This window comes from Malaclemys terrapin, chromosome 1, assembly GCF_027887155.1.
Source record: "Malaclemys terrapin pileata isolate rMalTer1 chromosome 1, rMalTer1.hap1, whole genome shotgun sequence".
Classification (NCBI taxonomy): domain Eukaryota; kingdom Metazoa; phylum Chordata; order Testudines; family Emydidae; genus Malaclemys; species Malaclemys terrapin.
The window spans coordinates 190310352-190374661 of NC_071505.1; the positions used below are offsets into that span (position 1 = coordinate 190310352).

The window sequence follows — 64310 nt, forward strand, 5'->3', positions numbered from 1 at the left end:
GAAGAGACAGGGCTGGGGCGAGGATTTGGGGAAGGAGTCGGAATAGGGGCAGGGAGGGGGCGGAGTTGGGGTGGGGACTTTGGGGAAGGGGTTGGGATGGGGGCGGGGCATGGGTGGTGCCTCATGGAAGGGGTGGAGTCAGGGTGGGTCCCAGGGTTGAGGGGGTTGAGCACCCAACAGCGGGAGCAGAAGTCGGCACCTAGGCACATAGACATACTCACCCTAGTGCTTTAAAAATATTAGCGAAGCCCTGGTAGCACAGGCAACAATGAGTGGTGGCATGGGCTAGTTGGCCTGAGAATGGGGGAGTGCTCAGTGGAACAGCCAGTTCTACTATCATTTTAGCGGCTGGAGCTTGTGTTTTTTATCTTCGCTTTCACATACTGGCTCACCTCTGCTAGATAATACTGAGGAGGTCAGGGACATAGCTCTGCCCACACCCCTCCCCTCGTTAGCAGGGGCTAGCACTTCTAGCTGTGGCAGTCTATTGCAGTCTCTGTGCCTTGATTTGCAATGACAGTGACTGGCTGGTCTAACGTGTGAGTGAGGTCCCTGCACTCTGTCTCTCCTTGAGCACTCTCACTGGTCCAACCACAGCCTGTCCCTTACGGGACTAAACATACTGTGCAGTAGACTTATTTTTAGAATTACTGTGACAACAGAGGTGTACTTCCAGGAAACCGTATTCATCCTCTCCTCCGCTGGAGAGTGAATCACCTCATGGCAGGGTCTTTGAGGGATGTGGGCGGGGAATAGCCAAACATCTCACTGATGTTATATAGCAGCAGGAGCTGTGTTAAAGGCTAGCATGCTTAAGCCATGTAGAATACAGAACAGCAGTTCTGTTCTGTATTCATACATACGGTGCATTGCTTCTGATGTCCGATTTCTGCTACCTCTTCTTACTCTGCACAGTACCTTCTTCTGTGCATCCTCCCAATGACTTCACTGGGACAGGCGCTTCCTAGATTCAGACATTTGTGACCAAACTGAGACCTATGTTCTTATTTTCCGATGTATTAAAAGCACATTCATTGTACTGTTAGGGCTCATGTTTCCTTATGTAAGATTTGGATAATAAAATTAGACTAAAAATATGTTCCTTGCCTTCAAATATGCCCTGGGCAATACTTTCCATCCCTCTCCTTCTGTTCTTGGTTCCTTCTGAATCTAATGCTCTATGAGCCTTACTATCTATCAGAGGAGTGGTGGTACTTCCTTGGGTTTAGCAGCAGCTGGGTGTTTAGTACATGAAAAGGGGGGCAGACAACGTCAAGGTAAGTCTGCAATGCAGTTGGAGAGGTGACTGCAGCACCTGTAGATACACCTGAGCTATCATGACTCCCAATAGCAGTGAAGCTGTGGCAGCATGGACGTCAGTGCGGGCTAGCCACTCGAGGAAATACCCAGGGCCTGGGCAAGCTTGTACAGCCTGTGCTGAAGTCTGTGCTATCACAGCTTCATTGCTATTGGTCCGCACGCTAGCTAGCTCCAGTATGTCTACACATGCTGCTGTGGCACCTCTGACTGCTGCATAGATATACCCTCAGCAGATCATTAGCAACATTGGGCCAAATTTTGATCCGTTACACACAGGCAGCCCCACTGAAGTCAGCTTCACAGGAAATTACCTTTGAAATTATCATTTGGATTCAGTCAAATCATTAAAATTTGCTGCTGTGTTGGGGACTTGTACAGTTCTGTCTGTACAATTCCACTCTTCCCCCTGAAACAGGAATTTATCTAGAGCACCTTCCAACCTAAAGAGAGCTATATGCTGTCCCCATCAAAGCCATCAGAGAGAGACAGTGTGGTGGGTAGAGGGGATGGACCACAGGAAATTCCAAGTCCACAAGAGATATTTAGCAAAACAAGTTCATACAGATTCCAGCGGCGTGAAATTAACATGGGCAAAATATTTTTATCAGAGTCATTGACTATAAACTATGGCTGTCAAGCAATTAAAAAAATTAATTGCGATTAATCACACTGTTATTAATAGAATACCATTTATTTAAATATTTTTGGATGTTTTCTACATTTTCAAATATAATGATTTCAATTACAACACAGAATACAAAGTGTACAGTGCTCACTTTATATTTATTTTTGATTACAAGTATTAAATTGTAAACAAGAAGCGGACAGCATTATCTCCTACAAATGTAAACAAACTTGTTTGTCTGAGCGATTGGCTGAACAAGAAGTAGGACTGAGTGGACTTGCAAGCTCTAAAATTTTACATTGTTTTATTTTTGAATGCAGTTTTTTTGTACATAATTATACATTTATAAGTTTCAATTTCATGACAAAGAGATTGCACTACAATACTTGTATGAGGTGAATTGAAAAATACTATTTCTTTTGTTTATCATTCTAACAAATATTTGTAATCAAAAATAATATATACTTTGATTTCAATTACAACACAGAATACAATATAGATGAAAATGTAGACAAACATCCAAAATATTTAATAAATTTCAGTTAGTATTCTATTGTTTAACAGTGCAATTAAAACTGTGATCGATCACAATTAATTTTTTGAGTTAATCGCGGTAGTTAACTGTGATTAATCAACAACCCTACTATAAATCTCATCAAATTCATCTCAAACCATATTCTCTCCAGCCTAATGCAAAAGAGATTGCTGATAAGAACAGTGAGAGCAAGGGCTGAGTGCAGTGGGGCAAACCTCTCGCCTCCAAGCATGAGAGTAATAGGTGGAGACTTCACACTGGCACCAGTTGCTATGTTGAACGTAGTCAGTAGAGTTCACCCTCTGGCAACTGTCCAATCTGTACTGGCAGGTTGACTATAAGGAGAAGAAGGATACCCCTTTAACAGAGGATAGACAGCAGTGCCTGGTCACTCAGAACAAGTGGCAGGGAAGTGGCTGTGCTGTGTATTACAAGGGTATATATAGAGAGCATTTTGGAGTGAGCCGCCCAGCCTGGGTTGACAGATTTGGACTAGCGGGGCTCATGCTAGAACGCTAAAAATAGCTGCGTAGACAATGCTTTCAAGCTGTGGCATTGGCTGGCGCTCGGGCTCTGGAGCCTGGGGGGGAGGTAGGGTTCAGAGCCTGAACTCCAGCCTGAGACACAATGTCAAAGAGCTGTCTACACAGCTACTTTCGGAGCGCTAGCCCAAGTCTGTCAGCCGAGACTGGGAGGCTCACTCCAAACTGCTGTGTAGACATACCCAGAAGGACCTAGCCCTTTAATGCCCAAATCACAGTACGGAGCCAAAGCTAGCCCATTGTCTCTCAGCGTGCCTTGGCTTAATGCACTAAATGCGAGAAGAGTGAAGGGGAAGAAATAGGAGAACAATTCCAGATAAATTTCTTCATCAAGATGGAAATCAGCGGGTAATTTCATAAATGTTTCCACATACGCTCCTCCTGCTGGGGTCTTTGCCCAAGAACTCAATGGGGATGGATCATATCTCTCCTGGAGCTGGCACAAGCAGTCTAATTTAATCCCCTCGTTTGGGAAGGCCTAGCTGTGACGTGCAGGGGCTCATGCTGTGTATTGCAGCAGCATCGGCCTAGAAGCCACATTCAAGCACGGTGAATACACATAATGAAAAGTGGGTTTCTCTATGGTCAAAGTGAGAGTGGCAGACTGTGAGGCTCTGAATGTTTGTCCCATAGCTTAGGGGGGGTGTATGTGACTCACTGTATGTATGTTCGATAAGGAATTGTATTATTTGCTAAGTAATAGAGCTGATGGGGAATTTTCCATTTGAATGTTTTTTTGAAGGAAAATATAGTTTCCACAGAATGATGGTTTTCTGCTGGAAAACTTAGATTTGGTTGAAATTTTCCAATTGGATTAGGTCATCCCGAATCAAACCATTTCAGTTTGTTGAACTGATTTGAAACATTTTGCTTTGGGACAGTTTGGCAATAATCTGTGTCTACCTGAGCTGCCACTATGCCTCATGGGAGTTGTAGTTGCTCATTATGCACCACAGTCTCCCCTGTGGCTGAACTATTGTGGTGTGTCATGGCAGTTGCATGACCATGGTGCATCATGGGAGGTGTAGAAGTGGGCAGGGAACCCAGTCTATAGAGGACGATGATCACATGAGGTATCCAACCTACAGCTCCCATGAGGCACCACGGTAGATCAGATAGACACAATTCAATGTTGAACCAAGCTGAGCCAAATTCTTGCCAACTCCAAGTATTCAATAATCATGAGTTGGACCCTTAAAACAATGATATTGCCTTAAAAATCATTACATTAAAAAAAGCAGTTTTTCATCTGCCTTCTGATTTTTGATCCTTTAGGGTTAAGCTTGCCACTCTGTTTGTGTGCCATCATGACAAGTACAAAATTCAGCCTGAAATACATACACAGAAACATGGCTTAGTCAAAGGGGGACTCCAATTCTCTTTTCATAATCCCTGGGGTGAGAGACTTCACCACCTATTCCTCTCCGGTCCCTTTCCCTATCACTATCATGCCTCCATCCTCAATCCCAGCTCCATTCTGCCTTTCTCCCTGTCCCATCCAGTCTTCACCTGCTCACATTTGCCCTTCTTGCGCCTGTCTAAGACCAGTACCTCTATATTATCCTGCTCCCATCTTTTCCTTCATTTCCCCTCACAGTCTCTTACCATCACATTTCCTCTTTGCCATGCCCTATTCCCCTGCACTTCCTCATTCCCCCTCCTGTTCTCTTGATTTTCCTGTCCCTTTACAGTTTTCAGTCCAGGTTCCTAGCCATAGAACAAAGGGTCTGGTCATCTTCACTGATGACATCCTGGCTTCATTTCCATAAGAAACAATGGAAAATGGCCACTTCTATAAGAGGCAGCTTCTCTTCCACATGCAGGGATGTAGGGATATGGTGGCCATCTTGCCATCTTGTTAGCAGACTACGGCTTCCAGCTCACTGAATATAATGGTAGAAGGTGGGCATTTTGAATAAAGACTACAGTACCCCAAGGTCTCCTGATTTCTATCAGGACCTTTTGCCCCACAGTTTTGCCACCTTCTGGCATTACTCATTTTGCCCATCAATGTAAATTTTTAGGGAAGTGTGCACCAAGTGTGGTCACCATTTTCACTTCCACCTTACAGCATGTCATTACTCCAAGTGTAAGCCCAAACTGATAAGCACTAACTTTGGGCATCTCTTCAGTGTTGATCATAAGGTAATTGATGTGGTACTCAGTTAGGCATAACCAGCCCCTGACCGTAAGCACTCAGTCCATTGGAACAAGAGGAGAACTATTGAGCTCAGTTGTGCTCTAAATGTCATAAAAGAGATCTGGATTTCTGATCAGCTTTTTTGCTGACCCCAGAGAGGGATATCATAGGGGAAAGTTCAAATATGAACACAGTGCATTGAGTCTAATTTTAAAGCAAAGACCAACAAATGGATTGCTGATAGAGAGAGAGAGAGATTGATAGAACACAATAGAATTTGGACCAGTGCTTCTCACTATCTGATAACTTCCATTGGAAGTGCCACCCATGTATGTAGCATTGAGGGCCTTGCCTCAGGGATGCCCCACCCAAATCACAACTACATTAGCCATTCTTGTTCTTTCCAAATTTGCCTTCCACAATGGGGGAACGTTTTCTTAGGGCTTGTCTATATGGTGGGGTAATGTATTCTATGGGGATGTGATTTCTAAAGTGCACTAACGTATTGCGCACTAACTGGTTCATGTAGACCTTGATAGTGTGCACTAAGCATTCTCTAGCAGCACACTTTAACATAGTACAATTTCAAACAGCATTATGGTAAAGTTCCCCAGCAGGGTCTACAAAGACCAGTTGAAGTGCAACACCTTAGTGTGTGTTAGAAATTACACTCCCATAGAGCACCCAACCCCACTGTGTAGACAAGCACTTAGTATTTGCAGCACTCCTTAGACTTCCCTACATTACCTTGAAGATACACAAATACTGGAGAAATTATGTTTACTTTTCTAAGGCAAATGAAATATTTTTAAGCACAACCACTGTATTGGCACACTTTATGCACTATTTCTGCATGTCAAACTCCAATTTGTACCAGATGCAAAGAGAGAGATATTTACCATAAATGCCCCAAACTATGCAAATTCCTATGTCTTTGTGTTTCCTTAACCTCAACCTCCATTCCACACAACCTCACCTCAACTATGTTTCTTGGAACAACCTTGCATTTTGGTCAGTTTGTTCTTGGCTTTGTTTGACTTTGGGGCAGTGTGTGTTATAATGCTGGAGAAAGAATCCAGTATGGTAATACAAGTATGCGCATACTACAGCAGGAACAGTTTCCATTACAGCTCCTTGCTTTTACACACTCCTAACTTTCCAAAACATTCACCTTTGGAGATGAAGTTTTCCATGCCTGGTTTCTGCTGAAGGTTTTTGTGTGTGTGTGTGTGTGTGTGTGTGTGTGTGTGTGTGTGTGTGTAAAAGCTTTAGCCAAAGCTCATTAGTCACTTTTTCATTGTGGGAGAGTGGAAAAAAACTCACACCCAACAACCCTCCTCCACCCTTAAAAAAATAAATTCCAATCACACTTTTCTGAACAGGACTACAGTAGAACTGCCGATGTATAGCACTGACAGGCACAATAGGGGTGGCCCCAGAGGAGAGGCGTTAGGGCTTCTATCCTGTAACCTGTTCTGTGAGGCTCCCTGCACCTGCACAGAGCCCGGTGGGGCTCTGTTTGTGTGGAACAGCATGCAGGTTTGGTGCTTAGATGTCCAACGTCCTGACCGCTAATGAGACAGCTAACTTCTGTCATTTGGGCCTACAGTCTCAGGGATGTGCTTCAAACATGCTGGCTTGTCACAGCCTGCTAAAGGCTGCTATGCTGGCAGCATGCACTGAATATGCTTCCAAGTCAGCCCTGTGCTGGTGCTGGGGAAGGAGAGGTGAAATAGAGCTCTCTGCCAGCTAAAGGTTCTCCCACACCAGAGAAATCCTCATAGCCTGGTTAGGGCAACTTTAAGTCCCTTTTACTGCTGATGTAGCATAAAGTGGACCTAGCAAGGGCCAGGATATTGCCTTGAACTTGTCATTATAGCTGATGCCGAACCCCTATAGGAAAGTGTCACAAGGTGGCCCCCTGATTGATTCCCATGTCTGAGCTCTTCCTACTTTCCGAAGGAGGCAATGGAAAGCGGCACTAACAGGATGAACACAGGTTAGAGGATCAGCCTTTGAGTGCCAGGTAAGAATTCTACTCATCATCTAATCCTGAAAAACTCCAAAATAAGAAGTGCTGCTGCACTATTCTACTGTGTCCGTGGGCTCCTCCTTTCTACGCCTTTACATCCACTCACTGCTTTACTGCAGTGAGACTTCTCCAAAGTTCCCAGCATTTATGAGCCTTCCGGAAGAGTGATACACAACAATTCTCACCCAGCTACATGGCAGACGGGCAGCACCCTGTGGAGTTGTACAGAAATTTGTAATCCATATTAAACCAATCACTTTATAGCTTTTACTTTATTTATTTAGTACTGTACTTCATCAAAACCCTGGATCCAGACACCCCCAAATGTGGAATCAGAATCCAGATTAAAATTTTGCAGCTGGCTACTATCAGTATAATGGAGAAATCGACACCCCAGATGTGAGCATTTCCCCACTGGGAAGTATCTGACATTTGGAAACAGATCTGAATGGTGTAGTTTGGGACCCTCACTGGTTACAGGTTAAGATGCTGAATGCCATCTCTTGGTAACTTAGATGGGGAATCCCTTCCTACCTGCAAGCTGTAAGGGGTTTGGTGGGAAATGGTGCATTTTATAAGGACATTATCAAGAAGCGGGGGGGCAATTGAGTAACAACAGTCAGATATAAACAGCTTATATGGGCGAATCGTAGTACAGCATGCTTTAAAAATGTGTTGCATTCCCTTCTAGTAGCTGGTCTCCAGAGAGCAGGGATCGGCAACCTTTGGCATGTGGCCCGCCAGGGTAAGCCCCCTGGGCCTGGCGGGCCAGGCCAGTTTGTTTACCTGCCGCATCCGCAGGTTCGGACGATCGCGGCTCCCACTGGCTGCAATTCACCACTCCAGGCCTATGTGGGCGGCGGGAAGCAGCACGGGCTGAGGGATGTGCTGGCTGCCACTTTCCGCCACCCCCATTAGCCTGGAGCGGCGAACCACGACCAGTGGGAGCTGCAATCGGCCAAACCTGCGGATGCGGCAGGTAAGCAAACCAGCCCGGCCCGCCAGGGGGCTTACCCTGGCAGGCCATGTGCCAAAGTTTGCTGATCCCTGCCATAGAAGATAAGAGTCTACTACTGCTACCAGCTAATGGTGTTACGTCCTCAGTTTAGTGATAGAGTTCTGCTCTATGATGTTGGCTTCAAGCCTTGCTAAGGAAGGCTGGTGCAGGTTATTACCCTTCATCAGCAAACTGGATTGCTCATGGGGCTGCTCATGAGAGCGAGCACTCACCTTTTATCTCTATTTCACCTGGTCAAAACTAGCCCCCGATCACATATAACCCAAAGCAATTACCATCTGATGGCTTTGCTGTGGCTTACAGGACAGGATGTGAAAAATGTGCTTGCTGATCTAAGCTTCATTCCACATGGTGAAAGACAGGGAGCTGATCTGTAATAATTTACGGCTAGTGCATGTGAACAGGTTACTGAGATAGTCACTGTATACTGGGTTACTGGAATGTTTACTGTATGTAGATGTTGGTTTAGTTTAATGGCAGGGCTTCTAGAAAAATAGCAGAAAGGCAGCACAATGGCTCCAGGTTAGCAACGTGTGTGTGTGTGTGTGTGTGTGTGTGAGAGGGGGGATCATTAAGAGACAGTGCCAGAGTTGTTAGCTGGGAAGATGCTACTTCCAAGCTCCAGCCAAGTTACAAGAGTTGTTATGCCAGTGCATGGAGCCAACAGATCCAGGCACGCTCTGTCCCGGGGTCTCATAGACGTCAGGGCGCTGTTAAATTAAATAAATGGAGATATCCTATCTCCTAGAACTAGAAGGGATCTTGAAGAGTCATTGAGTCCTGCCTTCACTAGCAGGACAAAGTACTGATTTTGCCCCAGATCCCAAAACGGGCCCCTCAAGGATTGAACTCTCAATGCTGGGTTTAGCAGGCTAATGCTCAAACCACTGAGCTATCCCTCCACCCTTTCAGAGGCAACAGACTGACACAGACACCCAGCAGAGGGTTTGAGGCGGACCAGCCTCCCTAAGTTTTCAGAGGGATGGTAAGCTGTGGTGAGACAGACATGCATGTAGCTCTTTTATGGCTTTAAAATCCATTTTCTCTTATGTTTTGCTTTGTCCCTGCTGTCAAGATCAGACAGTGCTTTGGTCTCCGACTCCCAAGATGTGCAGATGCCAAACCCTGTCAGGCCTGCTGAGTAATCATGGTTGGTGCACAGGGGGCTGTAGGCCAGGGCCTGGTCTAAGAGTGAGCGAATTGTGGGATTCCACCCTAAGAAAGGTCAGAGTACCAAGTCTGATACCTGTAGAGATGCACTCAGAGAAACCCGGAAAGGGGCCAAAGGGACCCCCTGGAACCAGGGCATTTGACCCAGTCTGGATGGCATCTGAGATTAAGAAAATGGCACAAAGAAAGGAAGAACAAATAAGACTGTGGGGCACAGAGCGATTGAATAATTCACACCACTGTCCCAGGCAGGTAGAGTTTACATTTAAAGGTGCAAGAACACAGCAAACACAATCACAACCTCACCTTTCTTTGAAACGGGCAGTCTGGGCCAGTGGATAGAACACTGGACTGATGCTAAAGACTTGGACTAGTACCCTAGTCTGAGCTCTGCTGCTGGCCTGTTGAGCAACCTTTGGCAAATTGCTCTGTGCTTCAGTTTTCCCATTTGTAAAATGGGGATAAAAATGATACATACCTTCCTTGTGAAGTGCTTTGAGAGCTATGCATGAAAAGCAGTTTTATTTCATAGTGATATATACCATCATTTCAACCCCCAGGCCCAAATTTTCACCTGTGCTTGGTTTTACCCTAAGTGCAAGTGCTCCGACTCTCACCATCGATATTCTCACTATAGTGCCTGACCCTTTGTTTGGTTTGGTTGCAGACTCAGGTCATAACTATTTTCCTGGTAACTCTAAAGATAACTACAGGTCAGATCAATGCTGTGCAAAGGTTTATATGTATGTGTATTGAGATGTGTTAAAAGTGAGAATCATTGTCATTGGTAGATTTAAGTAATGCAGTACAGCACTGTGGGGACACCATGTGGTCATTCTGAAAATGACAACTGACATATATTACCGTTGCCCATTTTATCCCTTGTTTGCTATATATAGATTCAGGGTAAACACTGCAGGTGAATCATGTTTATGTAGCAATGACCTGATAAAATGATGTGCCAACATGAGGGGCAGCCTAGTTATCTATTCAATCCACTTTTTAAAGCATTATGGTCAGTCACATTTTTGATACAGACCAGCTCACAGAGAAGAAAAATATTTACCTATTTCTCTGCACTTTGATTCCTGATAAATATGAGCTAGATACTCTGGGCCAAATTCAGAGGTGAATCTAAGCTAATGTAATTTTTAACTTCTTCTGGCTCCCTGATCATGTAAATTACGCCAACTTAGAGTCAGGCAGATACTCTTTGACTTTCTCTAGGATCTCCTGGACTCTCTCCCACTTCCCAATATGTAATTTACACATCACCTCTCAATTTGGAACACCGAGTCTACTAAACAGGTCTCACTTAGACACATAGGGCCAGACTCACCACTGCACTCAGTCAGTGTAAACCCTGGCTTGCCTTTGTCTGCTGTTGAAGTCAGCACTGGTGCAACTACACTGATTGCTGAGTCAAGGCTATTCTGGAGTGTGTACAAGGTCTTTGAATCATTTAAACTTGGCCCTTTGTGTCCACTGTTCTACGATTTTCTATGTATAAACTAGGAAAGCAGGTGAGAGTTCTCCATCAGCCTTTGGTGGCGTTTAGTGGTACATGTTAGAAAATGCCCTGCTCTCTAGAGCAGGAGTACAAGCAGTATATTTTATATTTCCTTGACATCCTAAATCTGCACTTAATTCATCATGACCCCGAACATGATGCTAATCTTCAGGAACAATTGTGCATGGTTATTTAAGACCACATTGTGGTCTTACAGTCACTTGAGTAGAGCTGAAGACTCCTTGAAATCCACTAGGGCCTTGGCTCTGGCAATCTAATTAACGTGGAAGGAACTCAGATGCTGCACTGATGGGCACCAGTCAAAACTGTACAGTGGTGATGGAAGTGAGCTGCAAAGTTTTGTGTTGGTTGAAAGGTTCCTCAGGTTAATGGGACATTTAGTTCAGCCTACTATAGGATAGTTCCAGCCACAAAATTTGGTTTACGGTCAGATCTTCACTTCCCCAAAGTTCAGGGGTGTCCAGGTGTGGGGTTTCTGTTCCGTCCCAGCAATTTGTTTGCAGTTCAGCTACATATTATGTGATATTAATGATCAATTAAAAAACCCTGAGCAGGTAACTGTCCTTTTACAGGGCAAGGCCTAGGTTTTATGAAGCCCCCTGCAAAGTCAGGTGGGGAAACTCAGGAAAACTTTCTTAACCCACATAGCACATTAGGGAGAGGAGGGTTTGTCAGCTCAAGAGTGAGGGACTTATATGGGTTTTCACATGGAAGGGTGAGGTTCCAAATCAGTATTTCAAGCTGTCAGTGAGAGGGTATGTCGAGCCAGAAGAGGACTAGTCTGGGGCTTGGGATACCCAGGTTCAATGCCCTGCTTCATAGACTCCCTTTGGGCCAAGTCAGGTAGGGCTGCTTTACAGGGCAAGTTATTCTGGGGTAGCTATTCCCGATTAATGCATTGTGTGGATGCTCTTAATCCACTTTGGAAGTTAATTCAGAATAAAAGCATCCATACATAGAGTTAATCAGGAATAGTTAATCAGTTTTAACTTCACACTCTACCTTATTCCAGATTAACTTTCACCCATAGATAAGGCTTTAATCTCTTTTTGCCTCAGTTCCCCATCTATCAAATGGGTATTACAGCACTTTCCTACCTCACAGGGGTAGTATGGGGAGGAATACATTGGAGATATGTCAATAGGGGCCATATAAGTACCACAGATTGCAGGAGATAGTGTAGACAGAGCACAGCCCCAAAATGTATGGGGCCTGCTGTGATCACATGACTAGAGCCAGCCCTGCTCCTTTAATCAGGGCAGGTTCTCTATCACTATGAAGAAATGCGTCAGTGTCCTTCAGAAACAATGTGATTACCCTTCCCATGAGTGGTATCATCTCTGGGATGCTGCACGGTACAGGGCATGTTGTTCTAACGTTGCTAGATAAAATTCCTTACAAAGTTCCAAGTTACTCAAAAACCTCACACCAAATGAAATATGTGTGGAAGGCTCCAGCTTCTTTAGGGGTATATGAACAAAACTGTATCTTTATTTATTTTTCAGCAAACATCTACAGTACTTAAAAATAGAACTTTTAACATCCATTACGTTTTCCAAATGGTTCAGTAAAAAGAGTGTAAAACAAGAATGGTCAGGTGATTAAAGCACCAAACTCCCTTAAACTCCCTCGAAACCCCAGCTATAAATCTGTCATTGCAGCAAGAATAAGGAAAACGAACTACGCCATAAAAAGTCAACCCGTTGCTTCTTTCTCCATAGCCTTTTTTTCAGCTCTTTCCTCCTTGGGTCACAAAAGTGATCAGCATTTTAACTGGGAACAAAATGGATGACTCAAACAGCCATTTGGGGACACCACAAAGCTCTCTAAGCCTGCCTTGGGCTGCTGGACTGATGTCTGGGGGTAAGAGGAGGGAAGAAAATGCACTGCTTTCAATAAAACCTATTCTCCTGACGTCCGATCCTTCAAGTATGAAATGGTAATTAGAATAGTGTTGCCAGCTGGGTTTTGTGGGCCCTGCATCATCGATGGTGTTGAAAACATTTGTATAAAGTCCTTCCAGACATCAGTTTTCAGGCTGTGAGGAACAAATGTTTCTCTGAAAGAGATTAAATCAGTTTCCTCTTCATTGGCAGCACTCCAAGGACCTAGTGATTTTTATATCTCATCAAGGCTTAAGAGTCTTCATCATTTATCATTATGTTTAGCTAGCGTTCCTAGGAAAGTAGTCGGCTTTGTGACACGTGTGCCCATCTGCATAGCCAAATTCTCCTACATTCATCTATGCCAAACGCAGATGATATCAATCACATGAACTTTCCATTGACATAAATGGGAAGTGTGAGTACTCGGCATCTCTGCAGCTTTGGCCCGGCTGCTCAGAAGAGTGCAACATGACCTGTTTTTCCTCTGTGCTTGACCAAGATGGAAACTTTTCTGCACTGGAGATGAGACCCCTGCAGGCTAGAGATGGGCTAAGGAGACCATGTTTTCAATTTGGTTTTCTCATTCAAGTTTTGGTTTTGCAAATGCAAAACCAAAGCTAGGGCTGCTTCCAAGCCAAGCCTTTTTAAAATTCAAGCTGCAAATGTTTTCAGATTTGGATTTAGCAGTTTGGGTTTTTGGACCACCAGTAGTAAGCTGCATGGAAACATTACCCATTATAATTCCTTGCAAGGATCAGAGATGAATTCAAGCGACAATTATTATATCTGGATTGCAATTATACAAACCCCTATAAAATTTGGGCCCAGATCTGGATTCGGATTCCAACCATTACCTGAGTTCAGGGGAGTTTGGCTCAGAGGCTTAGAGCAGGTCATGACTAGCAAGGATATTAAATTACATCATTAGAACAAACTCTTAATGATGGGTCATTGCCCTGTAGGGCTGAGGATTTATCCACTATAGCAACTGCTGAGGGCTGATTAATCCTTTCCAGGATGTCCGAGGTATGATCTAGTATTTTAAAACTTTCTTCAGATTCAAATACATGGAAATATCTGGTTGTTCAACATTTACAATTGATTAAATTCAGTCTTGTGTGCCGGGACAGCTCATAGTGTATGCACCATTCGGTCCCACTGAAACCCTATTTTGAGGGCTTAAGTAGTGCATTAACCTGATGCGGCAGCTGTGCACAGGGGTGAATGTCACTTAGTGTAAACAGAGACCTGGACAGATAAAGAAAACATACAAAGTCTTTCAGAGTAACAGCCGTGTTAGTCTGTATCCACAAAAAGAAGAACAGGAGTACTTGTGGCACCTTAGAGACTAACAAATTTATTAGAGCATAAGCTTTCGTGGGCTACAGCCCACTTCTTCTGATGCATCCGAAGTGGGCTGTAGTCCACGAAAGCTTATGCTCTAATAAATTTGTTAGTTTCTAAGGTGCCACAAATACAAAGTCTTTGTGAACTAGTTTTAAAAAGCAATTCCATCTCCCATTGAGGAAATAGACTTGGTACTGAGGAGTCAGTGAGAGCTTGGAGAGAACAGGTTTGAGTCCTGGTCCTTTTCAAAATATAAGAAACCTTTAACTGTTTAATGAAAGCAAACATCTACTGGGAGAGCTTCTCAGGCAGGGGATAGTATAAAAATATGCCATAAATAAGGGAATTGATAGAACAAGTGGGCGAGTATCAAATTCAGAATTTGGAGTTAGCTCTCAAAATTGCCTTTCAAACACCAGTTTGCTGATGCTTTTGGTGGTTGCTTAAGACAAGTTTCACTGCCTATGTACTTAGCATGAAAGGATAACATCTAAAAGCCGATGGATAAAGGTTCTCCAGCAGGTGGCGCATCCACTTGGGAAGTTGTTCTGACCAGAATTTGGAGATGCAGCGACTGGTCACTCCTGGAAATGACATTTTACAGTAGCTTGGGGAGTGGGTTGCAAACATTCACCAATTGCATTAGGTTTAGTTTATCTTGGTCAAGCTGTATTTAAGTTGGTTTATAGGCTTGCCTCTCTCCCCACCCCAAAAACAAAACCCCAACATCTAACAGGCTTATTTAAGTGGGTTTATGAGCCCACTTACAGAAAGGCACTTTAAAAACATACTAAATAGGGACATTTTGTGGATTAAATCTGATGGGATGCAGAACAGCATGAAAATCAAAGCCCACTGAAGTGTTTTATTTGGAATATTTTTCAGTCTCATTTCAAGAGAAACATTTAATTTTTTTAAGAAAAAAATTATCATTCTTATATTGCACCCACTTTAAAGAACCCCAGGTGAAGCCAAGCTAAATTATTTTGTTCTCAAGGCATCTACGGAAGAAGAGGAGGAGGAAAAGAGACAGAATAGACAGATTCCACCCTAACCTTTCTAATGTGTGTGGGACACAAATTGCATTTTCTGGAAAAAAATCGTTTTGTTGAAAAATTCCTGTGCAGCGCTAATTCTGAACATATTCTCACCTAGATCAGCTGTGCACATCATGTAAGCATGTTAACTGCACAGCTTTTCAGTCCCCTTGTTGGTTGATAAGGAAAAAAACCATTTGCTTTTAAAACTGTCTGAACTTTATATTTTAAAGGATGGTTTCCCCTCCCACGCCATTGCAGAAATTGCTGATCCAGCCTCAGAAGTGGAAAAACTAATGTTCATCTTTTTCAAGAAAGCACTTTGAGTTATTGTATAAGGCCAAAACTAAAAAAAGCACCTCCAGGCTCAGGATTTTGATGGAACAAGAAGATGGACTTTGCCATGGTGTTCATAGCACAAGTGGGAGGGGGACGAGAGTGAGAAGATTGCCTCCTTCCTCTGGACCAAGTTTACAGGAGAGCTAGGATTTGGGTTTGGTGTACAGGCTAGTCCATGTACCATGCCCTTTGGGATGTGGTTTGAAGGTTAGGGACAATATCTAGGCCCGCAGCCAGCTAATGCTGTGAGCAGATTGTGCTAGCTGGCAGGACAGAGGCAGGCAAACTGCTCCTGCTCAGGGGAGCTGCGAAAGCACTCAGCAGGGTATAGCAGGTAGTGGCCTGCCCTCAGCTATGTATACAGCTAGCCTGGGCTAAAACATTGTGAGAGTTACCCCGCCAACACAAAACATAACCTGGCTTCTGGCTCTTTCTGATTTGGGGGCAAAGGACCAGCTCGGTTCTTAGCAGCTAGAGGCCAGATTCTGCCGGGCCCTTGTGTGGATGCACAGTGAGATGAGGAGGGAGTGTTGTAAGGAGCCTTGTGACTTCCCCAGCACAGATCACAAATGGGCCAGGGAGAATTGCTATCCCTGTACTTTGGGAAGTGAAGTCCACCCCTCTCTGCAAGCCTGAGAACCACTTAAAGCCAATTTAGTTCTTAAAATAGGGCTCAAGGGGTGCCCAGACCTCATGCTGAGTTAGCCCTTTGCACAGGCTGAGCATTGCCTGGCATGTCAAAGTGTTTCCGAGTTCATTTTTTAAATTCAAGTGTAAACTCATTTTTGAGTAGGGGAAGCTAGAGTGGTACATTTTTAGGAATGACCTGAACAAGTTGTGGGCACAGTCCAGGCGTATGGGGCTGGATGGAAGAAGGCACAACTTTGCTTCCAAGATAGTCATTCCCCCTCCACCTCCAATAATCTTGGTTTGTTTTTTCATTAGAAGAAATTGGATTAGTTTCATTCATACTGGAAAGTAAAAGTCATTGGTTCTGTGGAAAGGCCTGTGGTTTCCAACACCACTCCATGAAGGCACTGGGAAAACAAGCACACCGTGTGTACAGCGTGTACTAACTGGGGCAACAGTTTTGTTCTTCATCGGACCCGAATGAATCTACGCTACTGAATCTATCTGTTTCACTGCCCCAGCTGTGCACAGCCTGTTACTCAGTAATGGCATGCTGACTGTGGGAAATCATGTTTATACTGTGGGCAGGGCCAAATTCAAATGGGTAGAGTGTGCACAAGTATGTGTATGCACATTTCCAACTGCTCACTGCACCCCTAGAGATAACTGAAGTGTAGCTTCCAATGAAAAAAGCAGGTTCATCCTAAACCATCACAAGTAAAGTGCCTGCTTCCATTATTTACAAACATCTTTTAATTTCATTCCAACATACTTAAACAAGGCACTGGCTTCAGGCCACAGCGAATACAGCACAGACACACGTTAATGACCTTTGAAGCCCAGGTGAAAATGCATTTGAAGTTGATCCGAGAACGTCTGTCGGCGGGGAATGTATCTACGTTCGCTTCCGTGTCCCTGTTTCCTGCTGAGAGAGCTTTCTCTACAGTCATGATGCTGTGAATAAATCAGGCCCTAATCAAGCAATCGGCTCTCCACTGCAGGACCCGTGAGACCACTTGCCATACCATTGAAGGCATTAGAGTTCTCCAGTGGGCAAGGGCTTACCTGTGTGGATGTAGCTGTGGGATTGGGGCCTTCATAGACATATTCATTTAGATCCAAATCCTCCAAGGTATTTAGGTGCCTAGTGTTGTTTTCAGTGGAAGTGAGGTGCCTAAATGTCTTGGAGGCTCTGGGCCCTCAACCTCATGCGTGTTGTGATGTCTGACTTGTGAGACAGCAGAGGCCTGCTCCTACAAGCTCTGCAATTCTTGTGTGGTTTCTTGTCAGCCTTAGCCCCAGCTGACTTTAGTGTGGATTGGAGTCATTCAGCACCTTGCAGGATAGAGTCCTAGATGCTGACAAGGCAAATTATTTGCCTCTTTGTCTGCGTGTTTAAACACACAGTCGAGGGAGAGCTTGGAACACCAAGGTCATTTGATTTTAAAAAAGAATGTACAGAAAAGTTTAACATTTGTGCAACAGCCCCCCCCCAGGACTGAACATTTCCCAGCATGGTCATTAAACCTATAAAGCCTTTCATTAAATGAATGCGCTTTGACAAAAGCTACTAATGCAAAACCCCCAAATGATTTAAAGATTTTTTTTTTAATTTTGAAGCATAGTTTAGGGTAAAGCTCAGAAGTCAGAGCTACTCTTCTACTAAAGTAAAAAAAAAGAGCAAGACCCATGGAGAGAAAGATGTTGTGCTCTGTATACATGAAAACCACTGTTCTCAGCAGCTTTTGCTAGGAATGGTTGTGTGTTGTTGCTCTGACACAGCTGTTGTTGTTGCGTCCGGGACTGCCCTTCAGTGGTTCCAATCGCTCCTGGAAGATAGAAGTTAGTCGGGGTTTCTACATCGCCGGCGAGGCATGTGACATATGGTGTGCCTAGAAGGATCTGTTCTATCTCCCCTGTTGTTCAAGTCGGCAAGATCATTTTGAACCACAGGGCGGGTTATCATTGTGCTGAGGATGCACCTCTGGGTGTGTTTTTGATCTGTGAACTCAGCAAGCTCAGCGGGTGCCAGGGAAAATGTTTCGACAATGTTTCCAGCAGGGGTATCTCAGTCTCAGTCCTGAGGAGACAGAAGACTTGCAGGTGGTCAAGAGGAGGCTGTGACACATTCTCAGGGCATCCAGAACTGTAGGTCACCCTGCTACCCTTCTGCCTTAGCAGTAGAGGGCTTTGTTGGTGCTAAATTGTGTGACCCGCCACCCTTAGCCAGCCAAACAAACTCCTTCAGTCCTAACTTTGCCTTGGTTAACCCTTGGTATACTTCAGTTCCCGAACTCTCCAGAAGCCTCGCCCTGCAGCATCCAGCCCCTGTCATGGGACGCTCACAGAAATGACCAAGTTTGCTGTCTCCAAAGAGACAGAACACATCCCATCCTGTTGGCTCAGCTGGGGATGCCCACCTCCCTCTCACATAACAGCACGGTGATGAATTTCTCAAAAAAACAAAAATGAGTTTATTACTAAAGAACAAAGATGGAAGTGACACTAAGAAGAGCTAATAGCAACAGAAAATGGTTACAAACAAAACAAAAGTATAATCACGCTGCCTAGTGACTAAAACTTTGCTCTACAGGCTACAATCCTTGACTAAGATAAGCAACCTTTCAGTGTCACTCACCCAACATGGCTGGGGATCCACCCTCCATCACAGAATGCAAAGAGTGCTGACCTCTTTTTCCCCTCAGCGATGGATAAGGCTATGTTTATGTCACGGAGGTCATGGAAGTCACGGAAGGTAGTGTTCTTTGTGTTGGTTACACAATACTTGATTCACAACAGACACCAAGGCAGACCAGTAACATTCCTTTGTCTGGGGAAGACTTGTTTATCCGCCCTGCTTGGTTACATGGTTGTAAACATTTTTTTAGTCTACACATACAACTTTTTAATTAACGGCCATACAGACATCATGCAACACCACTGATGACCTGCGTGATGTAAGTTTTCATTTGGTAGTTTACGGAACTTCTTTATAGATAAATATCATGAGAGTAATGTGTTAGGTGTAGTGAGTTTGTCAGGCCTGATGGGAGTTGCTGTTACATGGCAATGAATCCTTTGCCAGTGGGCATTGAGGGGCTCGTAGGATCACAGAGGTGACTCTATTTGTCTTTGAGTCCCTGCTTATCAAAGGGTTGGTAGTCAGTGAGGTTAACTTCAGTCTCTCGAGGTTACTGAAGTGCTGGACCAAGTAAAATGGGTTGTGTTTGCTTTTTCATGTGAACACTTTGTGCTGGCTACACCCTTATTTATCCCTGATAGCTGGCACAACAACAAAACATACTGCCATGGCAACAGTGCTCAGTTACTGTAATTACATCCGTGCCATCCTGTGCAGCGTGTGTTGAAAAAACAGCACATTCATTCACTGGACAAAGCATGATTGCATCCCAGCCACCTGCATTCTCTACGTCGGCTGCAACAGACTGAGTTCAGTGTTGCCCCTGCTGGTTTTTAAACACTTTAGTGATGTAGGATCTGTTTATATTCTAGATCGTCCCCTTCAGATAGGTTCTGATGGGTATTTGCACTCTCACCCCAGCTACATTTGGGGATTCTCCACACACCATGGCTTAGGCTGGCAGATGATTGAGCTGCTAGTGTGTGTGTATGTGCATGTGTAGAACTCACCTGCCCCTCTCAGTCCATCCCGCCACACTTCTAAGTAATCACTGAAATTGTCTCTGTGTCCCAGGTGTATGATCCCTGATGGCCCTGCTAGGTAGAACCTTTCCCATTTCCTCTCTTCCTGGCAGTCCTCCCTCCATTTGTTTATGCGACTTTTATTGTTTTAGAACAGGGAGTAAATATTATACAGAATCCTGAGCACCTCACGGGCGGGGCACTTTATACATACAACTATTAATATATTTAAAGACAGGCCTCCCCCAGCACTCCAGATCCAAACACTCCTGACCTTTGGGGGCATTCAAAGCCCAGACACAAACCTTGATCAAAAGGACCTCTCTCTAAAGTGGGCTGTATTAGAAAGCCTGATCCAAATTGTATGGCTCAGACCATCTCTAATAACGTTGTTATTCAGTTCCATGTTATCTATCTGTCTAATCACAGAAGAAAGAGTGACCAGCTAGCTCAGGATTTGGCAATGTTGCACAGTGACTTTCCTCTCAACCACAAGTTGTTGGTCTTGGATGCAGGAATTGCAGGTAGGGCTGGATGGAGGCAGATACACCACACGTCCTTCTGTAGGCCCCCCACCACTTGGAGTCATGTGATTTCATCTGTATCTCAGCTTTGATTTTTTTTTTTTAGTAAGTTTCTTGTTCTCATGGTTGTGAAGAAGATGTTGAAAATGTGACCTAAGTGTAACTGATATAGTGACAAGTATCAGAGGGGTAGCCATGTTAGTCTGGATCTGTAAAAAGCGACAAAGAGTCCTGTGGCACCTTATAGACTAACAGACATATTGGAGCATAAGCTTTTGTGGGTGAATACCCACTTGCGTCTGATGAAGTGGGTATTCACCCACGAAAGCTTATGCTCCAATACGTCTGTTAGTCTATAAGGTGCCACAGGACTCTTTGTTGCTTGATATAGTGACATCTGCCTGAGTCTGCCAACAGCCTGAGCCAATAGCTCTGAGAAGGGCGAACTTCTCAGTGTTTCTCACTGGGGTGGGAACTCCAAGACCCAGCACGCTGGGATGGCTCCACAACAGCCACCCCAGCAGATACACCTTGGCTGCAGGGTAAATAGAGAGACCCACTTGCTGCCATCCCTGCCCATCCACTGGGGAGAAGGGACCCCCATTGCTGTCCCTGCTGCACCCAAGGGAAGGAGAGTCCCCTGCTGACATCCTTGGGTGGAAGAAGAGGGATCATGCTGCTGTTCTTGCCTCTCTTAAAAAGAGAAGGGCGGGGGGTTCCCTTGCCACTGCTACTCCAGTTGGGTACCTGTGCAACAGGTGTAGAGCCACAGGGGCCCCTCTGTCATGGTGTCCCTATGGCCCTGGATTGCCCTAATTCAGCCCTGGTCCCAGGGTGAAAGGCTACCACCTGTTATGCGGGAGGTCAGATTAGATGTCCATGGTTGTCCCTGTGGCCCACAGAAGAGAGAATCCTGTTGCTATCTACCTACTACTTGTGAGCTCTAAGGCAATTCACACAGGAAGCAGGAAAATGGAAGCAGTAGCAGTAGAGGCTGCCGGGAGCCCACCAGCACTAGGATGTGTGCATGCAAGGAGAGTCATTCAGCAGAAGCAATGGCAATAGCCATGCCAATGTCGGCAGCCTGGCACTAACTTCAGTGGAGCTTTGCCGGGGCAAATGATTTTTTTTAATACAACCGCATTCATTTGCATGCTCTGAGCAGGCTGATCATATGGTACCAGACTGCTTGTGCTTTCGTCTAGCTCCTCACAGGTCGATGTGTTGGAAAACCTATTTTCTCTGGGAATCGCTTAGGGGCAAAACTACGTGTAAAATGGCAATGCTCTTTTGGGGAGGAACTGTCTCTTACTACCGTAGGTGTGTGCACAACGCCTAGTCCAATGTTCTGAGTTGGGGCCTCTGGGTGCTACTCTGCAATATATGCATCATCATCCTGGCCAAAGACCATTACAAACCTTCACAACAAAGAGGTCTCCGCCCCATTAGAGTAAATCACTGCTATGTCTAAGGTGTGATGTAAGTGCTTTTTAGCTAGGTTTTCGCATGGTACTTATACAGAAGAAAAGTTAATGTGTAATTCACTTTTTTTAAAATATATTTCATCCTCTCGCCTCTACCAATGGTCTCCCTCCAGGTCAGGGTCGAGACATGTTAAAGAGACCAGCATGGAGAGGCTTGCCCAGATTCTGCCTGTGCTGTACCTGTTCCACGTGAAAAATGAGGACTTCGCCGTTAAGAGCTGTTCATGAGCCTTCCTTTGGACTATAGATCATTGCAAAGAGGAAGTGTAAGGAGGGGTAGAGGACTTCTGGTGGAGCTATCTGGTAGACACTCTGAGTAGGAAGCTGATGAGAGGTGAAGGTGTCTGCACTTGAAAACAGAAAAAATACAAAATTAAGTTAAAATGAGGGTAGCTGTAGGCCGTGGTCAGATAGGCGCTACCGTGGGCTCAGCATGCCAGAAGGGTGCTGTGGCTCTGGGAGGAGATCCACTGCAAGAAGACTGGATCTGGCCAGAAGAGCTTCATGCTTGAGGAGCCCATCTCCTGCAACGTGAGCTCCAAAAGGAGGCTGAATGTCCAATAAAGCGAAGGTCAACCATCTGAAGCATCTAGGGGAAAGGCAAAGGAAGTGGCAAGGTTGGGACAGAGGAGCTGGGAAGCTACCCAAGGAAGGAATCACAGAATTGTAGAACTGGAAGGAATCTTGAGAGGTCTTCTAGTCCAGTCCCCTGCATTCAAGGTAGGACGAAATATTATCTAAACCATCCCTGACAGGTGTTTGTCTAACTTGCTCTTAAAAATATTCGATAATGGAGATTCCACAACCTCCCTAGGCAATTTATTCCAGTGCTTAACTACCCTGACAGTTAGGAAGTTTTCCTAATGTCCGACCTAAACCGCCCTTGCTGCAATTTAAGCCCATTGCTTCTTGTCCTATTATCAAAGTTTAATGAGAACAAATTTTCTCCCTCCTCCTTGTAACAATCTTTTATATGCTTGAAAACTGTTATCAGGTTCCTCCTCAGTCTTCTCTTCTCCAGACTAAACAAACCCAATTTTTTCAATCTTCCCCCATAGGTCATGTTTTCTAGACCTTTAATCATTTTTGTTGCTCTTCTCTGGACTTTCTCCAATTTGTCCACATCTTTCCTGAAATGTGGCACCCAGAACTGGACATAATACTCCAGTTGAGGTCTTATCAGCATGGAGTAGAGTGGAAGAATTATTTCTCGTGTCTTGCTTATGACAGTCCTGCTAATACATCCCAAAATGATGTTTGAGAAGAGTAAGAGCTGGAAGGATCGGGGGGGGGGGAAGGGGAGGGAGAGGTACTCATGGTTGTGACTTGAGGAGAAAAGGAAGGAAAATAGAAAATTCTACTCTTTGGGTGACAATACACCAGCTGTGCAGAAAAGTTCTTTTACTGTGTCTATGCAGTATTCAGCAAATCACACTGAAGTTATTCAAGAGGCCTTTTTTTCATTTTTTAAAAAGCACATCTTGACCCTTAGCCTATAATGTGGAATAATCAATACAGAACAAGTTATGTCAATGTATAATCTTAAAAACCTTCACGGTGTTCTTTTAAACTTTATGGTATTACAGTAATTACAAACACAAAGGGTGTGGTACACGGTTAGCCACTAAGATTACATTAGTTTTCAGCCAATATTTAACTTTCCAGTAAGATTAGATTTAACGTTTCATTTAATATAAACATAGAACCTAGAGTACAATGTAGTTATTTCGCTGGCCAGGATATAGCTTAGTCTAGGCTGGCAGTTTCTTGAAGCTTAAGATTTTTCTCTTCCCTTCAAGATTATTGTAACATTAGCAAGTGAAATTTTAAAATCTCAATTGTTGCTGTGAATTTAATTACACGAAGACACAGAAGAGGTAAGTTTCTGTTAATAATTCTTCATTTCCAATAGAAAAAGCACAATACCTTTTCTTTTGAATCTTTTCCACAGAAAAGCATAAATAATGAACAAAATGGAATGTGCATGACAATTTTTAATTTTACTTATTTTCACAGAAAATTTATTAGGTCTTCTCAATCTTACACAGTTGTGTGAATATATGTGTACACACACACACACACACACACACACACATTCAAGGAGAAGATATGTGATAGTAGGAGGCCATTTAATTGAGCAGATGAAGGCATAACAAGATCCAGTGACTGGACGATGAAGTTAGAAGAATTCAAATTGGAAATAGAATGAAAATGCTGATCAGAGAGGATAATTCCTCACTGCAGCAGCTTACCAAGGGACGTGGTAAATTCAGCATCACTTTAAGTCTTTACATTGAGATTGGGTTGGATCCTCTAGCTCAAACACAACTCATTGGGCTTGCTAGTTTTTATGCATGCAGTAGGAAAGAATAATATCCACTGAAGGAATTACTGGTTGAAATGCAAAGGCTTGTGCTATGCAGGAGGTCAGACGAGATGATCATTATTAGGCCCTTCTTGTCTTAAATATCTGTGAAGTTGTGATCCAGTCACAGCTTTTTATTTTATTTTAAACAAGCAAAAAACAAACAAACAAACAAACAAACCCCACCCTGGGAAATAATCGTTGTTTGAGCTTTTAGACAAAGAAAATCTAAAGTTACAGTTCCCACCGCAATCATGATACATCACACTGCGCAGAGAGACATGGCATACTGTGCAGTAGCACCAAACATTACATATACAATTGTGGGCAAATTCTACCCCTGGCTAGAGGAGGACCCCGGCCGTGGAACTGGTTTGGTTCCAGCATGTAACAAGGGCAAAATTTGGAGGGGGCTGTGTAGAAGGATGTATTTCCAATGAGGTGTTCCAGCAGCAAGAATGGGACAGGTGGGGGCAGATATTCTGGATTGGGACTGGAGAATCTGCTACTTCACGCTCTTCCCATTCTCCCCACAGCCCACCTGGGGGTGCAAAGGACACAGAGGGCACTGCTGGCATTGTGCGTCAGTAGTCTCTGTGTGATAGCTCTGCAACAACACCTGCCTGAAGAGCAGGATTCCTTCCTCCTGTCCCTCATTCTGCCTGGCACTCAGCTAGCACCTTGGGGGGTGCATATTTGGATATTATGCTCTTACAAACACATTTGTGTGTGTTGCGTATGGGCATGCCAGATTTCATTTTTGTAGATGAAACAAGAAATGGATGGCTGAATTCTGTGCTGATATACCTTGTGCAGCCCCATTGATTTGAATGGCTCTGTCCTGGCTGCTAGTCAATGCAGAATTTGACCATTCCTACTAAGCCAAATCCTAAGGGTCTTACTCAGCTTTTACTGAGTCCTAACTTAGACAAAATTCTTCATTTGGCCTGAGTATAGACTGAAACAGAACTGAACTAAGAACTAAGTAAAGACCCTCTTGATCCCCTAAACACATGGTAAAATGCAGACACTTGGGACCAGATCCTCAGCTGGTCTAAACTGGCACTAAATTGTACGCTAGCTGAGGGAATTGACCCTGCAGTTGTTATAGTACAGAATTAAAAATATCTATATATTTGTTTTCAATGGCAGTGCACTGGAAATATGGTTGATTTACGAAACTTCACCCAGATATTGGAAGATGTTTTCAAAAACACGTTTCTTAACTACATGAATAACTGGCGCCGGAACATGACAGCGAAACAAGATGCACTGCAAGCAACAGTTGATGAGGAAAACTTTGATTACGTTATCTTGTACCTCATTGTAATGATTGGAATGTTCTCCTTCATTATTGTGGCTATCCTGGTGAGCACGGTGAAGTCAAAGAGGAAAGAGCACTCTAATGACCCATATCACCAGTACATTGTTGATGATTGGGGTGAAAAATATAAGAGCCAGATTCTAAATCAAAACGACTTGAAGTGTACAATCCATGAAAACATCAGTGCAAGGGACAAAACCCCTGGATCGCCTTGATTTCTTGGAGATAGCACCGGTGAACACACCATAAAGCCATGTATGTAATGTAATGTTTTCACTAGGATTCTGAATTGCCATCACATTGTCTGATAAATAGCCAGAGGTGTCTAGGTATAGATTGTTCCAGAGAAATTAAATCTACTGCTTCACTGTGAGATTTTTGGGTGAGGCTACTTAGTCGGCCATCCGAGGAAGAGAAGTATTCATACTTTATTTTGATTTTCTATTCTGCTTGACACTAGAGAGGCATGAAAACACCTAACAAAAATCACCCCCAAATTATGCACAGATTTAAAATCTGGATGTGGATCTGACTCTGAATATCCCAAATCGAAATAATGGACAAAACCAAATCCCTAGATCTGAAGACATGTGAACTTCAAGGTGCTCAAAATCCGGATCATGATCCAAACAGGACAGCTGGAGTTCATCTCTTATAATATAATAAAATCTTGTAAAATAAATCTACACGTAAACTGTCTGAACAATATTTTATGGTGCTAGCCATAGGAGATATCCTATCCCTCCATCCATTCAACATGAATAACACTGATTTTACAGTGCAAATTCCCATTATCAATTTGATATTTTTCCATATTTGAGACAAACATTTAAAATACAATACCTCAAAGAATCCAGTTTTAAAGCTACAGAACTCTAACCTCATCCTTTAACCACCTGCTGGTTATCTGCACTGGGCACCACCCACCTTTGTGTCTGAAGTCTTTGGAGAACCAAATCTTTCTCACAAAGTCTGGTGCTCTCTAAAATGTATAACACATTCTTCCTTAGTTAGTTGTCTTACTTAGTCCCTCTTCTCTTTTATTGTCCAGTGGAGAAGGCTGGGAGCTGGGAGACCTGGGTTATACCCACTTTTCAATGGTGTATGTGGCAGTCAGGACCCTGAGAACCAGTGAGGTCCTGTGTGTGTGTGAGTGCGCGTTCACATATGGAGTGGTGTAAGGATCCCAAGCATTGAACCTTTCTCCTGTCAGCCACACAGGTGCACCTTTTAGGTTTTCTTCCTGCACGGGAGGGGATGAGTGGGTGGGTTTCTGCTCAATGGGAACAGGTTTCTGGAGGCAGAGACTATGTCTTCTCCTATGTTAGTAAATCACCACCAGGCTGGTGCTCAAACAATAACTATAGGCCGAGCTGGTAGCACCACGTATCATTAAGGCACATAGGGAAAGGGGATAGGAGCAGATGGATAAGAGCAGACAGGGAGGAGGCAATGGGGACCAGGAGCCAGGGGGGTGGATAGGAGAAGGGCAGGAACTGGGGTGAGGGTGTGGATGAGAGAGGGAGATAGGGTGGTGTTGGGATGGATAGGAGCAGAGAGGGACAGAAACAGGCTGAAGGCACTGGCACAAATCTGGGTCTGTAATCACTATAACACATTGCCCTCCAGAACTTGGCAGAGAAATGTACAGACTCTGGACTCCTGGGTTCTATTCCATCAGCAAATAGCTATCCCGCTAATGGCTGGACCACACAGACTATAACAGCCTATTACTGCTACCAGTTATTCCATTAGCTCAAGTGGTCGAGGTCTGTTCTGTGGATTTAAAAGTCCCAACCCTGCTGATGAGCCATGTGAGGGTCAATATGGTTCTACCATGATAGGATTTCTGGTTCCTCAATTAGTTTTATCAAAAAATAGGAAAATATATTAAAAATAGTACATGAAAAGAATGTGAAGGCTGCAAAGTCAAACACCCAAAAGTTAGGAAATAACAGAATTCAGGTTGCCTGAGCAACATTAATTCAGCCCCAAGTGTGTATGTGTTATGATACAGTCTTTAATTACATGATCACATACTATTTTAACACATGACCCCTGCTTCATTCAGTGCACTGGCTGGACCTGTTCTGGGATGAATTAGGATTGTGTAGTGAATGGGGATGTTATGTGCAGCAGGGCCGTCCCTCATGCTGGGCTACTTAAACCAAACTTTTCACAAGTGGGAATTAAATGTGTGTTCCTCATTTTTGGCTGCCAGGCTTGAAACCCTGAGGACAGATGTGCAGAATGCTCACAGCTGCACCTGAAGTCAAGGGGAGCTCTGCTTTGAACATATAAAGTGCTACAGAATACTAAGTAATTTGAAAACTCAGTCCCTAAGTGTTTCAAGTTAGGCATCCATACTTAATTAGTTTCAGCACCTATGGGTCTTCCCTTTGCGAGTTTGTTACCCAGGGGATTCAGTGACAAAACAGCCTTCTGAAAAGTACACAACAACGCATTTAGTAGGAACAATGCATTTAGAGAAAAAGGATTTTAAAACAACAGTTTTCATGCATGTCTGTCCGTCCTAAAATATTACACTGTCCTGATGGTAAACTAGTCAGGCCTAACTTCTTCGGACACCCCATTGGGTGCCTGCAGCTTTGTCTGGTCCCCCCCTCTCTTGACCCTTTAAAAATGTCTATGGTCCTTTTTATATCCTGTGTTTCATGGCTTTGACCCTGCCCAGTTGTGTAAGTTGGAACCAGGAGGTCGAGCCTTCACAGCTGATAGTTTAGGCATTATCTTTTAACAACATTTACATGGCAGGGGTGACCACTGTTTCCCTGCCTTCTTGTTTTTCCTGGCGGCCCTGTTAACCCAGGATAGTCATATAGTAAACATATCAGTAACCAAGCCAGCATACAGTATTCATAAATTACTACAGAGCAGTTCCAAATTCATCATCATAACATATATCCCAAGATGTAATACCTCAGGGAAGTGCAGGCCATGATCTAAGTCACTCTGAAACATGGTTTTTAATGGACTGGATGGTAGAGCTTGATTTCACAGAAGGCTTCAGTGCTGAACATAACATGGTCATAGTGAGGGACTTAGACTCAGATCCTCAAAGACATTTAGCTAAATACATTTGAGAATGTGGGCTTTAAAGTGCTCCCTTCACACCTGCCTCTAAATAAATTATGCAGCCTGAAGCTTCACCTGGATTTTCCTGGCAACAAACACTGGATCAATACATTCCATCATGTTAGTAATATCATGTAAAAATATAGTCTGTGATTTCTAAAGGGCTAGACTCTGACCCAGACCACACACCTGGGCAGGAGGGTCAGAACCCTCTTTACTACCTGGGCTATAGGCTATGTGGTCATTGGGTGTGGGTGACCAGGGATATGGGGCACTGCATGCCTGTTTCTTTCTCCCCAAGTAGGCAGTGGGAAGTGAGAGGAGCTGAGGCACCAGGTTGGGGATAATAATTTACTGCTGGTAAAAGCTAGAAGCAAATGACTACCCTTTGAAGCAAGGAGGGGATTGAGGTGCCCGGCACCACAATTAATTCTCTGCACTACTCCTGGGGTGGTGCAGCAACATGCCCCCACCTTACTATGACCTAAGCAACAGAGAGTCCTGTAGCACCTTTAAGACTAACAGATGTGTTAGAGCATAAGCTTTCGTGGGTGAATACCCACTTCGTCATGCGTCTGACAACGTGGGTATTCACCCACGAAAGCTTATGCTCCAATATATCTGTTAGTCTTAAAGGTGCCACAGGACTCTCTGTTGCTTTTTAGAGATCCGGACTAACATGGCTACCCCTGTGATACTTACTATGGCCTGTGACACTAAGACGCAAAATAGTTAGGACCAAATTCTGCTCAGGCACACCAGTGTAAGGCCACAGTAGCTTCATGTACTTCAGTGATATACATAGGTGAGACTGTGAGCAGAATTTGTCCCTAAACTTTTGCCAGTGCTTTGGTCTGTGAGCTGAGCATGGCTTCATTGCACACACATGGAAAAGGATAACCACAGGACATGAAAAACTCCTGAGAAATTAACAGTTTAGGCATTAATTTTTCCATCACTAGAAAGTCCTGTTCTATTGCTATCCAGGTTACTTTGCATAAGGCCTTCTGTTTCCATTTAGCTGCTATTTTACAGAGAGCAGCTGTGTGTGTTTGGAGTAACAAAAATACATGGGAGTCCAGCAGAGGTGAACTAGAAAGACAATATTTGTGCTATTAAAGGAATGCTGTCAGGTTGAAAATCATGTTTTGAAAATAATAATATATAAATATAAATAAGACATATTATGTCATGTAGGTCTACATGGCAAACCAACACCATTTGCTATTCAAACCGAAAGAGGGTTGCTGTTTTTTTGTGTGTAACTCATTTAGGTTGGCCACTGAAACTATGGAGATTATCTGTCTTGCAAAGACGTTGCATGAACTCTTCAAACATGGAGGGACAAATACACTATCTAGGTCAGATCCTCAGCTGCTGTAAGGTGACTTTAGCTTTATTGCTTCTCAGCTGTATTGACTTCAATGGCGTTGTGCCCATTTACACTTGCTAAGCATCTGGCCCCCATCTACCTAAACCAATAACATGTATAACATTGTATCAGAGCAATTCTTTAAAAACATTCTTTAAAAAGAAGCAAACTGCCCACATTTCCTGGTTTCCTATGTTCCTAGTCATGGTATCTTAGGACCTTTTTAGAAAAGAAAACAGGTAGTGCATTATTGAGTGGCTCTCTCTGGCTCCCATTGGCCCAAGGCTAGGAGAGATGAGCCAGCAGTTAGTACACTAGACTAGGATTCAGGCAACTTGGTTCTGTTCCCTGCTCACCCCAGTGGCATAGTATCGCCGAGGCTAACAAGGCCTAGGCCTAGGGCGGCAAATTTATAATAGCATTTTTGTAATCGCAGCATCAGTGATTCTACCACGCATAGGTGCCAACTTTTCCTGGCGCTGGTGGGTGCTTGCCCCTGCCCCACCCCCATTCCAACCCCTTCCCCAAAGTCCCTACCTCAACTCCACCCCCTCCCTGCCCCTATTGGACTCCTTCTCCAAATCCCTGCCCCAGCCCCACCTCTTCCCAGAGCGCGTTTCCCCTCTTCCCCCCTCCCTCCCTCCCAGTGCTTGCTGCCACGAAACAGCTGTTTCATGAAGCCAAGCGCTGGGAGCTAGGGGGAGAAATGGGGACGCAGCATGCTCAGGGGAGGAGGCAGAGCGGAGGTGAGCTGGGGGGGGGAGCGGGAAGCTGCCGGTGGGCGCAGCGCCTATGATTGCTACCAATGATGGCGTGACGCCATTTAGTAAACATACTCGCGAGAATTTGTAAAAAAAATAAAACAAGTTCATATGGGGCAGGGTGTGGCAATTATTTCAGGGCCTAGAGGCAGCCAAATCATTAATCCACCACTGGCTCACCCACCGTCTTCTTTCGTGAACTTGGGCAAATTAATCTGTCCGATGCTTCAGTTCCCCACGTATAAAGTGGGAATAGCACTTCCCGACCTCAGAGGGGTGTTTGTAAGGATGATGTCCATTAATAAGAGGTGCTCAAACATAAAAGTTATGGGGACCATAGAAGAATCTAGATCAAATATTTTGGGCGAGGAGAGGAGTTCCTTGTCTTGTTTTTCAGGGACAGATAAGGTGATGAGATGGGTGTAGAACTTCAACCTGAACTACCAGGTACAGGCTAGTTCCAAAGCAGATCTTAGTTAAGAGTGTCTGCAGGTAATGGTCAAATTGCCATAGTGTATAGGGTTTAAAGGTCAGCCAGCACAGATTCATGTCAAAAGCATGTATCTACCTTACACAGATGGTGCATAGGCACATATGAATGTGGGATGCTGTGGGTACTTTAACTCGGGATTTCTATTCTTTTCAACACCCGTAGAACAAGCTCTCCACGTGTTCTACCAGGTGTCATTCTAAAAGGGCAAATTCCACATTATCACTGTTAATAATATACATGGCGTTAAATGTGCCCGAATATGCACTGTGCAAGTTTGTTTTATGGAGGTATAGTGCAAAAAAGGGTTAACAGCCAGATATGACTGTGGCATGCTGGGAGCTGTAGTTTGCCAGCTGTAAGGCTTCTGGTATTTGTAGTTTGTTTCCACTTCCCCTCTGTGTGTAATGGCTGCCTGCTGCAAGGTACTGTATCAATCTGTTTTCTTTGGGAAGGTCTTATTTTTAAAATGAATCCATGACCTCGGGGTTTCTGTAAGAGCTGGACCTTCAGCACAAAATGCAAACCTTAAACAAAGTGAGTTTCAGGTAAAGTTACGTTTCTGGGCCTGATTCCCTGTTGGTTTGCATCTTGTGTTGGCATTGCTGTCAGATCAGAACTGAAACACCTTACACACATGTGCAAGGCAGTTCAAAATTGGGCTCCCTATCTTTTTCTGGGATATGTCCATTTCCCCAATCCATCTCAGCAACTTTATTGGACACTTGTTGGACATTTTGAACCCCACATTTTGTAAGGAACCCCACCCCAGCTCATTAAAATGGTTTGATATGATTTTAAAATTCAGTGAAAACATATTTGACTGTATGTGACCATCCCCTGCAGTATTGCAACCCAAGCACTGACACAGAGTGTTTGGGTATGAGAACCTGAAAATGAAGTTGGCTATGGACTAGTCAATTTCACTTATGTTTAGTTTCTCTGTCTCAGCTGAGTGAAGTAAATGAATAGCAGAAAGAGAATGAAAATTACTGTGTTGAAAAAATTACTTCAGTTTCCTGAGCTGTGTGTGCAATTCAGGTACAGTGTCGGTGACAGCTGGGAGAGGACTTCCATTGGGAAGTGACTTGTTTGGGGGTGAAGAGTTGAGGGGGAGCAGACGTAGCAGGGCCCAAGTAACAATGGCAGGGGAAGGCAGCACAATCAAGCAGTGGACGGGTAGGGGACAAGCACTGGGGAGTGGTGGGAAGCTGGTAACTGGCAGCAGGAAAGCCAGGCAGGGTGCTGAGGAGTGCAAGGCGAGTGGGAAGCAATGGACATTGGTGGTGGTAAGAGGGAGGCACGCAGGTGGAAGTAGCCACAGCAGTCTGGTGGTTGGGCTGGTAGTGAGTGCAGCGGTGGTGGCGCATTGCAGAAACCCCTCTGATCTACAAGCAGTCTGGCATGTGACTAAAATGATGTGCTGGGACCCCAGGGTTAACAATCTGAGATGTTGGAGGCATTTGTAATATGATTTTAAATCTGTCCCTTTAAATTTCCCTTTGCTCCATGTTTAATTTCCAGAGTATGGAGTATGTGAGGCTCTGTCGGAGAGGCTGTTAATACATCTGCTCTCTACAACTCCAGGTATGAAGATCTCAGCGGTACTGTCTATTTCTGTTATTCATTTAACTGACTGCTCTCAACTACACTGGTTTGAACCCAGAGTAACTCCACTGCTCTGCTTGGACCCGTTCTGGGCACCACCACAAATTATACAAACCTGGGCCCATGATCACATGCGCTGTTGGGGTTTTGAGGAATTGTGGCAGTCCAGGTTCAGATCCTCTCCCACCGTGTCACACACCGTTTGTCTGGGTTTGGAGAGCCATGTTGGGGTATCTTGGTCCCACTCTCAGAGAGCCCAGCCTGACACACAGTGTAGCATCAACAAGTCAAGCCCTGTGATTGTTTCTCTGCCCAATAGCATGCTGTAAAATGTATCGATGGTCTCTTTAAATATGTGAACGAGGGGAAGCTAGCGAGATCAGCAAGATGGGGAGAGATGGCCTGAAGAAGAAAACATGGTTTCTGTCCAAATGGAAGGAAGATACACATTCTTTTAGCACAGGTTATAGTCTGCCATCACCTTACTGTAGGTGCAATCAAATAAATTCTATTTTGCCCTTGTATGGTGCCTTTCGTCTCATAGTGCTTTATACACATTAATTAAGCCTCACAACACCATTGCCAGATAAAACAGTATTATGAGCCCCATTACACTGCTGAGTAAACAAATATTATACCAATAGAATAAAAACTAGCAGGATCTTATTAAGAGGGATAAGGCAAAGATGCCACATTTATTGTAAATATACTGATAAAGCAAAAGATAAAAGTAAACAATGTTGTTTTGACTACTTATTCCTATCACTACTTATTCCTTATACACACACACGCACACACACACACACACACACACACACACATACATATATATATATATTTATTTACACAATCATTCATTTAAGTTCTGTAGAGGTGTTATAGTTACCAGCCTAGAAGTTGCTCATGCCAAGTTACTGGCCAGGTATCTTGGTCATGAGGATGGAGCCGAGTCTGTGTCAGGTGCACCTGATGCTCCTGGAGGTTGGCAGCAGAACCAGAGACTCAAAATCCTCAGTCTTGAGAGTCCATTCTTAAAGGAATTAATTCCTATGTTAGTCTATGGGAGCTGTTTTATTCTGCCTTTGCTGACTCAATCAGCAGATGGCACATTTCTGGGCACATTCCTGGTGACTCCAAACTGTTCAAAGTTTGTGTTTCTCATCCTTCCAGGTGATGGGGTGGATCCCAGTTTACCCTCCAGGGGTTCTGGTGGTCCACTTTACACATTCTTCGGCCGATGGATACTCCCTTTCTAGGCTGGCACCTCCCTAACCATTCATGTATATCAAGCATTTATCAACATGCATTCCATACCTTAACCATATTTTAATTTACTGTCTCCACCACTTTCGGGGTGTGTCTAATTCATTTGAGACTCCCGGCCCTTTAATCACAGAGGGTGGGGGTCTAGGAGCTGTTGCTGTTACAATGAAGTGAAAGTCACTTAATGGCTTATAGTGTTTGTTTACATTGTATCAATTACTTTAAGAACAAAGTCAATTAACTTGTTTGTAAGTTTTACATAGTAATAAAGTATCTTTCACAGGATAGATACAATCAATGGTTTCTACAGACAGTAGCTTACAAAAACAACAAGGAGTCTGGTGGCACCTTAAAGACTAACAGATTTATTTGGGCATAAGCTTTCGTGGGTAAAAACCTCACTTCTTCAGATGCATAGAGTGAAAGTTACAGATGCAGGCATAATATACTGACACGTGGAGAGCAGGGAGTTACTTCGCAAGTGGAGAACCAGTGTGGATGTAGTCCACTCCCAATAATAGATGAGGAGGTGTCAATTCCAGGAGAGGAAAAGCTGCTTCTGTAATGAGCCAGCCACTCCCAGTCCCTATTCAAGCCCAAATTAATGGTGTTAAATTTGCAAATTAATTTTAGTTCTGCTGTTTCTCTTTGAAGTCTGTTTCTGAAGTTTTTTTGTTCAATGATAATGACTTTTAAATCTGTAATAGAATGACCAGGGAGATTGAAGTGTTCACTTACTGGCTTTTGTATGTTACCATTCCTGAGGTCCGATTTGTGTCCATTTATTCTTTTGCGGAGGGACTGTCGGGTTTGGCCAATGTACATGGCAGAGGGGCATTGCTGGCACATGATGGCATATATAACATTAGTGGATGTGCAGATGAATGAGCCCTTGATGGTGTGGCTGATGTGGTTGGGTCCTCTGACTCTGATGGTGTCGCCAGAGTAGATATGGGGACAGAGTAGGCAACGAGGTTTGCTACAGGGATTGGTTCCTGGGTTGGTGTTTCTGTGGTGCGGTAGCTTACAAGTTTTAACAGAAGACCCAAAACATTTTTGTACTTGGTGAAACTGTTGAATTTTAAAGTGTGAGGGACAAATTATTGGGGTGTTACTGTCACTTGGGGGAATCACTATTAGTACCTTATTTAATATCTCTACACAAAGCTATCAGTAGGCCACGGGAGTTTCCCAGCCAACATCACATAAGAGGCCTCATTCCCCACTACCTTGCACCTCATCTAGTCATTTACAGCTATGCACAGTTGATGCGAGACTGAGTGAGTAGAGGATTATGGTTTGGGAGGAGAGATAGAGAGAAAGGATGGTCCAGTGGTTAAAACAGCAGCCTAGGCCTTGAGAGCCCTGGGTTCACTTCCCTGCTCTCCACTTTGAGTCATTGTGCCTCAGTTTCCCCATCCATAAAATGGGGATAATGGCACTGCTCTGCCTTACAGAGGTGTTGTGAGGATAAACATGGTAATGATTGTGAGGTGCTACTATGGTGGTGGTCATTTTACGTGCATTTGCACAGGTGTAAATGACTATGTGACGTGCAAGTCAATGGTGAATTGAGCCCTGGAAGTCTGTAGCAATGCTCGAGCAGAGATCAGGTGCTCAGGCGCTCATGTGACGTAACCATAAGATCTCCTCGGAAGTCCTGACTGCGAGTGAAGGTGACCTCCTTTAAACTGAGCTGGGTCCCCTTTCCATGATCCTTGTATTTATATTTTCAGGGGACAAATAACAGCTGAGTGTAGATGTTTTTAAACTCCTATCTTTGCCTTATCTGCCTTTGAAAAAGCAAACATGAAACTTCGATTGTTTATTTGCCTGCCTCCCTTTAAGATAGCATAACCTTGAGAGTACAATATGTGAGCTTTTTTGTTTTTAAACCAGTGATGTCAATGCTAATACGTTTCTTTTAAAGTATAAAGCAGTCAGTCCTGCCTTTCATACATACATATCCAGGCTTCTTTCTTCTGCCAAGATTGACCAGGCCTGGGTCAAGATGGGGAAGCAGGATTAAGTGGGGCCACTGGAGGTTGGGGACATCAGAGAGTGGGTATGCAACACAGATATATAAAGGTGGCTTCAAACCAGTTCACAACAGTGAGTAAAGCTGATACTGATACTGAGATGGCAGGAGGTAGGAGTCTGTCTCATGGGCACGCAGTTCCCTGCCCATGGTGAGGTAGTTAAGCACGGCAAGAGCCTTAAGACATGACTTCTCTATCTTAGTCAGAGGAGGATCAGAAAGGCAGCCATGGTGGGCTTATTCTTATTGTTTGTATAGCTCTGCAAGTGGCTAAGAAGTGGTCCCCATTCTGCAGATCACACAATGAATCTGTTGTTATACAGAAGCTCCCCGACTTACGCAAGCGTTCTGTTCCGGAATGCCTTGTGTAAGTTGAGTTTTGCGTAAGTTGGTAACGTATCTCCGACAATTACACACAAAAAAATAAAAAAAATAAAAGGTGCTTACAGAACTTTTTCCATAAGTCCAGATTTCCGTAAGTTGGGTTTTGCGCAACCCGGGGAGCGTCTGTACATACATCGGACACACATAGGGAAACAGCTCAGGGACAGGCAGAGCATGTGCAGGGAAATCTATTTAAAGTGGAACCCGTGTGTCTGATGTTCTGAAACCACTGGATAAGCAGAGGTGAAAACCAAAATGCAGAATCTCATCCGTGTGCAGCTGCCTTATGGCCACTTGAGGTTCCGCAAGCATTCCTCAGCTGGAGATCTCAGCACTAGCAGCAACAGCAAGCACCCTAGGGGATCACTTTCAGCTGTTCTGTTGTGTTTGTCAGAGGAGGACTCACGTATAGTGTTTTTTTCAAAATCCAGAAGCATATTTTCACTTCCCCCAGATGATACTAAAGACGAGCAATCGTAGCAGTGGGGATTCGAGCTCTGAGCAGGGCTGGTGGGATTAAAACCGCAGCCTTGGTTTTGGTGGGCTTGTTTTCCTAAAACTTCTCATGGGGATACTTCATTTGCACACATGTCATGCTTATTAAAGCAGCCAGCATTGCATTTATAGTTGAACAGCTGCGTCTGGAAGGGGTGGGCCCCCTCCATACAAACAAATGACACCTGTTCCAGGACTGTCAACCTTCAGCTCTGTGTAAGACTCCCAATGGCCGTTGTACCTGTCACTCAACCAGCTACAAAATAATCCGCTCCCTACGAGGTGGTTACTGAATGTTCCGAGAGTATCATAACAATAGGTTTGGTGTGCTTGTCAGAGCCCCGCAGCTAGGACATGTCAAATGCAGACAAATTGGCTCATTTCTTTCTTTCTTTTTATTTCCTCAGATGAATCCGCCTCCACCAGTTTCTTATAAATCTGACAAACGTTGCTGGGCTTAGACTGTGGTGTGACCCGTGACATCATCAGAGATCCAAGATGGTGGAATTTAATTGGAGGGTGAGGAGACTTTTGTTGTTAAAGCCTGGGGTGGGGGTGGGGGAGTGGGGGTGTTAAAGAGGAGTGTGTTAAGCTAGAGTTGGGAATGTTGTGTTGGAGTGTGTGTCTTTGGTTGGAATAAACGCCATGTTCACGTTTAAGGGGATTTAACCACAGCTCTCTCCCCATGGACTCTGGAGACTTAATATTATATTTCCTACTATATATATATTCAGTGCCTTACAAGTTGACTTTGCTGTGTGCATATGAATAAGGACTTTGCTGTGGGCCTCAGAGTACTATAGGCAGACTCTGTCTTGCTTCTCCATACACACACTCCACATGGCATTTGGCTCTGCTTATCTTACTTTCTGTCTAGTGCCCCTTTCATGGCTGTGCTGTAGCGCAGTTGCTGTGTTGTCTATACCACTCATCCCCATGTTGCTGCACGGTATCCCTGGTATAGATATACCACTTAGCAAGCAGCACACCAGATGCAGTGACTTTCTTGAGTTGTGGCAGGTTTTAATTAAAGCCACGAGCAGCTCATTGGTAAGAAATCACCTGAGGTTACAGCCAACTGGCATTTGGGGCATATGAGAATATTGGCTCTGCTAGTACACCTAGAGATATGCATAAGGGACCCTAACCCCCCTTAGCAGGAGTACAGTGCTCTGTTCTTTCAGGAACAATGAGCTGCCAGAGAGTTGTCATTTACCCTCTATTCTTATCTTCACTTGAGTAACATGGGGGGAGGGGAGGAAAGCAGCTAAATCTTATAGTTTTATTTGGCTTGGAGACTCCTCATCTACATTTGTAAAGCTTCAGAGTAACAGCCGTGTTAGTCTGTATCCGCAAAAAGAAGAACAGGAGTACTTGTGGCACCTTAGAGACTAACAAATTTATTAGAGCATATATGCATCCGAAGAAGTGGGCTGTAGTCCACGAAAGCTTATGCTCTAATAAATTTGTTAGTCTCTAAGGTGCCACAAGTACTCCTGTTCTTCTTTTTATTTGTAAAGCTGTAACTTATCCTCTTTTAAATCCCTCCTTAAAACCTACCCCTGCATTGATGCCTGCCAGTCACTCCTGATTAGCATTGGCTAGGCAATAGGTCAGCTGGGACTTAAATTTTTCTACTCAGTTCTGTTTGCTTGCCCCATACGCCCATATTTATGTGTGTGCTTAAAGCTGAGCCTGTGTGTAATCTTTGCAGGATCCTGGCCTTGGTTTGGTTTCCTCTGAAGAATTTAATATTGGTCAATATCAGAGACATTATCAAATATCTTCTATCCTGAATCGAGCAGACATCCTCCCACCCACCTATGCCCGGCTTACATTAGAAAAACAATCCATTTACTGAGGTTTCACTAAAAGGTGCGGAACATAGTTTCCTTTTGTCTGCACTTGCAATTAAGTTCAGCACCCATAGCTAACAACCATTCTAGTGTAGGCAGGGCCCCAGCGAACCCTCCACACCACATTGTGATGGATATTGATCACCTCATTGACTTGTGATGGTGCCTAGAGCTTGGTTAAGAATAAATAACAAATAGTTTATTCTGCAAGTTTTTCTGTGTGCAAATTGTCTGCAGACAGGTCTGTTTTCTCAGATTCAGCCATTACTCAGAATGATTGGCCAGATCGCTTTTGTGACTGATGTGTGGCCTGAAGTTTATTCACAAGCAGCACATTGTGAAATATTCATTATGAAATGTCTGAGCTCTTTTGGCTAGACAGAGATGTCACTGCTACCTAGGGAAGCAACTCAACATAAAAATGGGGGATGAGCCAGTTGGATTTTTTTTTTCATTCAGAACTCTGTATTTTACTCACAGAAAAGCAGTTAACCAAAAAAAAAAAAAAAAAAAATCAGTATGAAACACGGGGATTCCACAGATCAGCATTAATTATCCACCCCTGGGCAACAAAAACAGCCTTATCCCAGGGAACCTACAACTTCCTGTTTCTGGATCAGCTGCTTTTATGGCCCCTCCCTGGAGCTCTGTGTGGGCCAGAGATGGAATGAACTCAGGGTTATCTGATCTCTGCACCCAGTCGCATGGTGTATTTCTGTGCCCTGAATGGATGAGATACTTTTTTTCAATACGGAGCACTCCCTTTTGGGACTTCAATGTCTGCACAGGTATTCACAGAAACCATAGTCATTCCTCCCTCCCCCCCGCCCTCCCTTGAGAGAGGAATACACATCTCCCCATGTCTGGATGACTGTCTCAACAGATCACCGTTATAGATCAATGTTACACAGAGCCTGGCAGCCACTGCTACATGCCTTCATGATTATGGCTTTCAGTGAACAAGGAAAAGAGCCAATTACAGCCCTCACAACCCCCCAGTATTGGTAGGGTCTGGTCACCATCCAAGACAGTGTCCTTATTTCAGTGTCCTTATTTGTGTGTATATATATCTCCTCAATATATGTTCCATTCTATATGCATCCGAATAAGTGGGCTGTAGCCCACGAAAGCTTAAGCTCTAATAAATTTGTTAGTCTCTAAGGTGCCACAAGTACTCCTGTTCTTTTTGCTTATTTCAATGGAAGATGGTGTCTGTGATTTGTCAGACATTGGCCTACAGCTCCTAAGCTACAATTCTTGGCTCGGCTCCGGCTGTTTTGGTCTCGTACATGAATACTTTGTGCAATTCCTGTTTTGTTTCCATCCTGCAATTGCAACAAACCAGTACATAAATATCTTGGTCTGAAGCCAGTATTACCATTGCCTGATTTGCTCATCTTTGATATTATTCTGTAGCTACCTGATGTCAGGTTCAGGTAAGATGGTCATCAGCATGGCTAGCAGGCTCCATGTAGGAGGAGCACATTTGGGCTGTTATGTAACTCAAGCAATGAGGTGCCAGGAGGAGTTTTGATATTTAATAGTTCTAGAGTTATCATCCACCATAATCCCTCTTTTCCAGCAGATGATTCTTCAGAAACCTGGGGTGAAATCCTGACTCCATTGAAGTCAATGGCAAAACTGAGTACATAAACTTCTAGGAAGGCCAAAAATCTTCAGCACTGCCCAGGAAAGCAACTTTGATCATGCCTAATGTCTGAGACGAGTGTAGGAATCAGGTGAAGCCTCACAATTACCGCTCAAAGTTTGCTTTCTGCACATCTCTTGCAACATTCACTTAAAATTTGCCCTTCAATCAAACCGTCTTGCCGGTAAACTAATTCACGGAAGAGCAAACACAGAAGGAGGTGTGAATACGGGCAAAGCAAATTGAGATGAATCGAGTCTGCACCTGAACTCTGATCCACGTGGCCTGAAATTTCCCATGGGAAGACTGCATGCACTGCATTGCCATAGCATGAACAAAGTCTTGAATAATACAGCTTCCATAGGGAAGTTGCATAGTATGCCATAGATGTGCTTTAAATGTCCCAGTTGCTCAAGTGTGGTAGAAACTCTGTTGAAATATATTGTTTTATATTTCAGGTTTTGGAGAATTTTCCACTGCTGATGTACATTTTGGCAGCTAAAACATTAATTCTTTGCTTGGCATTTGCTGGAGTAAAAGTATACCAGAGTAAAAAAATTGAACAAAAAATGAAAAAAGAACGTGAGGAAAAGCTGAAAAGGGAAGCAGAGAAGAAGGAAGACTGAAGAGTCTTACAAGGTATAGAATTACTGGCTCAGTCGGTGTGTGCTAGCAGCAGGAGGGCAGTATACTGTTATAGCTCATTAGTATGTTTTGGTTCTGATCTAGTTGGATTCAAGGGTGATCTCGCTCATCACCACTTATCTTGTAGTCAAACAAATATATTTCCAGTGGTACTTCAGCACATGCATGTACGCTAAGCGGTTCAGTCCTCTAGCACTGACACAATGATCACCAGAAAAGTCACACTGCAGTGCATGACCTTTAAGAGATTCTCTTTCTGCTGTGTAAGCTTTTATACCATGCTCAGCGCCTATGGGATCTGAGCAGCAGAAGACAAGTTTAAATTGGGCTCAACACAGGGGTAACTGGGTGAAAATTCTCCAGTCTGTGTTATACATGAGGTCAGGCTACATGATCTAATGGTCCCTTCTGGCCTTTAAAAAAATCTAAGACTTTAAAGAAAACCCAAATCTCTCACATAGTTTAAGTATGTTACAGGACGAAAGTACTTTAGCTTGAAGAGCAAAACCATATCGCAAGGAGTTCTCTGAGGTGGATATATCATGCAAGGTGAATATATCACTACACAACAAGATACGCACTTTACTGGTATAAATGGGCCCCATTTTGGGAGCTGTGAGCAGTGCTCGGTGCTTAAAGGTGTTGCAAACCCCTGCCTCTGACTGGCTTGAGAGAGAGCTGAGCGCGCTCAGCATCTGATTGAGCCCATAGCATGGAGAATTATAGTCGTGCCAATATAATGTACACCATCTAGGGTGTGGTACCCAGAAGAGCGTTGTCTAGTGATTAGCGCATAGGACTGCAGGGGGATCAAGGGACAGGGGTGCTATTCTCTGCTCTGCCACTTGTTTGCTATGTGACTTTGGACAAGTCACTTTCTTGCTCTGTGCCTTAGTTTCTGTATCAGTAAAATGGGGCTAATACGACTTCCATAGTGCTTTACTTCTTTGTAAATGTAAAGGGTTGTTATTAGCAGAACTCCTGTTGCATTTTTAAATTAAGCATCACCCCACGTAAGAAATCAATTTCGATTTTTAAAAGTGTTAGCAATTTGGGCCCAAGTCCTGTCACCATTCTTCTTCTTCCGGAACTCCTTCTTGAGTGAATGGGTTATGCATAATAGCTGGAGGCAGACTATAGCCCTAAGAATAAGTTGTTAGCAGGGTCAGCTCCAGGCACCAGCTTAACAAGCAGGTGCTTGGGGCAGCCAAGGGAGAGGGGCGGCACCTGCGGCAATTCGGGGGCGGCAGGTCCCTCACTCCCTCTAGGAGCGAAGGACCTGCCGCTGAACTGCCACCGCCGATCGCGGCTTTTTAATTTTTTATTTATTTATTTATTGCTTGGGGCGGCAGAAATGCTGGAGCCGGCCCTGGTTGTGAGAATTCAGTGGGTGTCTATATGCCAAGTTGCTTCACCAATTTAGGTGCAGCTTCAGCTGTGATTTTAAACTGATTTAGTTAACTGGTGCACAAGGCTCCATAGACTAGGGTTACCATATTTCAGCAAGAAAAAAAGAGGACGGGAGGAGCCCCGCCCTAGCCCCGCCCCTGCCCCTCCCACTTCCCGCCCCCCCAGAACCCCCAACCCTCCCCCCGTTCCTTGTCCCCTGACTGCCCCCTCCTGGGACCCCTGCCCCTAACTGCCCCCCAGGACTCCACTCCCTATCTAAGCCTCCCTGCCTCTTGTCCCCTGACTGCCCCAACCCTTATCCACACCCCCACCCCCAGACAGACCCCTGGGACTCCCACGCCCCATCCAACCACTCCCCACTCCCTCCCCAGAACTCCCAACCCATCTAAACCCCTCTGCTCCCTGTCCCCTGACTGCTCCGATCCATCTCCCCACCCCTGCCACCTGACAGGCCCCCCCAGAACTCCCAAACACTCCCCCCCTGCTCCTTGTCCCCTGACTGCCCCCTCCTGGGACCCCTGCCCCTAACTGCCCCCCAGGACTCCACTCCCTATCTAAGCCTCCCTGCCTCTTGTCCCCTGACTGCCCCAACCCTTATCCACACCCCCACCCCCAGACAGACCCCTGGGACTCCCACGCCCCATCCAACCACTCCCCACCCCCTGACAGCCCCCCCCCAGAACTCCCAACCCATCTAAACCCCTCTGCTCCCTGTCCCCTGACTGCTCCGATCCATCTCCCCACCCCTGCCACCTGACAGCCCCCCCCAGAACTCCCAAACACCCCCCCCTGCTCCTTGTCCCCTGACTGCCCCCTCCTGGGACCCCTGCTCCTAACTGCCCTCCAGAACCCCACCCCCTACCTAAGACTCCCTGTTCCTTGTCCCCTAACTGCCCCCTCCTAAGACCCCCCCCCAACTGCCCCCCAGGACCCTACCCCCTACCTGTACCCTGACTGCCCAAAACTTTCTCCACTCCCCCCAAAAAGCCCCCCCCGTTTCTTGACTGCCCCCTCCAGAACCTTCCTGCCCCCGGTCCCCCTTACCCTGCTGCTCAGAACAGAGTGTTGGGCTCTGTGCAGCCGAGCCGGACACGTGGCTGAGCTCCCCAGCACAACAAAACCCGGTCTGGCCCTGCACAGTGCTGCTGGACTGGGCTGCAAGGGAGCTGCCGGCTCAGAATGCAGGGCAGATCCGGCTCCTCTACAGCTGCTCCTGAGTCCAGCCCGGGACTTCCCTGCAGCCCTCCCAGCCGCTCGCTCTGCTAATCCCGGACATTGTGAGTGCTTTACAAATTCCCCCCGGACGCTATTTTTAGCACACAAAAGGAGGACATGTCCGGCTAAATCCGGACGAATGGTAACCCTACATAGACACTCCTATTTCAGTTTAAACCAGATTTATTGCAGTTTGGCCCAAGCTGATTAGAAACAGGATTAAGGCAAATGGAAATAAACGATTCTTAAACTGAAATAAGAGTTTCCCTACAGGGATTTGCAATGATTTAATTAAACCTGTTCAACTCAACTGGTGCAAGCTGTAGACAAGGCCTAAGGAAAACAGCAAAGGGCAGATAGAAAAGTTTCCATGAGACACATTCATTCAGTATGATTCTGCATGTGAATCAAAACACTAAAATGGCAGCTGTCACTGTAGCAGGCAGGGAGACTCCCTGTGATCCAAATATCCAGTCCACAGCATGGCAGCATCACACCATGCACCACAGGGAGGGTCACTGTTAGCTGAGACAGGAAGATACAGAGGAAAATGTTTTGAATTTCTTCTATGTCTAGTCCTTTGATTTGACGTCTGGGAAGGATTAATTTATGAACTAGAAAGATAGGGAAGAACTATTTTGTTTCTTTATCATGTCTCAAGTATCGGGGGTAGCCGTGTTAGTCTGTATCTACAAAAACAACAAGGAGTCTGGTGGCACCTTAAAGACTAACAGATTTATTTGGGCATAAGCTTTCGTGGGTAAAAACCTCACTTCTTCAGAGGCATAGCTATGCAAATAAATCTGTTAGTCTTTAAGGTGCCACCAGGCTCCTTGTTGTTATCATGTCTCAGTGACTGTTTTATTAAAATTCTAGTAGGCTCGGGATAAGATTTCAAAAATAAATATCCAGGGCTGGTGTATGTGTCGGAGAAGAAGTGTTAAGGAGCCCTCTCCCTCCATTCAAGCCACTGGGACACCACACTAGGGAAGTGTGGGAAAGTCTGGCTGTCACTGTGCCCTGTATTTGCAAGGGAAAATGGTTTCCTGCCTAAGGGCTATACCCTGACTCTCCATTAGCTAGTGTTCAGACTGTGGTCAGTAGCACTCCGCTACTTTTATGACATCAGCAAAACCTACCCTGCCTGTGTCCCATCACTGGTCCGCCATGAATTTGGGCCAGAAGCATTCTTGGCACAAAGGTTATACCTGCCAATGTTGGATATTTTCCCCCCAAAAGGCATAATTTGGTCCTGACGCGTTTTGGGTCTGATTTATATTGCCTGTCATCTTAGACTGTGAACATTGGAGCAGGTCCTCCATTTGGCACTGTACAGCAATGAGAATGTTTTGCGTGTTTAACAAGTAATAAAAATTCTGCTGGAGAGAAAGAGAGGTTAAACCAAAGTAGTTACATCCCTGCTCATGCCTGGCATCCGGTTTCATATGGAGCCCTTCCCTGATGTTCTCCTCTGAGAGAGCCATGCTGCCATGAAGCATGGGGAGGCCCAGGGCGTAGTGAGGAGATAGGCCTCCACAAGAACACCTTGGCTATCCGAAGGTGTCCCCAAATCCTCAGGATCTCCTCACAGCTATTGGGACACTCATGGATTGGAGGATCAATATTTTCTTCATTTACATGGGGAATGGTGGCAGTGGGAAGAACCCTCCAACCCAAAGTATGTTCTAACACAGGAACATAAGAATGGCCATACTAGGTCAGACCAATGGTCCTTCTAGTCCAGCTTCTGGCAGTCAGGGGCTTAGGGACACCCAGAGCATGGGCTTCCATCCCTGACCATCTTGGCTAATGGCCATTGATGGACCTATCCTCCATGAACTGAACTTAATTCTTTTTTTGAACGTAGTTATCCTTTTAGCCGTCACTACCTCCCCTGGCCATGAGTTCCTCAGGTTGACTATGTGCTGTGTGAAGAAGTACTTCCAAATGTTAGTTTTAAACTTGCTGTCTATTAATTTCATTGGGTGATGCCTGGTGCTTGTGTTATGGGAAGGGGTAAATAACACTTCCCTATTCACTTTCTCCCCACCGCTTTGTGAAATCCACATAGTGTTAAGGCTGCAGAACTTTGTGTTCGGCCATGGCTTTCCACATGGGAAGGCTGATTTAGACCAGTAGTTCTCAATCTTTTTGGGCTCAGTGCCCATTTGTAAATGTTTATGGCCTGTCACAACCCAGTAAATACTTTGAGGGTGGAGGTTCTGGGGCAGAGCTGTAACTAGGCATTTTAGTGCCCAGGGCGAGCAAGCATATTTACACCCCCACCAGAGGTGATGTGTGGGGAGGTCACGTGCCTCCCCAGATTTTTTGGTTGCACCTCCCCTCCCCAACCCAGACAGCCTGGGTGGTCTATTGAGGTTCATTGGGGGTGGAAGTGGTGTGCCCTCCCTGAGCCCCGCTGCATGGGATTGACCCCATCAAGCCCTCCCTGGCATCACTGGCCTGAGCCACCCCTGAGGCTTTGCGCTCTGGGCAGCTGCCCCTCTCGCCCTGTCCTGGTTATGATCCTGCCCTGAGGTGGTTTCAGGTGGATCCTGCCCAGCATTCATTCTAAAGCTCCTGTGCCGTGGGGCTGACTGGGCTTGGCTCTGGGCATTGCAAACTCCAGGATTGCAGTACCACTCAGGCTTGGCCCTGGCCCCTGACTGAACCAACTTTGTGTGAGTGGAGTTGTGAGCTGGCTCTTGGGGTTGCAGTACCTCTCACTCAAATTTGGCCTAACCGGACTCCCATAGTCATGACAGCTGGGCCAAACCTGAGTGGCGCTGGGACCCCAGAGGTTGCAATGCCTGAAGCAGGGAGGCGAGCCCAGCCAGCCCTGTGGGATAGGAGACACAGCAGCTGCCATGTGCCCCTTCGAAACATTCTGGCGACCCAATTTGGGAGCCCAACCCATGGGCTGAGAAACCCTGAGTTAGACCATATGTTGTAAGCGTAGCATGCTTTCTGTTCTCACTAATTTAATCATTGTTTTTTCTCTGCAGATTTCCTGACATTTCCTGCTCATGTAGATACCTTTCCCGGGAGGGTGAAGACTTCCCTTAGATTGAACGATGTGTCAAAGAAATAAACCGTCCCCGAGCAGCATTCACTTAAACTGCATATTGACTTTTTAAACGTGTAATAAGAATATCCATCCTCTCTTTATTCAATAAAGGTTCCTCAGTAGGAGCGGCCTGGATCTCTGCTTACCAGAAATGCTGCACTTAAGGCAGGTGCCGTAAAAGAGGCTGTTTTTAAAATCAGCTGTGGAGTGCAGAAAGACAATCACTTCTAACGAGGAAATCCATCACAGGTGCTACAAGCTGGTGGTGCTTGCAGGAGGCAGATAATAGAAAGTCCCAGACTCTCCTTGCTCCTTTCTCAAGGCAACCAGCACCAGCTGCAGAGGAGAGTATAGGACAGGCCTACTCCCTCCCCTGGACCCAGAAGAACCAATCCAGGGTGTAAGCTGTTAGGGACAACATCTGTGTGTCCTCCTAGATCTACCCTACATGCAGCGCCTAGTGCACACAGTGCTGTACTGTAAAAGTAATAGCACAAATCAAACCGTAACTCTTAAAACTCAGCAATTTCTGCCCTTTTGAGGAGCTGGAGGTTTCGCTTGCATTATTTTGCTACACAGAGAACACTTAGAGATGCCAATAGTTACAGCTGCCTCAGTATTTCCATTATAAAGGGTCATTTGTCAATGGCTTATAACTTCTCAAAGTTTTACCCTTGTGTCTGAAATTTGAGGGAAAAATCAGGCCTGTGGCTCTGAGGTCACAATTTGGGCCTCCGTATGGTGCAAGAGGTGAACAAACAGTGGCTCACTGCCGCCCTCTTTCTGCGACTGCCCATTGTTGTGTCTGATGAAATCAAACAAGCAATTCTAGCTCTTGGAGACTGTGTAGATATTGTGGGCATTGATTTGTTTACTGCTCATGTAACTGAGGTGCAGCTCTGGGGTGGGTTTCAGTAGCACAGAATTACATAGGCTACTAGTAAGGGTGATGACTTTTTATAAAAACCTAGCAGTCGAGCTAGCTATCTCCATGATAATCGCTGACAATCCACGTTTTATAAAACTTATACATCTACCAGGGACAGAAACTGAGAAGGTGTGGAAAGGTGAAAGCGTCTGTGGTGGTACAGGACTCCTGCGTCTTGCATTGTGAGTCTCCAACAGTTTTCAGCTGACAGGCCTGTCTGTGGAATATTTATGTACTGCCTAGGGCCATCATGTGGCAACCATAGTGAATTACAACAGTTTCCATATCTGCCTCTGGATCATGTGCATGTATGAACATGGCGTGTAGTCTCCTTTAATGACTCCACTGCATTCAGTTCCATTCTGCTACACTGTCTGGGGAAAAAGCACACATAGAAGATATTTAATCAAACTGTAAAGCCCAACCCTTCAGAGAAAGCACATGAAAGCCCACTGGCTTCAAGAAGACGTCATGCTTTGTCAGGTAATGACTGAATGTATCAGAGCTGATATGCCAACATATTTGGGCCATATCTCCATGATCTTTAGAGTCCTGTAGCTAAAATGATCCCCATCCTAGGAAGTGGCATACATGGTTACAGTCCAAGAGCAGATTTTTAAACACCGTTAGGATAGCAATCATTTGACTGTGTTGGAGTGTGGGCCTCTACGCTGAACCATGATTATATAACAATGGCACGTCCTCCCTCAAAACAGCTGCCCCCTATGCAGAGTCAGCAAAACATGGGCCTACTTTAAAAAAAAAAATAAAAAGGAAGAAACTTGCTTAGTGCACAAAGCAACTGAGGCTGGTGTTAGAATTTGTGGGGCCCCAACCTGCCAATAGGGAAAGGAGGACAATAAAACAAAGGCAGCACTACCTCCTCATCCTGTCCCGTGGCTGGAGGGGGTGAGGAAGCCAGGGGGAGTTGCTTTTTCCCTCTCTCTACCTCTGATTCTGCTGCCAGAGCAGGAGTCCCTGCATGCGTGCTCTGTAACTCAAAGGCTGGCCACTTGCATTCCTTGTGCTTTAGCTCCGCTCTGAAATTAAGCAATCCAACCATAACCAAACATGCAGTACCTTAGCAAAAGGACGGCGTGGGTGTGTGTTCGTGTTCCCAGAAATGTCAGAAGCATGCTGGTGTCTGCACTACAGAAACAAACTGGTTTTCAAGTCTTAATGGATCATGGTTTTAAAGAGCTTCTCCACAACCATGAGGGCTAGAAAGTTACTTTTTCAAGAAAGCTGAGAGTCTCATATAGTCACAGGACTCCAGCAGCAGGGGCTTTAAGAAAAACACCAAGTATTGTGAGACTAATGATAAAAATCAGCAACATTGTGCATTATGGACTGCTTGAATAGAGTAGGTATGGCTTGACCCAGCAATGCTACACTGGGTTTTTTTATTTAATACTTTGCTTTTTTTTAATACAAAGTGAAAGTGTAGAAAAAGGGTTCCAGCTGGAACTGCATCAGACATGTTCAATAAAGAGAATGTAATTACCCACTCTGGAATTTGGCCTGAACAATGGTGTTAACAGCCTGGTTTTGGTGTCATTGATTTTTTTTTTAAACCTCGAGTGGTTAGTGCCTCAGCTTTAGGTTTCTTCTGAAAAGCAGTGTCCCTTAATATTGTAGCAAGTTACATCTTCTCTGGCCACGATACTCAAGGATGGGACATTGCACTTCCAAGAGGTTTCTGGTGTTTATACTTATTTAGAAGGAGAATATGCAGCTAAAATGCCATATCGCCAGAAAAATCGAAGGCTCACACTTCCATGGCTGATTCTTGTCTACCAGGGGATTGGTTCAATAATACAGCTAATATAGAGCACCAGACTGGGATTTGGGAGTCCTGGGTGCTGTTCCTAGTCCTGCTGAAGTCATTCAGGTGCTTCAATATCTTTGAGGATCTTTGCCTCAGTTTCCCCATCTGTAAAACAAGGATAAATGGTACTGATCACTTTGAAATCTATTGATGAAAAGTGCTATACAAGAACTAGGTATTATTACTTCCAGCAACAAGTGAGTATTTCTTATAGGTTCCCCTGTCCAAGTACTGAGCAGCCCTACTTAGTTTATGAGAGCAGAACCCAAGGGATGTGGCCATGTTTTTCTCAATATACCATATATACTCGTTCATTAGCCTGTTCGTTTATAAGCTGACCCCCCAAAAATAGTTAGGTAAAAATAGCAAAAACTGTATGACCCTTTCATAAGCCGACCCTATATTTCAGGGATTGGCAAACTTTGACTCCTGGCCCGCAGGGCCAGCTCTAGGCACCAGTGCTCCAAGCATGTGCGTGAGGCGCAAAAAGCCGGGAGCCAGCCCTGAGCAGAGGTGAGCTGTGGTGGTGGGGGAGGGCAGCAGGAAGTAACCTGGGGAGGGGCAGAGGAACCACCTCCCACTGTCACAGCTCACCTCCGCTCTGCCTGCTCCCCTGAGCACGCCGCTCCGCTTCTCCCCTCTCCCTCCCAGGCTTGCTGCGTGAATCAGCTGTTTTGCGGCAAGCCTGGGAGGGAGGGGGGAGAAGCGGAGCGGCGGCAGTGCACTCAGGGGAGCAGGCGGAGTGGAGGTGAGCTGCAGTGGTGGGGGGCGCGGGCAGGGCCGCAGGAAGTAACCCTGGGGGGGGGGCAGAGGAACCGCCCTCCCCCAGCTCACCTCCGCCTCCTACCCCAAGCGTGCCACCGCTCCGCTTCTCCCCCCTCTCAAAATGCGGCGCGCCCGGGGGAGGAGGCGGGGCTGGGGATTTGGGGAAGGGGTTGGAATGGGGCGGGGAAGGGGCGGAGTTGGGGCGGGGCTGGGGGGGGTCTCAGGAAATTTTTTTTGCTTGGGGCGGCAAAAATCTTGGAGCTGGCCCTGGTGGCCTGTTAGGGTAAGCCTCTAGCGGGCCTGGACGTTTTGTTTATCTGGAGCATTCACAGGCACGGAGCCCCTCAGCTCCCAGTGTCCGTGCTTTGCCGTTCCCAGCCAATGGGAGCTGCAGGAAGTGGCATGCCAAACCGTGGCCACAGGGAGCCGAGGGACTCCATGACTGCAGATGCTCCAGGTAAACAAAACGACAATGTATTAGATATTCAATTCAATGATTCCATAGAGTTTAAAATCATCAAATTTTGGTGTAGACCCGTCTATAAACTGACCCCCGCTCTTTGATGCGTCACTTTTTTACCAAAAATATTCGGCTTATGAACGAGTATATACGGTAGATATCCAATAGCAAAATCTAACTCTTTTACATGAATAGTCTGCAGTTGTCAGAGTATTCATACTCCATAAAGCTAGAAACCTTATAGGGCATTTTATGAAAAGTTTGTTTGTTGCAGACATAAATAATTAGGCATATTCTGGTCTCTGCCGCCATATGGATCTTTTCCTGTATGAATCTGAGACAATATCCACTGCAAACATCTCTGTAACCAATCAGTAGCAACATCAAAGGCTGTATGTCATACCTGTGGTGAGGCTAAAATCAAGTCTATAAACTGCTTGGAGATTCTCAGATAAATAGGACTGTAGTAGTTGCGAATTATTTATAATTGTTACTTTTCATTGATCATAAGAATGATAGCATGGGCTTCATTTTTTAACATCTGTGTCTCTTGTTTTTTAATGCTGTTTCTTGAAGTTTGAGACTCCTCCCCTTTTTCTACTTAGGGTGACCAGACAGCAAATCTGAAAAATCGGGACAGGGGGTGGGGGGTAATAGGAGCCTATATAAGAAAAAGACCCAAAAATTGGTACTGTCCCTATAAAATCGGGACATCTAGTTACCCTATTTCTAGGGGTATTCATGATGCCTTTTTTCACCTTTTTTTTTAAGTTCACCATGTTTGTCTTTTAAAACCCCTTTTTGTATTCTGCTCTATGCTCTTCCTTTATATATAAATTGTTCCCCTCTTGCTTTTCCATTCCTATCTCTCATGGCTTTCTCTTCCTAATTCCTGGTGACCCCCCTCCATTCCATCCCCTCCACCCCGGGACTTGCTCCATGTGGTATTGAGCAATCAAATGCAATTGTCAAGATCCAGTCTGAACTGAGAAGTACAGCTTGGGCTTTGGAGGTGGGTGCTTACCCATTTCACATTGCGTGTGAAGCAGGGTGGAGTAAAATGTGCTGATAGCTGCATGTCCTGACTCACTTTGAAGCTGATCCTTATTTAAAATTGTATTGCCCATTTTCTGTGTCAAACTGAGGATTAGCTAAGCATCTCTGTAATCCTAGGGCCAGCACAGACAGGAAGGGCTCCAGAAGCAGCTAGGGAAGCAGCACCTTGCAACACGCTCAAGCAGCCACCTATGGCCAATTTATAGAGTGTGGCATTAATGGATTCCAAGAAACCACCACAAAATAAGGTCTGACATAATGTTGAGTCATTGTAGAGCACAGGAAAATGATGAATTCCAGAGGAGCTCCTACAAAAAATCTAGTGCTGTCCTATTGCTGGAGAAAACTGGAAATGTATTTCTATTTCTTATGTTTGCACATGGTTCATAGAGTAGTTTACATCATTCTCGCTTGTTTTTAACATGAGAGATTAAACACAGGCACACTATCCAGGAGCTAGATTCTAATGCCCAAAAGTAAGCGTGTAAAAATAAATTGGGCTTAAAATTAAGAGGTAAAAATGTGATCCACTCCCCTTTTTCCCAATTCTGCCCTAATGACCTACTAAACTTCCATGCGTGAAGTACTTGGGGTATATTGTTAAACAAAGAACTAGGAAATTTGGAATTGATCTAGTCATTGCATACCGGATCCATGAACTGGAGCCAATAAAGTTTTCATTGAGAGGCTGCTCATTGAAAAAGTGTTTCCACTTCAGAACCAATTAGCCAGTGAGATAGTAATTTCAATGGGTTCCTTGGGTTTCTTTCAATTAATACATGGGTCCATGTAATTTCAAGCTATTTGCATTCCTGTTTGCCTTGGGCACTTGCTATGGCTCTTTCATCAGTATTAGAATTTGCATCCGCCTCTCATCTGACCTCTAACCTTTATTCAAAGTTACTTGAATTACTTTATCCTACTTGTTCAGTTTAATCACACAAAGAGAGATGAGGACAGGAATTAAGATATATGCTTTGATAATAGGTAATGTTCAAATGTATTGGACTATACAGTACCACAAGGGCTGGTACTAGTGAGACTATACTGAAATCACAGCAACTTAAAACCATATAAAGAATTTATTACACTCATCCATGCTAGTTTAAATGCCCTCTGCTGGGAATTGGGTGAATGTTATTTGTAAATATCCTATTATTAAAAATGGTTAGTCATAGAAAATGCTTGTCATTATAAATTACCAGCCCAGTCAGAACTATATTATTATGTATTATTTGTATTACTGTACTGCCTAGGGAGACCTAGTCATGGACCAGGATCCCACTGTGCGAGGTGCTGTCCCAAAGAGCTATATTAGCCACGTGGTTTTTCATCATCTTAAAGGATTGCAAAATCCTGTAGAGAATAGGTTGCAATTTCCCTCAGTTGTGCAAAAGAACTTAAGGTGGATGTGACAGGTTCAGTCACAGAGACCCGCCGTGGGACGGTCACCTGATGTGCTGAAACTACCTCTGAGCCCATTTTCTCTGATGGCCTGGGACTCCAGAACCCTGCCTTGTTGAGCCAGACACGCTAGCCTGCTGCAACACAGACCCAAGGTCTGAACCATGCCCCCAAAGCTGCAGACTTAATTGAAAACAGCTCAGCAAGTGCTCCTGTCTCTAGCACCCAGACATCCAGCTCCCAATGGGATCCAAACCCCAAATAAATCTGTTTTACTCTGTATAAAGCTTAGACAGAGTAAACTCATAAATTGTCTGCCCTCTATAGCACTGATAGAGAGAGATGCACAGCTGTTTGCTCCCCAGGTATTAATCACTTACTCTGGCTTAATTAATTTAAAAAAGTGATTGTATTAAGTATAAAAAGTGGGATTTAAGTGGTTTCAAGTAATAACAGACAGAAAAAAGTAAGTCACCAGGCAAAATAAAGCAAAAAGACAAGTCTAAGCCTAATACATTAAGAAACTGAACACAGGTAAATCTCATCCTCAGAGATGTTCCAATAAGCTTCTTTCACAGCCTAGACTCCTTCCTAGTCTGGTCCCAATCCTTTCCCCTGGTACAGTCCTTGTTAGTTCCAGCTCAGTTGGTAACTAAGGGTTTTCTCATGACTGCAGCCCCCTTTGTTGTGTTGCACAAGGTGGAAATCTTTTGTCTCTCTAGATCCCCACCCCTCCTTCTAAATGGAAAAGCACCAGGTTTAAGATGGATTCCAGTTCAGGTGAAATGATCAAATGTCACTGTAAGACCTTATTCTTCATTACCCACAGGCTGGCCCACACATCCACAAGAAGGCTTGCAGGTAAATAAACCATCTACAACCAATTGTCCTAGTCAATGGGAGCTGTCAAGATTCTAAACCACCATTAATGGCCCACACTTTGCATAATTACAATAGGACCCCAGACTTATATTTCATATTCCTAGTTTCAGATACAAGAATGATACATTCATACAAATAGGATGACCACACTCAGTAGATTATAAGCTTTGTGGTGATACCTTACAAGAGACCTTTTGCATGAAGCATAATTCAGTTACATTATATTCACACTCATTAGCATATTTCCATAAAACATATGGAGTGCAATGTCACAGTGGATATGCTCCTGCCTGTGTTAAGCTTTTAAAAGTTACTGTGTTACTACAACACAAATTGCTTCCTGAGGAAGGTCTTATTTCTGAGATTGATGACAATAATGAAGAATCTCATGCGATAGGGGAAGATTCTCTCTTGCTTATCTAAGGGCCTTTACTCACACTGAGTAGTGCCTAACTCTGCAGATAGTCCCATTGACTTCAGGGGGGATGGCTCAATGTGAGTAAAAGGTGTCTCAATCTGTTCCTAAAGAAAAACACAACTATGCAAAGGGGAGGCACATAAGCTCAGTAGGGAGGCGCTGTATTGATGAAGCAGTCCAACACTTTGTTTTGTTCTAGTGTTTGGTTCAAATTCTGATCTTACTTCTGCCATAATAAATCCAGAGTAATGCAATGGATTTATTTTGGATTTATCCTGGTCTAACCCAGATCAGATAGTTTTATTCTTGTGTATAGTGTAGTATTATTGTTTAAAGGTCAAGAACGACATTCCAAAAATGTGCTGTATATCATCCAGTTCATTAATGAAATAATTAATACTGTGCTGGCTATGCAATTATTGTCCTTCATCACTCAAAAGACACACTGGGCCAGATTCTCTTCTCATATTGGTTTTCACACCAATTTAACTCCATTGACTTGAGAGGAGCTACTTCTCATTCACACCAGTGCAAAATCAGAATCAGGCCCACGGTATTTGAACAATAAAAGCTTTTCCTCTCATACTTTTTCTACTCCTTCAGTAACATATGCCCATACTTGGGCCATTTCCATTTACAGCATTTAGTCTGTCACTGCCACTTCCCCCTCCACCCTCCCACCCCCAAAAAGAGCAGCAGTTTATAGTGACTGAACACAAAGCTAAGAAAAGACACACTTTTAGGCATATATTCACACGGTACTAGAAAATGTACTGTAGGGAAATGATACTGCTCTGATTCCACCATCATCCCCCAGGGGATGGACTAGATTTCCTAATTAAGTAATTTACTTTTCCAACTCTAATTTCTATAATATATTATGTGGTTTCCACACATGGAAAAAAGTTGCCTGGATTTTCAGTGCATCAGTCAAGCCATTAGAATAAAAATGGCCAAGCATCATGTGATCCAAATGTTTTCTTTTAAGTGTTGAAGTTTTATCATTTTCTGTGTAAGAGGCACATGGGAGAAGTATACAAAATAATGAATGGTGTAGAGAAGGCAAATCAAGCACACTTATTTACAAGAACAAGGGAACATTCAGTGAAACGGAAAAGGCAACACCAGTTAATTTTGATATGAAGAAATACTCCTTTAAACAAGTCAGACTCAACCTATGCAACAAGATATTGAGTCTGAGAACTTAGTAGGATTCAAAAAAGGATAAATCATTTAAATGGATAAGAAAAGCATATTGTTACATTAGGTTGAGTGCAATATTTTATCCAAAGGGATATAAACCAATCACTAACTGACAGGGGTAAGAAACAAATTTTCCTTCTTGGCAGGTTATTCCATAATTGACCTCTATGGGGTTTCTTGTATCTTCCTCTGAAACATCTGGTGCTGACCACTATCAGATACTAGTCTGAAGTGGTATGCCAATACCTATGTTTTCTGTTAAAGTCAACTGTAACTTGCATTCCTCTGGCTTGTTTTCCCTGTTAAGCATAAAAGTCATTGGCATTTCCACCCAAGTGGGTCAGAGATGGGCCTGAGCTGCAAAATTCAGATACAGATCAGGACCCAACTCAAACTCTTGGGTTTGATTTGGTGAAGGAAAGAAGAAAGCCATAACATTCAGACCCAGATCAGCATCCAAACTTGTCCCAAAAACCAAGCTGTTTGGATTCTGGGTTTTGGTTTGGGCCCATCTCTGTGATTAAGGGAATTAAGTCTATCCATCTCAGCACTTATACACCATTTACCACCCTAGTCCTGGACCACATAAAGAGATTAAAATTCAGATTAACATGATGTTTGTTATTAACATCATTGTTGATGTTCCTGTTTTAGGGTGGCCTCTGAGGAGGGAAGTGGCTCATCTTAGTACACTGGCTAATAGGTCATTTAGTTTATTTATTTTTAAATCAAAGAGCATTTGATGTTTGCAGGAGGAAACCTTCAAGCAAATGTATCAAGGTAGTAGTTCTCCCATCTCCGCACTTTGTTAGTCGCCATCTTCCATTTGCTTGGGGTCATCTTCTCTAGTCCTTTCTCAACCAAGTCACTGAAAAGTATACACCTGTAGGAGTAAGTTCTCTCAATGGACCTCAGACAAAACTCCTTCCTGTTGTTAATAATAAACCACTTCAAAGAAGACCATGCAACATCCATAGGGTGGAGATAGTTGTAGGGCAAAGGCACGGAGAGAAGCTCGTGGCCATTGGCTTTAGCAATTTGAGGGCAGCACTCAATGCTGGACATGTAAATGACTGATGGGACCTGCGGGTGAGTTATCTTCTCCTGAGCGGTGGGTTCTTTTGTCTGCAGCACACTAGGCTGCCTTTTCTCTCTCACTACAATGATGCATTTCCCATAGAACTTGTTCAGAGAATCGCAGAATTCCTGAAAGATGTCTTCATCCTGCTTCATGGGCAATTCATCTCTTAGCAACACTCTGTATCTCCAAGGCACCCAGCCTTGACTGTTTGCAGCATGAACGAGTGTCCATGTTGGCCAATTCAGACTGTCTTCCTGCAATATCTTTTCCCCTGTTATGAGAGATTCTGAAATATCAGTTTCTCCTAAGAAGATGGTGTTGAGACCATTAAACTGCAGAGTCCTCAGAGCTTTTAAATACTTCAGGCACTGCTTCCTCGCAGCAGTGTCAAAGGAACTCCTGTGGATGATGTGCTTTAAAAGAGGATTTACAAAGCTATACATGTTGCTTTCCCCAGTACTTTGAAGTTCACAGAAGGTTCTGATGATACAGGGTAGAAACGTGATGATCTCATAATGGCTCTCATTACACTGGTGTCATTCAGTAGCATCATAATAGACAGTGCATGGTGTTAGCATTTTCAGACGGCTGATCAAAATTCAGAGAGATCTCAGGAAATAATAGCTCTGTCGGGCTAATTAAACTACAGTTGTGCAGCAAGCTGTAAAGGCCCTCCTCTCCCCGCCTACCTCCCCGTGTTTAACATAACCTATCCCAGCTTAGTGTAGCATCTGCCCCCTGTGGTGGTAACTAGACCACACAGAGGTTGATGAGCCTGTTACAACCTTGGCTAGGGTAGGGCTTTTAGCTCAAGCCATGCAGGTAGGCCTGGATTACGATCTAGAGGTCCAAGGTTTAATCTTCGCTGTCAATGGTCAACCAGGGGTGCGCTGTTACAACAAGACAGTGATGGCTGAATTTGAAAAAGAGAAGGTTTTGGAGTGAGGTGTTACCACAGCCACTGGCAGAACACACGGGCCAAAGTGGCAGTAAGAGTCCTCTGGCCTGCCCCCGATGCTGTTGGAGGGCAGGGCAAGTAGAAGGCTGCTAGGGGTGGGAGTCACCAGGGAGATTTAGATGCCTAACTGCCACTTTAGATGACTGCGTCCAATATTTAGAAGCCACTGGCATTCACAATCTCCCTGCTCAGCCGCCACCTAACCCTGTCAGTGCTTAAGGCTCTGTCTACACCACAAAAAGCCGCCCACAGCCATGAGTCTTAGAGCCCAGCTCAATTGACTTGGGCTCTTGCTATGGGGCTAAAAATAGCCTGGTAGATGCCCTGGCTTGGGCTGGAGCTTGGGCTCTGAGACCTGGCGAGGGGGGAAGGTCTCAGAGACAAGGCTTCAGCCTGAGCCTGACCATCTACACAGCTAGTTTTACTCACATGGTGTGAGCATGAGTCAACTGACCCAGGCCCTGAGACTCGCTGTCGCAGGGTTGGGTCTTTTTGCTGCAAAGATGTATCCTAAGTTTCCACTGTTAAAGTGCCTGTAGTGTCTAAATTTCAGTGGCTGGGCATGGAGCTGCCTACGTGCTGACACTGCCCAGCAGTTGGTGCTAACTCATGCCTAAGCCCCAGAGGGATTCACAAACTAGGGATCCCTCCTGCCAACACCTAAGTCCTCCTTGTGAATCTAGCCTTGCTCTCACCCAAGGAAACAAGGCAAAGTGGGGAATGATGGGAGGGAGCAATTAAGGCTAGTTTGGGGATGGAGGCCATATGGGGATGACATGTTGGTGGATCTCCTTCATCTCCCTCTATCCTGAAGACTGGCGTGTATGTGGCTGGAGGAACGGGATGAAGAAAATTTTTGCGTGGGGGTCTGAAAATGGGTGAGGTATATTTCAAGACTTAATTTCTTACCAACTTTTCCCCTACCTTTAGAGGTACAGTCAGGTTTGCTTCTGCTGTAAAAATCTGGAAGTGCTAACCTCAGGATTGCTAAATTGCTCACCCTTACCTGTATCTACTTGCCAGGCACTAAACTTTGGCAGCTTATCAGTTTTCTAGGCTGAATTACACAATTAAATTCTCTGGCGCAAACTCTTCAGTCTCTGAATATTGCATGCATGTTCTTGCCCTCTCTGAACAGAGCATACCCTACAACCCACACGATCACTTCCCTAACATTCCTCTCCTTGCCACCTCCGTTCCCCAAGTGGACTTTTACTGCCTTTTTTTTTTGAACCAGCTGGTGAGAATTCTGAGTCCAAAATTCACGTGAAGGGAGGGCAGGAACGCCATCTCCAGTGACTAATGCAGCTGACCCGTCGCCCAGGTTTTGTAGCTGGCTCTGCTTGCTAAGGATAATGAGTGATCCTGCCATTCACTGTAGCCTTGTTAAATAGAGAATGCAAGACTAGCAATTTGGAGATGCAGCTTGTCTGCAACTCCCTCAGCTGAAAAGTGATGGAAGATGTATATCATGCATACAGGGGAAAATGTTAGATGAACCTACAATACATACCCATCATAAGGGAATAGACCACAAGTCAATGCCTATGTATATTTATTAGCAGAGTGTAGGCTTTCAGTGTTAGGCCCCAATCCTACATAGACATACATGGGGTTAACTCTACTGGTAGACCAGGAGTCCAGTTTTGGACCGGAACACCTGGACAAAAAGGGATCCTGGCGGCTCTGGTCAGCACTGCTGACTGGGCCGTTGACTGTCCAGTTGGCAGCACCATTGCGCCGCGCAGTGGGGCTGGCAGACTCCCTGCTAGCCTCCCAGCCAAGTGGCTCCCAGGTCAGGAAGCAGCCGGCATGTTTGGCTCCTAGCCTTATGGGCAGCCAGGGGGGTTCACATGCTGCCCCCCGCTTGCAGGTGCAGCTCCCATTGGCTGGGTCAGGGCAGGGAAGAAACTAGCGCGAGCGCGTCTCACGAGCACTCAACAGGTGGCTGTTGAGGGGTCACGTGGCATGTACCTCTCCTGCTGCTGCCTGGCCCTCTTCTCCTCGCACTCCTCGTGTGGCTGGGCTCAAGATGCAGTGCTTGCCCTGTGGCGAACCACGGTCTGTCTGTCACCCAATCGCTGGCACCCAGGAGTTCGAGGTATATGTATCCCCATCTCTGAGTGCTGGGAATGGGGCTGCACCCCCATCCCCTGTCACTGCATCCCTCCCCATCCCAACCACCCCATATCCTCATCGCCCTCACTGCATCCCTCCCTGTCCCATCCAGTCCTGCCCCCCACTCCTACCCATCCCAGTCCTGTACCCCTTACAGCTCTCTCCCACCCATCCTCTCCACCTCCCAGTGCCGCCACCCCCATGTCCCTCAACCCCCACAGCCCCCATTCACCTCCATATACTGCTGCACTCCCATTATGTCCCTATGCACCCCTGTGCCCCCAACATTCTCATGCACCTGTAGCCTTCTGCCTCCCCCTGCATCCCCATCCACCCCACATTCCACCCACACTCCCTCCTGTCTCCTTCACTGCCCCCTCTCACCCACACCCTGCTCTCATCCTTGGCCTCTTTTCCTCCCCATCCTGTCTCCTCCACCCCTACCCCCCATCTTTTCCCCTCCAGCCCACCCTCCTCCCTTTCTGGCTGGGTGATTTAGGCAGCCCCTGGAAAAGTATATGAAAAAGTGTCTCTGTGTAGGAAAGTGTGTGCATGAGTTCACTGTATGTGTGTAAGAAACGGTGTGTCTTTGTGTAGGGAGGTGTGTGTATTGCTGCATGTGTGAATAAAATTTGCAGCCTAACTCTTTGACGTTTATTCCTTTTGTTGGCTTGTGCACAAAAAATTTGATGAAATAAAATATGTGTGTATTCATTTCATAACAAGTTTTTAAAAGAGACGGGAACTCTAAAAGAAATTTATTATTTCTTAAAAAGTGAATGTTGTTGACTAGTAATTGCAGAAGAGCCAATGGATCATACATTTCTCCCCACCTTTGTCTAGCTACATTATTAACTCTTTGTTGCAGACTCTCTTTTTATGAGTATGTCCAGCACCTACCACCCTGGAGCCCTGATCTTATTTTGGGTCTCTAGGCACTAAATAACAATTGTAATATTAAATAATGTTGAAGTATGTGTGTTAGTGCATGCTAGATGTGTACACATGAATACATGTGTATCTGCCTGTAAGTGTGGGAATCAGTTTCTACAGATTTATTTTTATAGGTATCTGGACAGGTGTGCATTTCTGTGATTGTGCTCTATGGATTTGTATTTGGGCTTCGGGAGTGGGCCTTTAATGGACCCATTGCAGCTGTGATAATGTGTGGTCCTAATTCCACACATAAAATTACAATAACTTTAGTGAACAAAAAACATGGAGCTGGTTACGAAAAATGGGAAGAGGGGAGGGTAAGAATCATGAAAACCTTTGTGAAATTTCATTTTTTTAAACATTAGCCTTTTTGACTATGTTGCTGCCAGCTCTAGCATCCTGTAACAAATAAAACCTGAACTTAGCATAATACATCTGTCAAAACAATAAATATGCCTGTTTGGGCCTTGCAGTGAAAATGAGCATGTGAGAGAGGGTGGGGAAAAGCAAGTGCCAGAGGGATGGGGGATGGAGTGAGCAGGGAGCAGGGCCTCGGGAAGGGGCAGGACAGGGGTGGGGCCTCAGGGAAGGGGCGGGGCAGTGGGCAGGACAGTGGGCGGGACAAGGGTGTTCGGTTTTCTGAAATTAGAAAGTTGACAACCCGATGCACTGTGAGTAGTCCCACTGGATGCTCAGCATTTTTCAAAAGCAGTTTACTTATTTAGGAGCCATATGGATTGAAGAACCTAACTCTGAGCTCCCAATTTGAGAATCTTGCCTATATCCTCAAAGTCTGTAGATTGATTACAATGGGAGTTAGGTGACTAAATACCTTTCAGGATCTGGGCCTTATATTTTAATTTCTGTACACATCCAATGTGGTCAATGGTCCTCTAGTGATCTGTGTTCAAATTATTGCTAACGGCTCGGAAATTCCATTACAAAAGCTTGCATTGCTTTTTCCTCTGAATACATTTTCCATGTGGAGAGCGCCAGGAATATGCCTTTCCTTGCAGAGTCCTGCAGGCATGGCTTACCAAATCTTTTGGGGGGTGGGGAGAGAGATCCCGCTGCTTTACATTCTTGTGTTTACACACACAGGTTCATCTATGTTACTGTTTCTTTTAAGTTACTTCTGAATTTAAATAATCATCAATAGAGAATTTTGGCATAGGAGGAGTAATATTGTCCAGATAGGCCCCCAAGCACAAAAGTAAAGTAGGGAGCCGCCTTCCACAATGTTGCAGTGCCCTCCTTTCCCCATGCCATACTCTCCCCTCTAACCTCCACCTCTGGTGGCTCTGCCCATGTCCTTATCAACCCTCCCAGTCTAATCTCTGGTGGCTCACATGCCTTACCTGCCCTGCTCAGCATCTATGTACGCTTCTGCTATAGGTTGGCAAGAGGTTGCTACTTGCCACTGACCTGGGTGAGAGCTTGCGTTCCCACAGGTGCTGTTCTCATGGCCAGAGCCACCCTGGCAGTTTCAGAAGAACAGAAGTTCTGAAGGCAGACCAATGAGCTGGTGATGGCTCTGAAGGTGTTGCCAATCATTTTCCCCACTTCCTGGCAGCAGTGGGAATTTCTTGCAATGAGGTCAGGGATTTGGCAATTCTCTCCACTCCTGTGGGTCTTTTGTTCTCCCTTCCATCCTCATCCATGCAGCTTCTTACTCACCTCCATTTGCTGGCACAATGGAGATGGGGTAGGGGCATGTTTAAACATTTCCCCGCTGTGGAACCAGTGACCCCGGGTCTCCTGAAATGACAAATCCCCAAGTTCTTGTGGAGCAGGAGTTACACCTGTGGTTGGTGTCAGTGTTCAACTATTGCCAAGTGTGATTTCTACATCTTACAGAGGAGTTCCAGAAACGTAATTACAACCTTGTCATATACATTGACAACAACACCAGCAGTGTTTGATGTAAATATCTCTTTGCTCTCTGCCCTTAAGAAGCCTTGGCAGCATGAAATGAACTTAAATGGTGACTGCTCCAAGTTGACTCGTATTTTAGAGTCAGTGAACCAGATTCTCACTTCACTTTAAAAGACGTTGAACTGCACTGATATGCCAGTGAAGTTATATCTGGTGTGTGAAACTGGTATGAGATGAAAAACAGGCCTGCCCTGGCCTGCATTACATTGACAGGCACTTTCCCCTCTTTAGTAGGGTCTTCAGAACATTTTAGAATGTATATGTCTCTTCCCACACCATGATAACTGGAAAAGGTGAACATCTGCTTTATTTAAGAATTTGGCTAATAGAGAAAGCCTTGTGAGAGACACTTTTCATTTTGAGGGGGACAATGCAATGCTACCAAGTATACTTTTGTCCTAGACTGAAGCATGCTACCACTATAAGTACTACAACACAATAGGACTGTGGATTCTTTGTGCCTCTTAAAATCAAGTGCCATATGTCTTGTGTTGGGCACCCAAAAGCTGAGGCATCCAAAGTGAACACTCCTGAAAATGCTGGCCTGATTGTGTGGCCCTTAATTTAGCATCAATCTTGTTTTCACAGTTATGCTCCAACGAAGACCATGAGTGAGGTGGATGAAGGAGACGCATATGAAATAAGAAATGAAAAATTCAATCATTTAATAAATCAGTAACTAATTACTTTCCAGCTGGTCTTTCCTCGTCAACATTTATCTATGCAGTGGCCAGATTCCACTGACATTCTTACTGATGTCCCGTGAAAATGTCATGACATTTTTGGAACGTCAGGAGACATGTATCCTCCTGATGTACCTGTCATGGTCAGCAAGAGCGAGTGAAGCAATTAAATCATAACAATTACAAAAAATACCAAAGCTAATGCTAGCGACTGATTTATACTGAAACAACAGGGTTTACACTATTTACTAACTTAGTCATAGTAGCCATTTAAGGGCCAGATTCTTATTACACCCACTTAGTTGTCTGTTCCAGACACATTTTCTGGCTTTTAAAAAGCACCTTATTCACAAACCAAGCATCTCAATATCATTTTCCAAACATCTTAGAGGCAGCATGGATAAGTCACTGGATGGGATTCATGAGATCTAGGGTCTATTCCCCCAGCTCTGCCACTGATCTGCTCCCCATGCCCCTCTTCCCCCTTCCACCTTTTGTCTGTTCCTGGTGGCAGGGGGGTTTGTACGCTGCCTTCCGCAAAGAGGCCCTGATCTCAGCTAGGGTCTCTAGGTGACACAATAAAACAAATAATAAATAAAAGTCTTAACATTTGTCTAAGATCCACTGAAAATGTTCAAACGCAGGTGTCCAAAGGTCAACACCTAACTAAGTGGCCTGATTTCCAGAGGTGCTGAGCAACTGCAGTTCCCACCTTATGAGCTGAGATCAATGGAAACTGCAAGTACTTAGAACATAGGAATGGCCCTACTGGGTCAGCCCAATATATCCATCTAG

General features: G+C 44.8%; 3 protein-coding genes across 3 annotated transcripts; 2 read left to right on the plus strand and 1 right to left on the minus strand.

Moving 5' to 3' along the window:
* The first annotated feature begins 23550 nt into the window (after positions 1-23550).
* On the plus strand, positions 23551-26198 carry KCNE2 (potassium voltage-gated channel subfamily E regulatory subunit 2). Its single transcript, XM_054016463.1, has 2 exons — positions 23551-23700; positions 25341-26198. Exon 2 carries the CDS (start codon positions 25353-25355, stop codon positions 25725-25727), a length of 375 nt encoding a protein of 124 aa, XP_053872438.1. The 5' UTR covers positions 23551-23700; positions 25341-25352; the 3' UTR covers positions 25728-26198.
* Positions 26199-31620: 5422 nt separating this feature from the next.
* On the plus strand, positions 31621-46985 carry SMIM11 (small integral membrane protein 11). Its single transcript, XM_054048665.1, has 5 exons — positions 31621-31656; positions 32756-32818; positions 37427-37538; positions 40982-41162; positions 46799-46985. Exons 3-4 carry the CDS (start codon positions 37518-37520, stop codon positions 41147-41149), a joined length of 189 nt encoding a protein of 62 aa, XP_053904640.1. The 5' UTR covers positions 31621-31656; positions 32756-32818; positions 37427-37517; the 3' UTR covers positions 41150-41162; positions 46799-46985.
* A 9581-nt stretch (positions 46986-56566) lies between these two features.
* C1H21orf140 (chromosome 1 C21orf140 homolog) lies at positions 56567-57328 on the minus strand. Its single transcript, XM_054039488.1, has one exon. The coding sequence runs from the start codon at positions 57326-57328 to the stop codon at positions 56567-56569; it is 762 nt and encodes a 253-aa protein (XP_053895463.1).
* Positions 57329-64310: the final 6982 nt, after the last annotated feature.

Bases quoted from the DNA above. Each gene is read 5' to 3' on its own strand.
- KCNE2 (XM_054016463.1), top strand. From the start codon at position 25,353: ATGGTTGATTTACGAAACTTCACCCAGATATTGGAAGATGTTTTCAAA.
- SMIM11 (XM_054048665.1), top strand. From the start codon at position 37,518: ATGGTGGAATTTAATTGGAGG. The intron at 37,539-40,981 runs GTGAGGAGACTT...TTTATATTTCAG, and splicing joins TGGTGGAATTTAATTGGAGG to GTTTTGGAGAATTTTCCACT.
- C1H21orf140 (XM_054039488.1), bottom strand. From the start codon at position 57,328: ATGTATAGCTTTGTAAATCCTCTTTTAAAGCACATCATCCACAGGAGT.